Source organism: Colias philodice, chromosome 8, assembly GCF_061535455.1.
Source record: "Colias philodice isolate Cphi_HAF_F1 chromosome 8, ilColPhil1 Martin Lab GWU primary, whole genome shotgun sequence".
In the NCBI taxonomy this organism is placed as follows: domain Eukaryota; kingdom Metazoa; phylum Arthropoda; class Insecta; order Lepidoptera; family Pieridae; genus Colias; species Colias philodice.
Genome location: NC_143093.1, coordinates 5318848 through 5389721, shown reverse-complemented (window position 1 = coordinate 5389721; position 70874 = coordinate 5318848). Strand labels below are relative to the sequence as shown.

The window sequence follows — 70874 nt, the reverse complement described above, 5'->3', positions numbered from 1 at the left end:
TTATCAAACTTCTTGACGAACAATGTAAACTTATACAAAGGTAAACAATAGCTTTACATTGTTTCTGAATCGAGATGAGTATGCTGATTCTTTGAAGTTTCAAAATCCTCGGCATCGCTTCCTTTATTATCTTGAACGATATTAAATATTGGTTACTCTCTTATTTATATCAGATTAGTTTTATTAATTATAAGTTATTACTAATCTATACATGAATAATACATGTAATTGGTATTTCTAAATACACATTTCATATTTCGTAAAATATAATAACGTGTATTTTTAAACACACGTTTTTATTTTTTTACACTCTTATAACAAATATTAACTTTTGTCAATTTTAATTTGTGAAAGACAAGCTATTCCAAAATAGCATTCACACAACTTTACACAGACGTCACCTCGTATATTTATAAAATTCACTTTTTATGGTCCATTTAAACATTTACAGTTTACGCCCAACATTGGGACCAATTCTGTACGGTATTAAATGATCAAAGTATCCCCTACAAGCATTTCACTCGCCTATATGGAATTCACCAACGTGAATATTTAACTACCATCAAAAAAATATATTAAATTAATTTGTTCCGTACATGCACTCTACAGTCTTCATCAATTTTTAGAGCTTGACATTTAATAATTCATGAAAGTTATCGGTCAATTAGGGAAAGCTGGCATGTTCACAGTACTCACACTTATGCAATTTCACTTACAGTATGTTCAAAAATAAATGCGACTCTAGTTTCATTTTAGACTTGAATTGTAAAATGGGTGCGTTGTAGATATATATATATGCAAATATAATTACTTATGAAAGCTCTCATAATTTACCTGTAAAATTATAATTTAAAAGTAAATCAATTGATGAAGTTAATTAGTTATTCTAATAATAATCAATTGGATAAAAGTATTAATAATCATTCAATTAACAAATAATAATTTAATTCCTGACTTTGGTCGAGTAAAGATATTATCTAAGAAATATTATATTTGTAGTAAGTACGTAATACCTACCAATACGCGCTAACAAATATGTGTTACATGTTTATTGTATAATTTTCACACTATTGGTTTTAAACTCAAACTCAAACATTTACACAATTAGACTTCTTCTAGAAGCACTTTTGAATCGTCATAACAGTTTAACAGTTTTAACATTTACCACCAAGTCAGAAAGCAGTATCTATAGAGAAGAAGAAGAATCTATTTAATCATAATCGTAATCTTCTACTTCACTGTAACTTTCATCGCTCGAAGAACTCAATGTTTCGTTGTCGGAATTTCTTAATGTTATTATAAATTTTGGTTCTAATTGAATATATTTTTCCTCATGTTCTCGCGTCTTTCTCCAAACGTCACTAAACATATCCAGACTAATAGCATTTGCTTCCTTTCTAAATAATTCTTCCACAGTTTTCAAGTTAAAGTTCACATTTTGTGATGCTTCTTTCCCTTTAATTATGCCCCATAGTAACTCTATTGGGTTGAGTTCTGGATGGTATGGTGGAAGGCGCAATACACTATGTCCATGATCTTTGAGGATTGCATCAAGTAGGTAAAAATTGTGTAAAGTTTGGCTTATTTTTTTTAATAATGTGATAACTCTGATTATTAATTAGTAATTTGATTTTTGAAAAAAAAATGCCGATTTTAGTCAAAATTTATATTTTTCTAACAAGATCCTTATCATCCAAATTTCCACCTTGGTGAGAAAAATTGACATTTCTAATGAAAATGAACAAAAAATTAAATGATTTTATTAAATACTGTAAAATAGTCTATAATTCTTCCATTTACTGTATCACAAAATTCTTCATAGATTTTTAGATATTCGTACTACACCAATTACATCACCCTGTATTTATAAACAATTGCAAAATATGACACATACATAGGCCGGGAGATACTGACAGAAAATTTCGGGTCATTTGTAACAGAATGGCGGTTCTACAGAGGTCTTATTACGCAATGACTAAAAGAAAAATGATGGTCAGAAAGCTGGTACCGGCGGACTAGTCGCGTGGGCGTTAGTCGAACTCGTCGGATAAAAAGCGAAAGTCAAACGATTTGTAACACAAAAATTTTAGAATTTACCGATAGCCCATAAAAAAGATGTAGGCGGTAGTGTCATGCCATACTTTTCCGGTGTAACTTACAGCCCCCCATAACGACGCGATGCGTTGATTTAAAAAAAAACAATTCAACCATTTGTACCAGGCTAACTTTTGCACAGGTAATCATCATCGTGCAGATATTTACGAAAATCGCCATGCCATACTTTTCGGACGATTCCAAATGGCCACCATACCGCCGAAAATCTGCAAAAAAAAAATTTTTTTTCGCCAAACAATTTGTACCAGTATTGCATTTGGATTTTTGGAGAGTATTTGATAAAATGTGACTATTATTATTTATTATATTTGCCATACTTCTAGTAGGGGGAAAAAGTGCTGCCATACTTGAAAAATTAATTTAATCGTCACGTTTCAAAAATACGACTGTACAATACGTAAAATAATTTTTTACAGTATGGGATTATTATATTCTGTTTGTTTGTATACAATTCTACCTAGAAAAAAATATCGCAGAATGCAAACATGGGGCGGATGATTGTAAGACTTAAGCCAAGACGTAAAAAAAAATGAAAAGAATTGGCGATTTGTACCAGTACGGCATTTTTGGAAAGTATATGATGCAACGTGACCATTATTATATTTGCCATATTTTTAATAGAGGGAAAAATTAGTGCCATACTGCTACAAATCGTACAAATCGTAATCGTCAAATCGTAATCGTAATCGTGCTACGAATAAAATCTTACAATAAGAATAAAAAAAAAATAGAAATCAATTACAATACAATCTTATACACATTCATCACCTCCCACAGGTATGGCATTATCACACTTCTATTTATAATCATTCAGGAGTTGTTGAAAAAAAAATGTAGGATGGTACAAAACGTTTGGCGAGAAAAAAAAATTCAAAAATTTGCAGATTTTCCGCGGTATGGCGACCATTTGGAATCGTCCGAAAAGTATGGCATGGCGATTTTAGTAAATGGCTGCACGACGATGGTTACCTGTGCAAAAGTTAGCCCGGTACAAATGGTTGAATTGTTTTTTTTTTAAATCAACGCATTCACGTCGGTATGGCGGACTGTAAGTCACATCGTCAAAGTATGGCATGACACTACCACAGTACATCTTTTTTAAGGGCTATCGGTAAATTCTAAAATTTTTGTGTTACAAATCGTAGGACTTTCGCTATTTATCCGACGAGTGTAACTAACGCCCACGCGACTAGTCCGCCGGTACCAGCGTTCTGACCATCATTTTTCTTTTTGTCATTGCGTACTAAGACCCCTCTAGACCGCCATCCTGTTACAAATGACCCGAAATTTTGTGTCAGTATCTCCCGGCCTAACATGTGCAATGTGTAAATGTGTTGACGTTCCAGCTCTTCTTAATATACCTATACCTATTTAGATATACATACTTAACCAAATATATTTTGGTGTTATATCGAAAAAACTCTACCTATCTTATTAGAAAACCACTTTTGGCTATTCAATTGTTTTTAATTGCTTTGATAAAATAACAACTCGATATCTACTAATTAAGAGAAAGTTGGAAAGGTCAACGTCTTTTTTCAGAAGTAGTATTTCCAACAAGGCAACCTACAACTTCTGTCACGTAGTTATGAAGTTGTTATAGACAATGGCAGGCTCATAAGACAGTATTCTTTTCCTTTGCCTCCTATAAATAGAAGAGTCTATTTAGAAACTACAAATTGCGCCGACGTTATATGCATCTGTGTCTAATATTGTCTACCTACGTAAAAATGAAAATATAAGACTAGTTCAAAAGTCATTAAAGAATACAATTTATGCTGTACGGTAGCTACTTTCACAAAATATGCTTTTGAAGCTTAAAATACGTAACGTTATTATACATTTTAAAGTATAGCAACACTTTCGTTATAAATTATCCCCAACTATCAAACATTCTCCGAAGCTTCTCGCGCACTTATGCTCCACATTGCGGGTTGGTTTTGAAATCGTTGCGCCTCTTGTACACAGGAAGTGATAAATATTTAAACGCCCAATTCTTCGAGAAGGAAAATACCCACACTCCAAGTTATATACATAGACATATAAATATGTAACGAGATGTTTAAAAAGCTTTTGTTTGTTAAAATACCTGTTATTCATTCGATTATGTTTATACTGAGATTGTGACATTATACCAATGAAATTAGCATGATTATACTGTATGAAAAATTACATATGGCGAATTAAATACATTTGTAAAATGTTCACAAAGAAGATTTAGTGGACCATCAAAAGCGCCTACGTAGCGTAATAATTATTCATGAGACTTGCCGCCGGTGAGGTGTAGTCTGGTGTTGTTAATAAGTGTCATGCTTAAAATATTACAAAACAACAAAAATGACTAAAGGATAATGAATATATACGGCGCGTTCTAAAACAAGCATCCGACTATGAACAACAATGTAGAGCTAGCAATAACACTGATTATTATTATGTTGATAGCATAATACATATCAGTAATGGATGTATCATATAACTCTTTGACTAGCAACTTTTCTATTGTGTTTCCTTACTAGATATTATACAAAATCAAATATATATTAAATCGGACCTTTTTTTTTAAGTGGGGAAATCTTCCAAAGATACTCACGGCCCCCGGGGAAGGAGACAATCGTTATATCTCTACAAAATTTACACGTTTGGATGCACGGAACTAAGTATCTACCGTCGTATCGTCGTTTCTATCAATTAAAATCATTAATTCAATGTGTAATGTTTAATAATGAAAATCGAATCTAGTGAGGTACAGTATAATATAATAATATTATGTGGCAATTCCAAAACGAATGAAGAAAAAATAAATAATTTTGTTAGCAACTCGTCTCACAGTTCTACGGAGAACCCTAAAAATTTGACACGCAAAGAGATACCGTCATAAAGAGCATCGGGAGGGGTCATAAAATTTATGTTTAAACGTCCTTACTCAAAATAAAAAATATAAATTTTATGAAAGTTGTACATAACAAATGCAGAAAGATTAATTGTGTGAATAGATACAATGTTATACTGTAATTCTCCTATCAATCTTCAAATACTTAAACATGTTTCAAATATTATAAAGTAAAGTAAAGTATGCAATATATAAATACGGTTTATATTTATTATTTAATTATATATTTTATAATTAGTAATATTAAGAAAGCCCTTACGTCTCGATTTCCCTCTCAGAAGCAGAAATGATTCAAAGAGGTCCAAATAAATCAATGAACTAAACTCAACCGTGAAAGTCTTTGATAACGAAAAAATATATGCTCTAAAGTATTCGATATCATCCTTTTCATCTATATTATCGAGTATGAATGGCCAATTCCATAGTCAATTCACGACCTACCTATTTGCTTTAAATTAATCTACATTATAAGAAGTTCTTATTATGGAATATGTGATTTTTATATTAAAAATATTATAAACTAATGAACAAATCTAAATTCAAGCATTATACATATTCAAAGAATTTTATTAATTAGGTAGGTACTTGACGTCGTTAGCAAAATGTTAACTTATCCTTTGTGCAATATATGATACCTAATTAATAACCATTTTCATGCACAATTGATTCAATGTGCAGACGTTCGCATTCGCATTTTTTACATTCATTTATTTTTCAGATGTTTTCGACTTATAACATCATGAAGCATACCATAACATTTTATTGCATTGTTTTCCATTCAAAACACCGATTGTGTCACATTCATATTATCATGGAAATTACCACACCACAAAGAATATCAGCGTCAGTTATCACGTTTCAGTGAATGGGGAGGCCAAGTTGCGTTTCATTATAAGCCATTGCATAATAATAAACCTTAGTGGAAGTTGTTTAAAATACTTATTTCAGAGAGGAGCGGCTAGTTTAACTTGTAGCAATAGCGAGTTAGTCAGTACTGTCACATTAAAGACACACACACACACACACACACATCACAAGAAAAATGCTCTATATAATATGTAATAGGTACATGCACTAGCATAGTATTATATTATCTGTAGTACATAAAGGTATATTTTTATAAATTTTCAATGAAAACAAAGTCAACACGAATTAATATCAAATTAGTTATTCGATATCAATAATAGTTCATTTGGAACAATTCCAGATTCACAGCTGTTCGAAATTTGGTGTACCTATTGAAGTTATTTACTTTGATTTTCTTTAACTTGATGCAATACTTATAATAGAAAAAATAAATTAGCCATTCATTTAAAACTTTTATTATTTTGGTGCTACTCAGGTTCAACTATTTCTTATTTTTATTCATGCTTGTAATTACCTATGTGTATATATATACAAATCTAGTTTGCTTCATTTCAAAATTATAATTATAATAATTGTCAATAGTATAGTATAAAGTACCTAAATTAAATTGCAAATGCTAATAAGAGTGAACATTTTTACTTTTTGTGGTGTGCAGCATAACTAGGAAATTTTCTGTTTACTCAACCGAAATTTTAAATGTGCTATTAATTTTCTCGTCTAAAGAGCAATTATTTTCCACTCTTTAGAGTCAGTACGAGCGCTCATTATTTGAAACGTCATGACCCAGTCATGAATATCGCAAAATTGTCAAAACAAACAGTGAAATGAGTACGATTGAACGATGCAATTAATTCTGTGATCCGCATTTATGATATGCCCGTATAAAGCTATAAAATCATAAGTATGTAAGTTATTCGCAATGTTTATGCACAGTGCTTACGTTAATTAATTTTCATTAATTTATCCGTATTTTATAAATCATCGTCGATTAATAATTCGTTCGGAATAAGTAGGTACCTGTAATTCGTATTTTTAATGGGCATAAAATACCTAAATTCAAATTCAAATTCAAATTCAAATTAATTTATTTGCCAAAAAACATGGTATACATAGATGTTAACAATTGAGTTCCAGCATGTTCAGCCGTTATTAACAGCATGCAAATTATGTCACTTAATTATAAATCAAAATTTCATTTATTATTTTCATTATCATTACATTTACATTCTACAATCATTATTATCAAAGTCAATCAATCAAAGTCAAAATTTATATTTGAAGTATTCTGCCATTGTGTAAAAGGAACGCTCTGCGAGGAATTTCACTAGTTGCCATTTTAATTTATTAAGTGGCAGTGATCTAAACTCTTTAGGAAGATGGTTAAAAATTTTGATAGCCATTGCATAGGTGTTCCTGTTAAGGAGCGCCGTTCTACACAAAGGCATGCGCAAACGCGTCGGGTCTCTTGTAATGAAAAGCGAGCTATCCTCAAAGGTTGTGAATAAGTTATGATGCTTTTTGACGAAAATTATGGTTTCTAAAATGTACATACCTAAGTAGAAGTAGTTAAGGATTAAATCTCATAAGCTTTTTGTTTACCTAAAAATTATTGCCTTTGCATTGTGAATTTTTTTTTATTCCTTCTCATCGTAAGGTGAACTTAACAAGCAATAAAAAAACGATGAGAAATGCATAAAATAAAAATACCGATATTACAATACAATACAGACTTTCTTTATTAATTCGACCGCCTACTTGCACAAGTATTATATTATGTTTTGGTTGCTATAGTAATGTATATTGTAGGTATGTTATAAAATATAGTAAAACCACAATATCGAATAATGTCTCACTTTAATCGATCGATCTAGTAAAAGTTAACTAACTACATAGTTACATACCCATTGGAAATAAAAAAGACCACCAAATATAGTGTGGTTTTTTAGCACTATTGTTACCACTGAACCAGGTAAGATATTATGTTATGTAAGTACGTAAGAGACATACCATGGGCCTACCCAATTAAGGTGACCATATAACTCCGACTATATTCGCCGTAAACATTATAATAAATGTTTTACTATTTACTCTTCGGGATCGCGGCAAAGTTCTAACGAAATTATGCAATAAAGTCGCAGAGCTTTCCCCTTCTGTAACTTTCAATTTGCACAATCAGAAAATTAAATAAAAGACAGTTTTATTACGAAATATGATCTTCACTCTCGGTGTAGGGTTCGTTCGGAATTAATTAAAGATTGATCCAGTGATTGTACCAACATATTGGTACCTATCTGTATCTCCCTCCAATTTTTTGTCTGTAATTGCTTTATTTTATTCACGTTTATTTCATCTGCTTATGGTTATGTGAAAGTAGAGTCACGTGCTTAATTATTATAAGTCGAATGCTTCACTCAAATATTCAGGGAATCTAATAATTAGGAAAACCAATTTACCCAAAATTGCATGGAGCATCTTAAGCACACCTTAAGCTTCCTACAAACGAAAACCTTACACATATTCAACTTAAACTTAATAAAAGATATAAACTCTATAGATAGATGCAATAGGTATGAGACGCGAGATTCAAAACCTGGCGGAGAATTAAATTACTTCTCATTCAATCAGGTATCTGGAAGGCTGAAATAGGTACCACCTGCCTTACCTTGTGCCTCAAAAGGGTTACACGGTCGAGGAAATTATAGCACCTACTTTTATATTATTTATAGGTAAGTAAGTTTATTATATTATAATGTTTCGTAGTTACGGTAGGCAATTTAATATCTATCGAATTATTCTAATTATTTCACTTGACAGTTGGGAGATTAAGTTTATTCTTTTATTTCGATATTCTCATTTTCTATTCGGAAAATAAAATACGAATGCGCAGAGAATTTCATCACGTCAAAGAGCAAGACTGTAAAGTCGGCGTAGGAATAATTAATCTGTCATGACTCGTCTACGCTCATTGCAGCTTCGCACCCGGCACTCCGATTCTAAGAGCCATATAAGTACATCATTAAATGGGTTTCAGAATATCGCAATTATGAAAATATGTTCGACTGAATGCAAATGCAAAATACATATTCGGCGAATTTTAAGTCAAAGAGATGTATTTTTAACAATAGCCTATTCCGTCCTTTTAGATTGCAAACATTTTTGAGATGCGGAGCAAGAAACCAGAATGCTTGGCTGTGAATATAATTCCTCCACTGTTATACAAGTTACGCTATAAACGCTATTGACACAGCCAAACTCGCAGTAACGAATGTTAAATTAGAGCTCTCTTGTGTTAGCAAAGTTGGAAACATCAATTATATGCACTTGAATTTAGGTATATTATGAGTTACAAATGGATTGAATAGGCTTGTACATTTCGTATCATAAAGAATAAAACCAAGTTATATATAAAATTCTACAAAAAGATTTAAATTGGTTTGTGTTCTTACGTAGCCATATTATACAAGGTGAAAGGTAAGACATTAGACGAATTTAGACAGGAGCTTCTACTCATGAAACTAAACAACTTTTGTACTACAACTTTGCTGAATTCGTAAAAAAAAAAAATTTACTTTGTAAGGAAATTTCGCTAATCAGCTGACCGATTTCCATACAAAGTCCAAATTTTTTTCTACGAATTCAGCAAAGTTGTAGAACAAAAGTTGTTCAGTTTCATGAGTAGAAGCTCCTGTCTAAATTTGTCTAATGTCTTAACTTTCACCTGGTATATACAGTAAGTATACCTACCTAGGTAATTTAGTGTAAATATTTTAAAATAAATTTTCCTCAGATTTGGAAAGTGTATGCTATACATATAAAGTATTTTTAAATATCTAAGTCAGTAGTGCAAAAATATATAAAAACGTTGAGTCAATATGCTGTGGATTAATTTGAAAGCTCCCCGATTTTACTGTGCTTTCCGCAAATTAGTGTTCACTCAACTAAAATTTCACCGTCTCTGCTTTGAATGTTGCAACTAATAGTTTTTAATAAAAACAAACTACTACATACCCCACATATTATACCTATTTGACTTGGTGATATACATATACTTAATTACATATATGACATAAGTATGAATTTTAATTTTTAAAGTAAATAAATCAATAATAAGCATTGAGATATAAATACTACGTATGGAGACGACACCGCCTACATCACATAATATGTTCCGCTCAACATAGGCCATATGGCTTATCTGCACTCAGTCGCATTAGCGCGATGGTCGTGTTCATGTCTTGTTTGTTTTAAAGCAAAAAAACCAAGAAACTCATCAATTATGCCCTCGAGTGTATTGCACTTATAATTCAAGTATTAATTATTATGACCAAAAAATTGAGAATTTTTAGCACATAGAAATAGCAAACATGCCGTGCTAGATTTGATTAAGTGTTCAATATCTTATTTGTGATCTTATTTTATATTTATTCCGTGAATAGCTTCCGCCCACGACTTTGTACGTGCATCCCCGTTTTTCCCCGTTCCCGCAAGAATTTCGGGAAATCCTTTCTTAGCGGATGCCTACGTCCTAACATCTACTTGCATTCCAAATTTCAGCCCGATACGTCCAGTGGTTTGGGCTGTGCGTTGATAGATCACTATATAAGTCAGTGACTTATATAGTGGTAAAACTCAAAGGTGACTTAAAGTCACCTTTGAGTTTTATAGGTACCTATTATCTTTTCCTTACGACAATATTTATGTGCCTTAGTAATTTTCTCACTCTACATTTAGATATGTTTCTCAATACCTTATTCCAAGCAGAATGAATAAAAAATATATTTTAACAAAAAGATTTCCAAAAAAATAAAATTATTCCAGCAGCATCGAGAATAGGTACTCGAGTGATCGAACTTTAGATTTTTTGGCGTACCTTCAGTCATTATAATTAGTAGGATATTCTATGAAATCCTCGAATCAAGCAAATTGGCTATGAGATCGTATCATGCAAAGAGAACTTATTTTGTAAGAGTCTTAACAAATCAACATCAGTATGAACCACTAGATACACTAATTGCTAAAAATAATTTTAGCAATTTTTAAAAGCTGAACAGAAAAGTCGATTTAAACCGAAGTATTACTAATTAATCTAAGGGTGGTTTTGTTACTGATGGATAGAGCTATTGTTTCATATTAATCACTGAACGCCGCGTAGTATCATTATATTTCCTTCGCTGTTCTAGTCTATTTCATCCTCTTATTAAAACGATAGTAATTATTTGAAATAGTGTCATTATTAAAGTTATATTACTTTGAATTACATTTTATATAACATCAACATAATACATAATCTACGTACTTTGTTTTATAAAGCAAATTATTTAAAATGTTTTAATTGAGTACCTAGGTAGGTACAAGATACGTTTCGTCAATGTATCTATAATATGAATACAAATATATGAATACAAACGTGACCCGCTTTCAAGTTATAAGAACCTCACAAAATTTAAATTCAACCAACCAACCAACCAACAGGATGGCACCATCCCACAAATAAAAAAAAGGATAATCAAAATCGGTTCATCCAATCGAAAGTTCTAAATAACATAGCAAATTTTTAAAGGGCTGCTGAGCGCAAAAGTCGACATATTTAGATTTTCTTTAATTTCTAGTTAAAGGCGCTACAATAGGGATTCATCATAAATATAATTTTAGAAAAATGTCTAAATTCAATTGACTGTTTATCTAAATTTTATCATGCATTACCTACTGAGAAACAATTTTATAATATAGACTAGATTACCGCCCGCGGCTTCGCCCGCGTTTTCAAAGGAAAACCCGCATAGTTCCCGTTCCCGTGGGATTTCCGGGATAAAACCTATCCTATGTGTTAATCCAAGTTACCCTCTATATGTGTGCTAAATTTCATTGTAATTGGTTCAGTAGTTTTTACGTGAAAGAGTAACAAACATCCATACATCCATACAAACTTTCGCCTTTATAATAGTATTAAGATACGTCAAACTATACAATAAAATTCCTCATGCATAATATTATCCAGACAGTTCATTAATGAAATCAGAAATTAGTGTCCGACCGAAACTGGTTTCCAGGCCGAAACCGAAACCGAAACCGAATGTTCGGCCGTGGCTTCAGTTTCGGCCGAAACCGAAACCGAAACCGAAACTCACGTGGTCAAGTATGAAATTTCTAAAAATACTGAACTTTGGTGCATTTTACCTATTATTTTGCCTTAATTAGGGCATGAAATGAAAACACAGTATATTAAATTTGTTGTAATCATTTATTTAATATAAAATAAAAAAATAGTATTTTTAAAATATTAATAATAACAATTTTAATTTTTATTATTTTTTCAAATTAAGTTCTCAGTTAAATCAGTCATCTAAATCAAATCAGTAATTGTTACTGTTACTTTTAATACTAAGTTTTGGTATTTTGAGATCTTTCTCTTTATTAAAGAGTCTTTAATACTTTGGATTGGTATTTGTACTTAGAAGAATAATCAGTCTCTTTAAGGTACCTCTTATATAAAAATAATAATTATTAATTACTATTACACCCAGTTCCAATCTCAACATAGATAATCAAAAATTATTTCCACCAGCGTGGGTCAACCAACGCTTTGACAGCGTCCGTCAAAGCGTTGCCGAGGAAAACGAAGTTAGGCGAGCGTGAACGTGTGTCACAACGTGTGTGAACTAAGTTCACTGAACTTGCGAAATAAGTTTCGGTTTCGGCAAAAGTTTCGGCCGATTTTGGCCGAAACCGAAACTGCGGCCGAAACTTGATTTTTGGCCGAAACTCGGCCGAAACCGAAACCGAAACCGAAAGTTCGGTCGGACACTATCAGAAATGCTTTTACTAGAAAGAAAAAGCAGTTGCTCAGTTCTCTTTGCCATTCCTGTTTAGCAAATCAATACGAAACATGTTTGAGATTTCTCTCTGACTAACAATATGTATACCGATACCGAGTAGAGGAAACTTCAATTTAGTAATCTTATATATAAAAATGAATCGTAAAATGTGTTGGTAAGCGCATAACTCGAGAACGGGTGGACCGATTTCGATAATTCTTTTTTTATTATATTCCTTGAAGTAGGAGGATGGTTCTTATGTAGAGAAAACATAAATATGTACCACGGGCGAAGCCGGGGCGGACCGCTAGTCTATAATATAAAAATGAATCCCAAAATGTGTTGGTAAGCGCATAACTTGAGAAAGACTGAACCGATTTCGTTAATTTTTTTTTTATTATATTCCTTGAAGTACGAGGATGGTTCTTACGTAGAGAAAACGTAAATATGTACCACGGGCGAAGCCGGGGCGGACTGCTAGTATCTAATAATTATGTACCATATATCATGGAGGTAAATGTCTTAGTTCCATTATACCATTATAGAGAATCATTATACCTGTAGGTATTATAATACTATTATGTTGTATGTAATATGGTAATTTAAAAATAGAAAAATTCTCTCTGAAATCAAAATTATTTTAAATGTAAAATGTTATTTAGTAGGTACATTAATATGCTTATAAAGAGCAACTTCAGAAGTTCAGAGTATCTTGCTCTCTCTTCTCTGCAGAAACTGCTTTCCAAACCGGTGGTGTTTTTTTTTCTGTATTCTGAAAAGCGCTTTTAAATGAAGTTTAGTTGAATAAAAAAATGCTCGAGTCTGAGTTTGACTGTTTATAAAATAAAATTAAAAGCTATTCATAATGTCAGTAGCACGGCAATATAAACTTAAGTAAAGGAGATGAGTAATTGGATCTTAATAGCATGCTTACAGTTATTTATGAGAAGATTTACTGAATGAACTGAAAAACGACGCTTTCATAATGTAAATCATGGCAAAATTATTAATTATCAACATTAATTGCTAAAAAAAATTCTGACGTTGACATCGTCTACTTATAGCTATAGTCTATAGATAACACCTTAGCCTATAAGATAACACCTAAGAAATACTAAGTTACTTTTATTAAATAAGAATTACATATTTAGTTTGACTGCACAATGGATATTGATACGATTTTTTTAATGAGAACATAATATAGAGTGGTTCTGGTATGTTTGTAACGAATAATTCATATATATATGTGATCGATTTTAACTTATTAACATCAACATCCTCATCAGCCCATACATTGTGTTCCTACTGCGGTACTGCCAGGACACGGGCCTCCTATGAAGGCCATGATCATGGCACCTGTCATCGAACTTTTTATTCTTCGTCATGCCGATTTCCTCAAGATGTTTTCCTTCACCTTTTTGAGTAGTGATTGTACTAATAATATGCATTATGCAGATAAATTGAATAATCAATATATTCCTTGTAGACTCGTCCGGTCCCGAACCCAGGACGCTTTATGTCCGACCATCGAGCCACCATTGTTTTATTGTTAACGGTAATAATCTCAAATGAAAAATTCGAATAATTTTACAAAAATAATCATACAGCCAATACAATATAATAATAAATTGCGATAAATATCTATCGAAGCTAATACTTAAGCCCCTTGTTGCCGAGTCTTTTAACGGATTATTGGACAAGCTTATCTTTCCAGTTCCCTGTACAGTTAAGCTTACATAGATTACGCCATCTCATAACAATATAAATTAACCTATTCCCTTTCTTTACAAACAACATTAATTTATGATTTAAGTAGGTATTATTATTTTTATAATATGTAATAGGTACCTATCTACTAGCTTTCCGCCGCGCCAGCGGCTTCGCTCGCGTAGTCAAAGAAAACTCCGCATAGATCCCTTTCCCGTGGGATTTTCGGGATAAAACCTATCATATATTATGTCCTTCGATTTTATTATATGAATAGATTACAAAAAGTTCAATTAAAAAATTAGTAAGAAAATATAAGCTTATCGCGACGATAGATCTGCTAATTTTAATACTGAAGAATGCTGAGAGTATTCAAGAGCGGCCTCACCAGAAAAATAACAATTAAAGAGGATATACCTAGTACTGCACTTATACACCGTGTTCTTTTGATCCTAATCAACATCAACCTGCTGCCTACGCCTCTAGTGTGACAAGTGTCCTCTGTCAATCAGCAGAAAAACTTTAGGGAAAACACGAAAATAAATACCCACAAAGCTGCCCACAACATGCATAGATTCAAAAGCCCGTATGCGCCCGTGTAGCTTTCTGAAAATAATCAACTTTTGATAACCAATTAAATAAGTGATTTCCCTTTAAAATACAAAAAAATAAGTTGTAACCACAATCATCGGTTTATATTTTGATAGCAATTGATTATATTTTTCAAATTACTTACCACAAGCTTATATCGAACTGTTATTTTTACCATTAATCTAATGATGTTTTTGGTTTCTCTTTTGTTTAGGCTCTATTCCAGCTATTCAAGACGTCCACTGCAGGACATAGGCCTCCCCCAAAGATTTCCAAAACGACCAATCACCAGCTGCAGCGGCCTGAATCCAGCGGCTCCCAGCCTTTGTAGTACTAATATAAAAATATATTCTGTGACATAGGTTTATAGGTAGAGAAAAAAAGATTTTTTTTGTTTAATATAAGAAGATTTTGTAGGCATGGACGTATAAAAAAAGACGGACGCCGTTTTACGAACAAACAACGTGAAGCCACCGTAGTAAGCTAGCGATCGTGTAAAGACAATGAACACGCACACACTCTCACCATAGTAAGCTAGTCGGCCGCCATTACGTCGTGAACTACCGACTGATTAACTGCGTCACTGTTTCACAAAAAATATTTAAAATGCCGTCTTGCGTGGTTAAATGGTGTCGCAACAGTACAATTTTAAATAACAAAACACAAGGGATTCATTCCACAGGGAAGCAAGTTATTTCTTTTATGTTTTAATGACAAAATTATTACGGCAAAATTTATAGAAAAAAATACAGCCGCCATTGTCATCAACACAGCTGTTGCCATAGCAACATGGCATACACACATGGATGTGTCGCCGCCATTATTAAGCTTCACTCCATGTATAAGCGATATACCGTCCGTCTTTTTTTATACGTCCATGTTTGTAGGGTTGTTTTTTTTTTCAGCTAACTAGGTTACCATGCATTTTTTTTTTTGACTTTGCACCTGCTATCGAATTATGTATCGGTTGAAAATATTTAAATAATTTAAGACTTATATTATAAGGCCGTGTTTCCATCTGCAAGAAAACTTTCGCAAGAAATGTCCAACAGTCTGTCTGACAGCAACTTGCAAGTCTACTGCCGGTGGAACAGTGGCCTTCTAAGTCTGCGTTTCCACCTGCAAGTAGACTTGCAAGCTGCTGTCAGACAGACTGTCGGACATTTCTTGCGGAAGTTTTCTTGCAGATGGAAACGCGGTCTAACCCTCAAGGGCATAAGAAATAAGGCTACATTATGACAAACCTTAGTGACAAACACCGCTTATATCTGTATTATTCAACAATGTATGATAAACAAATCAATTTTATTTTATTAAAATTTCAGTCCCATTTTCATTACATTATAATCTTAATATAAACAATGCGTCTATTTTAATGCAATATATGTATGTGAATCTTGCGGATTGATTATAATCTGACGGTGTTTACATTTTTACGGTTGTCGGTTACCTACATCTTTCCACGGTTAAAACTTATCCGCCCAATAGTATTGCACGATAATATTAAAATGTCACCCGTAAACTGTCTAATACGGCCAAAGAATACATTTTTGAAATGGTAGTTTAGTACGTTACGTTATTCAACGAATGTATTAACCAATGATTGAAAAATCAGCCCTTATTAAATTATATAGCAATATCAGGCACAGGACAATTTTGTAACAAGCTCGTTTTTAAAGTCTGTCTGTTATTTTTTTGTAAGGCCTAGGCTCGGGCCTAAAAAAACATTTATGCCTCACTACTTACGTCACTGTCAACTGTCAAGTGTCATAAGCACATTTTTAATTTTTGAAGTGTTTTGAATTCCTGTGTTCGCCTGTGGTGTTCGCGTGATATTCAGAAATCTAACCTACAATAAAATAACATAAATAAAATACAGTTATTATCCTTTACATTGTGAAATATTTGTAGTATTATAAAATGGTAGCGATCAAAAACTTGAGTAAAAATCCTAAAAAAGAAAAAATAAAGAAAGAAATAATAAAAGACACGTCTAAAAAAATCAAGAAGAATTCTAAGAGTGTTATTAATCTTCCACTTGAGAAATCAGAACAAAAGGAAAATAGAAAAAATATTCAAGCTAAACCAATTATTTTGAAAAAGAAAAAAGTTAAATATGTATATCCTTCAAAAGGTGTAACCGCAGTTATTGTGGACTCATGTTTAAATGCCCTGCAAAAGTTAACAGAACATTATAATACTAAGAATGTAATTTTTGGCGATGAAAGCCCAATATTTTTGCAAATCCGTTGCATTAAAATTCAGAATGAAAAAGGAAACATCAAATTGTAAGTGTGCTTTGATTTTTTACAAGAATCTTGTATATTTGTACAAACCATCTTGTTCACAATTTTTTTAAAGTACGAGGTCGCTTTATATTATTAAATATCTCTTCCTATTATACAAATGGACATAGTTTCTGTTTCGCTGATAAATTTTCTCTCTAACTTGGTAAGAAGTTGTCATCTTATATTCTAGCAGATCAAACCATTTATTATCTCCACTATGGATCATAATCATTGTGGAGATTATAAGAAATATACAAAAAATATAACCTCATATATTATTCATTATTATATTTTGAGTATTGATTTTGCATTCTGAGGTTTTAATATTATTACAGTACTCTACCACATAGTACAGTTGCTTCGTCAGGTGAAGTGTGTTTAATAACACCCGACCTTAAAAAAGGCAAGAAAGTGGATCATGAACCAACAATTGAACATTGGGAAGATATACTAAGAAAAGCAGGAGTAACTAGTGTAAGTTATTTATTTTATTTTTAGTTGTTCAAACATTTTTAGGCTTTTAATTCATACTAATTCAATAAAATTTAAGCAGCACATCTTAATAAATTAGTTACAATTTTGAATATTCGTTGTTGTTATGTTTCAGGTCAAAACAATTTTACCAATGAGACAGTTAAGAGTTGAATATGATCAATTTGAATTACGCAGAAGACTTATGACACAGCATGACTTTATAATGGTTGACACAAGAGTCCTAAATCATGTATCACATCTGCTTGGAACAATGTTTTTCAAGAAACACAACATGTTGATTCCAGTAAAACTAAACGATAAAGATATAAAAAAAGGCATTGATGTTGGCTTGCGCACTGCTATGTTGCGTTTGAGTGAAGGACCCATCTCAACAATAGTTGTGGGACATACAGCAATGCCCGCAGAACAAATAAGGGAAAATGTGCTTGCTGTGATAAAACAATTTGCTGAAAAATATCCTGGTGGAGAAACAAACATTAGATCTCTTTGCATAAAGTTGCCACTTTCATTGTCTCTGCCTTTGTACATGACGCTACGTAAGTACAATTTGCTATTTTATTTATATTGTGGTGTTAGATTATTTTGATACCAATGCCAACCTTCTAGATCATCCCCATACATTGAAAAATATCCTAGTGGTGATTATCTTGTATTCTTTAATTTACTTGAATATATAGAATACTAGCGGTCCGCCCCGGCTTCGCCCGTGGTACCTACATGCTTAAACTATCCTATCTCTCAAGTTGGATCGAACTGCACATGATGTCTGAATTTTATTATAATCGGTTAAGTGGTTTAGGAGTCCATTGAGGACAAACATTGTGACATGAGATTTATATATATATTCAGATTTCTTATTCCTTTTTCAGGATCATCAAATTTGATTTCTGCTCCAAAGATAAAGAGAAGTCAACCTAAAGAATATAAATTCTATGAAGATGAGCTTTCTACTATACTTGGAAGCAGGGTAAAGGTTGGACCAGATGGCACAGTACATGTCAAAAAAGTTCCAGAAGCAGATGCAGAACAGAGAGACAGTGAAGAGTATGTATTTGTTTTATATTATCAACTAGTAGTCCGCCCCGGCTTCGCCCGTGGTACATATTTCGCAATAAAAGGTAGCCTATGTCCTTTCTCGGGTATCAAAATATCTCCATACCAAATTTCATGCAAATTGGTTCAGTAGTTTAGGCATGATTGAGTAACAGACAGACAGACAGAGTTACTTTCGCATTTATAATATTAGTATGGATTTATTAAAGAATAATTATTGCTTCAATTTCAAATACATAGAAAACTTAAGACCTCATCTCAATCTCATATGAACGTAAGCAAAGTGATTTTTTATTGACATGTAAGTTGTAACATATTTGTGTAATATAATATATTTTTATCATGTTGATAATGATGTACATATTTATTCTTTATTGTATTTAGAAGAGAATAAAAATATTATAATTTAATAATTAACACAATACTTTTTCTTACAGAGAAATGGAAGATGATGAAGAGGATGAAAAATTAGACGACTTAAGTGAAGATGAATAAAACAATTTTTTTTATATACAATTTATTGTAACATAATAAATGCTGACACTTATATTTTTTATTATTTAAAAACCTTTGATAAATTTAAGATATGACAGAGATTTGCATTTTAACAGGCCATACTTTTTTGAACTTTTTGAAATTTTTTATGCTTCCATCAGCAGCTTTTATTTCCAATGGTTCTCTTTTAACAATTAAATCATGTCTGATAACAATGGTTGTAGAACCTATATCAATACTACTGAATTTTTCATCAAGATCTGATAGGTCTTCTTTCTTTATATTTCTTGTCACCACCTTACTTGCATTGGCTGCCATTAATTCTTGCAACTTTGATCCTCTTAATTTTTCCAAATCAATATTATCCTGTTTTCTTTCATGAATTGTCTTTATTTGAGGTTCATCAGAATCATCATTGGTTGTGCTAAAGTCAGACTTCTCAGCACAAGGTTTCTTGCTATTAACAAAATTAAATAAATCATCTTCATCATTGTCTTCAGTTACCAATTTCCTTTTGGATGGTTTAGATAAGTTTAATTTCTTAGTTGTGTCGTTACTATTGTCATTTTCATTTATTTTTGTTGAAACAAAGTTAAACATATCATCATCATCTGCTGAGTTGCCTAGTGCAATTTTTTTGCTATTATGGTTTAATTCTTCATCAGCAACACGTTTTTTGTTAGAACTAAATACATTATCTGTGACTTTTTTCTTATCAACATGATTGTCTTCATCATCCTCTAATTTTCTTTTGCCTTGTTTTGACACACAATCTATTTCTGTTCCATGATTTATCTCATTTTTAGTATGTAAGCTTTCATTGATAACAACATTTTCCTTCTCATGCAACTTCTGTGTCGGCTCTTGAGATTCCTGGGCTAATATTTTATTGTTTTTCGTAGCAGGACCCACTTGCTTAATAACTTCAGAAGAAAAATTGAAATCAGGATTACAGTATTTGTTCGTTGAACAATAAAGTACTGCTAGTCCAATTTCAGCATCAGCTATAACTCTTTTTTTATTTGATTTTAAGTAATTGACTATATCATTTATCTGATCTTTTTGAGCTTGAGACTCTTGAGAAGTGGTTGTTATATTGTACTGAATAACAATTACATTTTGCTCACAAAGAGCAGACTTGGTCATTTTACTTTCACTTAATAATAAAGGTGTAGCAGAGCTCTTTTTGAGAACCAATTTATACATTTCTAATTGCCTCTTTGAAAAAAATATAAATTTTTTTCCACAAAATAATAATTTTCTTTTCTCATCAGGAAGAAATGACACAGCTTCCTTATTGAGTGTAGATTCCACTACTTGGGGAACAAAATCATTTGAGCTTGGGAGTGTAGAGTTATTGTTGATAGCTTCAATACATTTGGTCCAAAATTCTGGTGTAACAATAGATGAACCTTGTACCAATGCAAGCACTACTTTAATAGTTAAAGTAATGGCAGGCATTGTTAGGTGAGAACACGAATCATCCCATTCAGATTTGAAACTGACGCCTAGCTTATTCCAGTTCATTTTCAATGCTTGAAGGATTTCTCCCTTAATTGTGGAAGTACAAGTCACAAAATTGAATTTATTAACTTTCCACACACAATTCATTTTCCCAAATTTTACAATATCACCAGAGCTTAGTTTATTAATAACATCACCTTCCAACTTTTCAGAATTCAGGTAAGTTCCGTATTTAGATCCTGAATCTTGTAAAACGAGATCGTTACCAGATAGTGATAACGTTGCGTGTTTTCTACTTAATGAAGGATCATCGGGTACTGCAAAATTACAGTTCTGTGCATCGACGCTTCTGCCAATGATAATTTTTTTATCCTCAAGCACATAAATAACTCTTTCATCATGTTCGGAAGTTAAGAACCACATTTTGTTGTGTGATCGGTCTCGGTGAACGTTTTGGTAAGTATGAAAATAAAGAATCGATATTATAACTATTCTATTATTAGATAGCAAGAAAGAAAGCACTATAATGTATATGTGTTGGTAGAATTTTTATACATATTGTAAATTCAATTTGTTTTCCAAAATGCAACAAATCAAGTACCTACCAATTACAAATGACAGATGTCTCACGTCAGACATAGACGCTGTTTGTTTTTTTTTTTTAATAATTTATTCATAACCATGGATACAAGTCCTTCAGTCGCAATCTTAAGACGCTGTTTGAATTTTCTGAATTGGCAATTTCAGAAAAAGAACATCTCTGACTCAGGAAGTTTCTGATTACACTGTCCTAAATTAAGAAACGATATCTTTCCTACCACATATCATACTATTTAAGATATTCATATCCATTTGAACCTTAATTTTACCCGTAGCTAATGGCAAAAGCATATTTTTTTCGACTCTTAATTTTAATTTTTTATTTAAATTATCTATCAACCGAGAATATAACAAAAACTTAAAATATGGCGTATTTTTTATAATTATTATTAATCGGTATTTTTGGGAATTAAAAGGTGATTCTCAGGAAACATTACACTTTTGCAAGAAGCTTATATCTTATACACTGGAGATTTCGGTATGAACATTTGACGTGTAACAAGAAAATTGTTGTGTTCTATCACTTTCACACCTAACTTGGTATTGCCACTGTTAATACGAAGTTTTCCCAAGGTTACTATGTATGCTGTAATATTCTGTGCAAAAGGTTAGTTTTTGTACATGAGTTTGTTGATAAATTGCCAACAACGTCATTCAGAAGCATTGTTGGATGAGACAATTATTATTTACTAGATTTCCGCCCGCGGCTTCGCCCGCGTTTTCAAAGGAAAACCCGCATAGTTCCCGTTCCCGTGGGATTTCCGGGATAAAACCTATCCTATGTGTTAATCCAAGTTACCCTCTATATGTGTGCTAAATTTCATTGTAATCGGTTCAGTAGTTTTTACGTGAAAGAGTAACAAACATCCATACATCCATACATCCATACATCCATACATCCATACATCCTTACAAACTTTCGCCTTTATAATAGTATTTATTAAGATAAGATTAAGATGCTAAATAAAATAAGTATCTGAACCAATCGCTCACGAGCGATAAAGCCGCTCTTTGTACATCTCTATTACCTATAAGCTATCTTATAGGTCTACCAGAATCTGATGGCATATTTATATTTAAAAAATAAAAGATTTTCATGTGGCAACTTTTTTTGACAACTATCAAATTGGTTGTCAAATTATTTGTGTTGATTATTAATTTTTAGGATTTTGTCTTCAAAATCTTCGAAATGTCGATAAAACCGCTGCGATCACAAGCAAGAGGTATTGTTTACAATGTACATAGAAAAATATTCGATGAAGAAGGGTCAAACACGTCACAATTTTCAATTTTAAAGCGCGTGAAAGATTTTATTGCTAAGTTGGACTTACCCGTTTTGATACTTTAAATTAAAAATGTTATAAATAGGTAACTATAATATTGTTTGTTAATTAAAATATAATTTTATGAAAACTTATATAAGTACAGGAGTTTTCCAATTCGGCTATTTGTCAAGTACAAGGAGTACAAGTCAATTTTATAATGTGTTAATACTTACGAAAATAAACATGATTTTATTTTATTATTGTTTTATTTTATAAATAATTATAAACAATCGTTAAATATAGTAAATAAGTTTTGATCTGCATTATTATTACATCCATATTTTCCCATGCCATAATTATATATATTCAAATATAGGTATGTGTAAATACATAATAATATTATGTATTACCTTTAGAAAAGTAATATGTATATTATACATGTAATAAGTACCTACATAATAATACGTGGATATCTCATTATTAAATACAGTATTATCCACTTGTGTTATGTAACTAATGATATTGAGGACAAAATAAAAAATACGCAGTATCAAGATCGTTCAGTCCATTTTCCCTAGGGTTGCACACTCCAAATTTTGATTTCCCTAATTGCCATCAGATTCTGGTTTACCTATAACTATGTAACAAAATTTATTACTGTGTATGTACAATAAAGAGTATTTCATTCATTCATTCATTCAATTATTAAAAAGCGATATTCCCTGATTATGGGTAGTTACCATAATAAAATTGTAGCAACTCTCACTTTGACAATATGACATAAGTGTCAAAAAAATTGCGTCGCTTCGAATATTGAAGTTAATATTGTTGCGTATTTAATAAATATTTTCCGAATATTAATAATGTATTGCATTGTGAAAAATTGCAGAAGTTTTTGGACACCAAATTCTGGCCTATAACTTCACAGGCAAGTGTATATTTACGTTATTTACAATATTCCTCAATACTCATGCATTTATAGTACGACATAAAAGAGATGAAATTAATTATTTTGGAACTAATTCGTTTTTCATTACCTGGCAACCCTGAATTGGCAATGTAGCTGTCAAGTTGAATAAAAATTTGTTGTTTTTTTCGTGAAGTGAAGAATTATTGAGATAAAATTGTTATTTAGAACAAGAAATTTAAATAAAAAAGGAGACATCAAGAAAAAGGTTAAACGTAGCGGTGTCCGTGATGTGGTGTATAAAGTTTTTATTCGGTGTTTGTCCGAATTTCAAGCTGGAAATTTATTGACTGATTTGGAAAACGTTTACAAACGTACAGCAGAATATACCGGTGAGATTCCATTTATTTTTGCTCAGTACTACGTAAAATAGAATATTCCATTAGTGACGAGTGTTTAATGTATGTATGTATGGCGATTATTACGTTTTCGCAATTTAATTTGAGGTTATTTGTATGTAAACAAAAACTAGTTTTTATAGTGCGACCAGCACAATTTGAGTCAAGAAGTTATATCCAATCCAACCAGCCTCAAATAAAGTACCTAGTTTAGATTTTACTACATAGTATAGTGATAACTGTTTTCATACAGCTATCTATCTATTAATCCATCAGTCCTCGGAATCACAGACACAATAGAAAATCTATTGTGTCGCGCCCCGATCGGGGCTTACGGTGGTCAATGGGTTAATCAATCAAACCATAAGAAAAAAAATCATATTTACTGTATCATATTTACAGATACTGAAGATGCCCCGTACCCTCTTGCCAGTACTTCGAAACAGAGTGATGATCAGTCCTTTGAAGGAGTAGAATATTTAGATTTTGATGAATTATATTAATGTACAAAATTTATCTACAAAAAAAATAAAAATATGTGGTTTTCAAATCGCCTTGTTTTTTTCTACCCGACGGACCCAGAAAGAGGGTAATGTGTTTGAGCTGCATGTATGCTTGTTTGTTTGTATGTTTGATTCTATGTGCGCCTCTGCAGTCTAAGCACTTGACCGATTTTTATAAAATAACTAATTCCAAATACATATAAGTAAAATTTGACCTAGGTAGGTCAATTGAAATACTAATGTATTTTTGTCTTAAATTTACACTATTGCTACAATGAAACAATTATAACGGTTTAAATCGCGGTATTTATTTTAGATTATATATATAGATTTTTGGATTTTTATTCTATAGTATCAAGATCGCTTGCGTCGCAGTATCAGTGTTGCTATATGAGCGACGGTGGCGCCCTCATTTATTTTCATCTCTTTTGTGTCGCACTGTACCTGTTTAGAATCATTTTAATGGCAAAAATCGTCAAATTTATCATCATTTTACTAAGCAATCATGTTAAATAAGTTCTTTTCCTAATACTTTCATCATTTTTCAACAAGTTTTCAACAAACAAATTTAACAAGTAAGGTAACCATGATGATGGGTTTTTACGGATAGCGACGATAATATATTGCTAAACAATATTATGATGAACATTTAGAACACCATTTTAAAAATTTTTATACTAGTAATGAAACAACACACGACATCGGTAGTGCACTCACATATTGTGGTTTGTTCTTTTTTACATTGAAATTTATACTTTTTAACCTAATATTTTTTTGTTTTACGTATTTCAGCTTTCCAAAAATGAAATAAAAAGAAATAAATGGCTGTCCATAGTGCCTATCAAGGGTAAAATTTATCAACATGCCAGAATATGCAGTTTGCATTTTAAGCCTGAGGATTACGGTCCAGAAAAAAAATACCTTTTGAAAAGTGCTATACCTTTTTATTTACCACATTCTTGTTACTGCGTCTCAACTGATAAAGTAATTTTAATTATATTATAATTAACCACCATGAAACCATTAGTAACCGTAAGTACAGCTCCTGAAAGACATACGAATTTCTGAGAACTGTAATATCGTTACCACACATCAACACTAGCGATGCAACTCTCCCTTTGGAATATTGAAAAGTTTTAGACTGAAGCTTGAGTAACCAAAACGATGTTTTAATGTATGTAGCACTCATTTTAATTAAAAAATCGTAGTATGAGATCAAAAGTTATCAAGCGTTATTTAAAACTATCATTCTCTACCAATTAAAATGGTAAATGTACCTATAAAGATGATAATTATTCATGTAAGTTGACCAGTAATATTATAATATAAATACTGTTAAAAATATATGTCGTTTTATTTATAGACCATGATTTTTAGTTTTTTTTATTTCGAAAAATCCTGAATATACAAACCAGTGTGGTCACCCACAGAAAGAGACAAAAAACAACACTGACGTCATTCAAGGTTATATTTTCTTGTGACAAGTTAATGGTCATAGTGCAATCTCCAGTGTATTAGATATAAGCTTCTTGCACTTTTGGCATCTGACATCTCTGGTATGGTTACCATGGCAACAAATATGATGTCAACCAAACAGATTCAAAGTTCAAACTTTCAAAACAAAAATTAAAATTTTAATTTGATTTTAATAAATCCGACTGAGCTCTCCACAAGAGAATTATAATATATAAAGCAACTAGGAAGAATATGTCTTTATTGAGCTTATATTAGTTATAAACAAATATGAAGAAATAAACTGTTAAAGATATAAACAAAAAATATGACTCTGTACATTGATACAAAATTGAATTTTTTAGATAATAACATCGTTTCAACTATCGGATCATGGCACAGCTCTTTACCATTATTAGCGGTAGGTTCCTTCAATCAAGAAAAAGGAGGGTTTGTCACAATCTTCCAAGAAAATGTAAGTATTATTTTATTTTATTCATTTTTTATATAACATGAATATATTATTGAGGTGAAGTCTCTGATTCGTGTGTACTTATATCTAATATTTATACAAGATCTATGTTTTTAGGCTTAGAATTGTGGTTTAGAAACCAAATCAATTCATACTTTTCTTTAGTTCATAGCAGCTGTTGGAAGTTCTTGATGAAGTTGTTACAACTCTATCTGATTTTATATTTCTTGCCTTTCTAAATAGATAATTGTACATAATTAAATTTTGGAGCTTTGCGTACCAGAATGTTTGAAAGCACTGTTGATCTTGATTCTATTATTTTAATCTGATTACTTTTAAATACCTAAGGATTTTTGTAATACTGCTTATTAGTCCAATAGAGTGGGGTTTACTTTCACAAATAAAATTATACAACAAAAATAACAATAACAATGAGCAATGTATAATGTTGTTTTGTGCATTTAAAAACTTTTTAAATTGATTGCTGATTCCGCGAACCTTGTATAGCATTGAATTTTTTTTAATTACTTATTCTGCCATTTGGTACACCGGGTCGATACTGTTTCACGATTTTAAGTACTATTTATTGAGGTTTAACGTTTTTAAATATTATCTGTATTCATAATAAGACTTTAATAAGAATGATTATTAATGTTTTGTATTAGAATTTAGAATATAGAAAAGTGTTATTCTTAGACTTCATCCAGTAACTTTTTTTTTCTCCGTAACAAGCAGTAATCTTCAGTAAACAGGCCTGGTAGGACGAAAGACGCGGGTTCTTTCCCACCTCGTGATCTAATTATACCTATCTTATAAAAAAATTCTCCATATATATTAATTTTCTTTTATTTTAGGGTCAGATGCTCGAAGGATGTGATTGGCCAGTCCTTGCAGCTAACCAAGTGACTGCTTTAGCATGGCATCCATCCAGACGCCTTCTCGTAGTGGGCTGGGATGGTGGAGAACTATACATCTGGCTGGAATATTCTTGGGCACGCTTAGAAGCACCCCACAATGCTGCTTTAACTACAGTTACATTCAGTTCTGGTGGAGGTCGACTGTTAGCGTCAGACGCCACTGGCTCATTGTCTGGTTGGCAGTCAAGTTCAGGCGCTCCTTTGACTGCTTTCCACCATCAATTAGGAGATGTCATTACGCATGTAAAGTTTTGTGCACCGCTTCAAACGTCTGAAACTTCTATAAGAGGTCTAGCACGAGCAGCAGTAGCTGGCGATGAAAACGCATTGGATGTTTTGGCTGCGTGGAGACCTCGTACAACTGCCAGAATGAGAGAAGGATACCAGCCTGATAATCATGCTTGTTTTGCTGCTCAAGATAATGGTGTAATTTTGTATATTGACCATGCGGGATCTTGTTCAGAAGTTCTGAATGCACCAGGAGTAATTGTATTTTTGGACATAATTAGTCACATTTATCTTCTTGTAGCATGGGAATCTGCTGGAGCACTCAGTTTATCCAGATTCCTTATATCGGATGATGGTTCACTTACAACAGATACTCACGTAAGAATGTCTTCAAAGAATGGACAAAGTATAGTTCTAGCTGGAAATTTTTCAGTTGCAGTTATAACTGGTGATAAAGTTATAAGAGTATGGGACAGCGAAAATGGCGAAAATGATGTTTTACCTAATGAGACTGAAGAAATTGCCTCTGGAGAAACATTTACAAGTATAAGTTATTGTAATTTAAGTGATACACTATGTTGCGGAACTTCGTTAGGCAATCTATACCTTTGGAGACGTGATCATAAGAATAATTGGAAATTATTAAGCAGAACTACGGTTAAAGGAACAGTAAAACAAGTTTGCTGGGGATCTGAGGGTTTAATGAATCCACTTCTACATGTAAACTGTATTACAAATGCATATATTTTGTCTGAGCAACATGTTTGTTGGGGATATTCTCCAAATTTATTTATGGTTCAAAAAGCAGCTAATGAAATTAATATTATGGGCAAGGATAACACAACTTCTACTATAAGTTCTACTCTTACTATTAAAACCTTTGTATATAAAGACATCTATGTAGCTTTGAGTGACGGGAATGAAGTTCAAGTAAGTGACACTACTCTGCTACAACATTACTTTTGTTATATTTTCTTTCTATATTATTGTAATTAACAGTCTTTTATTTTGCAGATATGGATGTGCCACAAAGAGGATGTTATAAAATTTTCACATATACGAACTTTTGCGTGGAAGACTAGTGCCCTTTTTATGTACAATGAAATATTGGTTGGAATAGCAAATCCTCATATAGAATGTTATTCAATATTAGGAACTAAATTAGGCATTCTGCCATGTTCTGAAGGAGAGGGAGAACCAATTTCTGTTACTAATACAAATAGATTTATTGTAGTTGCAACCATTGATGGTGTATTAAAGCTAGCTGAAATAACGAAGAAAGGCTTGAGAATGCCCTATCCACCTAAAAATTGCTATCAAATATTTGAAGACTTCGGAGAAATCATGAGAGCATCTGTAAATTCAAATGGAAATTACATTTGTTTGAGTATAGCTAATGCAGGTTTAGCGCCAGATCCTAAAATATATCTATGGGATGTTGCTAACGATAAAATAAGTAATACTTTGCTCTCTGATTCCAGAACACCTCCATATCAAAGTGTACCTATTACAATTCTGTGGGACAGTTTCGATTCTCGTTTAGTTGCAGTTCATATGCGCTCTGTTGACTTTGATCGAATTCATTTATTTTTCTGTCATGAAGGCGTGCTTCATGAATACAAGAATTGGAGTCCTGCTTCAGAAAATTATCTATCTGATTTTATCATGTGCTCGATACATTCACCATATGTTGTAATTTTATCTCATCAAAATATGCATAAGATTCTTTTAAAGGAATTCGAAGAACCTTCAGATCATGATAGCAACAAAATAAAGGAGGTTTTAAATTTTCTGTTTTATATGTGTACAGGTTTCTTAGAAAAAGCTGTTATAATAGGGACTAATATAAATGGACCTAAAAGTTCAGTAATATGGGATAGTTTAGCTAAAGAATGCGTACTTCGCAAAAGATCCGATGTCGGTGCAGTTTGTCTGAGTAAAATGGGGAATATAAAAGGAGCAATGATGATGCGTAAAGTTATGCAGGATGATAGTATGGATGAAACATCCAAAGTTGGAGTACTTGCTGTTAATTTAGGCATGATCGATGAAGCTCATAAATTATTCCGAGAGAGTCAAAGACTTGACCTTATTACACGGCTTATATCTGCTCGGGAAGGTGGATTAAATGAAATAATCAATGAGGAGACCTTAGGTGAAAATATACTTTTGGTAAAAAGTGCTCAGCATAGATTAGCAAAGATTATGTGGATGAATGGAGATACAAGTGAGTCTCTTAAATTATTCGAAAAAGCAGGTACTCTTGTCCCCCATGTTCCTAGAATGCTTATAGCGCAGGGCCAGGCGCCAATGTTGGCCCAGTATGTTTCAACATCCAAAGACGCTGGTTTGATAACGTGGTGGGGTCACTATCTTGAAAGTATAGGTGATCTGGATGGGGCGTTGGAAGCATACGCTCGGGCAAATGATTATGGTGAACAAACAAGATTGTTATGTCATATGGATAGACTTGAAGAAGCTGAAAAGCTTTCTCAGAAAAATTCTTCATCACTGTATCAAATGGCTCGCTACCTGGAAGCAAATACGAATGAAATTGAAAAAGTCGTAAAGGTAAATAATTAGTAAAGTCCCCTTTTTTGTTTATGCCATATTATATTTGTTTAATATGTTTATCGATCGTTAAATTGATTTCTAGATGTATATAAAATGTGGTGCTATCGCATCAGCTATTAGAATTGCCGCCGAAACAAGTTCATGGAATTTGGTTTGGAGAGCTGGATCATCATCAACGAAACATGCACTTTACGCAGCCTCCATTTTGGAAAACGCAGGCCAGACAGAACAAGCCATAGCTTTATATCAAAAGTCGGGTATGAAATCAGCTATTTCTGAATTAGTTTTCATTAAAATAATGGTACCTACATTTTTCATAATATTTATTATTTCAGGAAAACCCCATATGGCTTTAAAACTAGCAATGAGTTCCGGAGACACGAATGCGATTGTTGCCGCTGTGGAATCGTTGGGAGATCGAGTTGACCCAGAACTAGCGTGCACACTCGCTACGCATCTTAAGAAAAGTGATCACCACCCACAAGCAGCTGCTTTGCTAGCTACTGCTGGAAAAGTAAGCCAAACATTTATTACTAAATGTTTAATACGCATTTTAAAGCATTTACAATCCAACCAGAAATATAGGATAACTGATGATTTAATTTTCAATTCATCAACAACGTTAAACCTAAATTTCTTTGATTCAGTATGAGGAGGCGTTAGAAATAGTTGAAGAATCATCCGCACCGCTTTCTGAAGAACTGAGTGAGCGCCTTGCAGCTCCAGCTGGTACCACTGGTCGAGATGTACTCTTGCGTCGTTTAGCTGACGTTCTTGGCGCAAGGGGGTTGTACCATCAAGCTGCTAAACGACTGGCTAATATAGGAGACAAGGTGAAATTAAATAATACTTTTAATTTTTAGTATTTGTTTAATGTTGTTACAATAGCACTGTTTCAATTCAACAACCAAAAGTTTATATGAATCACATTTTTTATTTGATGCACAATATGAGGGTAAATATAAATACGTTAATCAATTTTCTTCTTCTTATTCTGTCCTATTGATCGAGTTAATTGTACCATGTGTTTGCCTATTTTTTTCACAAACTTCGCAAATAAAATCACGTTTTTAATGTTAACAATTTTTATTTTTTATTTTTTATGATCAAATACGAAATCCGTTTACAGGCGGGCGCGATGCGTTGGTTGATTCGATCTGGGGACGCGGAACGTATTGCGACATTTGCAGCCGCCAGCCGCGATAGAACTGCGCAGTTGATGGCGGCTGACTACTTGCGGAGGAGGGCTCCGTGGCGGACACGACCAGATCTCACTAGACACATCCTGCACTTCTATACTAGAGCGAAAGCGTATGGGAAACTCGCTTCGTTTTACGCGGAATGCGCCAAGATGGAAATTGACGAGTATGAGGTACGTTTCAAGATTTGCAACTATTTACAATACTGGTACACTAATGTGCTTTGTATGTCCTGTCTTGACGTTATCAGTACACTTTGTAATAAAATAAATGTGCTTTTGTGTTATAGAATTATGAAAAAGGATTGGATGCACTTAAAGAAGCAACACGATGTATAGCGAAGTCTACAGACCCTGAAATGAGTGAGAATATAATATTTTTTTTTATAATTTATTTTCTGAAGTCTGCAAACTATAACTAATAAATTATTTTTTTTCATAGATGCTCAATTAATAGCTTTACAAGAACAGAGTGCTCTAGTAAAGCGGTTCATTGATGTGAAAAAATCATTGCAAGGTAGCGACGTTAATGAAGGTGAGTTGATGAAGTGAATGATTTTACTTATAGATGTCCATGTTATATTTAAATGTTTGCTTTATAGTCCATTGAATGAGTCCCTCCAAGGGGGGTCTAGAGTGCGTGAGTTAGTAACGTAAGATGTTTCTTCGGAAACATGTCAAGAGTCCCTAGGTAATAAACATACTAAAACCCCGGGACACTAGGAGGATCCCCGGAGTGGGGGGAGGGGGGAAATGGGTCCATTTTTTCATTTTTCGCTTAAATCTCAAAAACGGTACATGTTAGAGAAAAACTTTCAAGGAAAAGTTGAAAGGCCATAAAATTATCTACAAGTTGTACATAGATCATTTTTTCCTATATCCTACCGTTTCTGAGTTATACGCGTAAAAAATGATTTTGGCTCAAACAATTTCCCCATACTACACATCAATCGATCAAAAAATATTTCTTTCTTCCAAACCACTCAAATGTGCAACTTGTGACCGGTACTGATAGATTGCTCTTAATTAGGTCTATAATTGGTAAAATAAACACATTCCTCCATGGAAGCCTTTAGGAGGAATCGATTGTCAAAATATTATATTAGGGTAGTTTGAGTTACTGAACTTGATCTTTTTATTTTTTTCTTCTAAAAAACTCAAAAGTGCAACTTGTGACCGGTACAGATAGATTGCTCATAATTAGGTCTATCATTGATAAAAATACCAGATTCCACCACGGAGGCGTTTACGGGGAATTGCATTTTATTAGGGTAGTTACGATACTTGAACTTTTTATTTTTTTCTTCCAAAAAACTCAAAAATGCAACTTGTGACCGGTACTGATAGATTGCTCATAATTAGGTCTATCATTGATAAAAATACCAGATTCCACCATGGAGGCGTTTACGGGGAATTAAATTTTATTAGGGTAGTTAGTTAAAAAGTTCAAGTATCGTAACTACCCTAATAAAATTCAATACCTCCTAAACGCCTCCATGGTGGAATCTGAATTTTTTACCAATGATAGACCTAATTATAAGCAATCTTTCGGTACCGGTCACAAGTTGCACTTTTGAGTTTTTTGGAAGAAAAAAAATAAAAAGTTCAAGTATCGTAACTACTTCAATAAAATTTAATTCCCCGTAAACGCCTCCGTGGTGGAATCTAGTATTTTTATCAATGATAGACCTAATTATGAGCAATCTATCTGTACCGGTCACAAGTTGCACTTTTGAGTTTTTGGAAGAAAAAAATAAAAAGATCAAGTTCAGTAACTCAAACTACACCAATATAATATTTTGACAATCGATTCCTCCTAAAGGCTTCCATGGAGGAATGTGTTTATTTTACCAATTATAGACCTAATTAAGAGCAACCTATCAGTACCGGTCACAAGTTGCACTTTTGAGTTTTTTGGAAGAAAAAATAAAAAGTTCAAGTATCGTAACTACCCTAATAAAATGCAATTCCCCGTAAACGCCTCCGTGGTGGAATCTGGTATTTTTATCAATGATAGACCTAATTATGAGCAATCTATCTGTACCGGTCACAAGTTGCACTTTTGAGTTTTTTGGAAGAAAAAAATAAAAAGATCAAGTTCAAGTAACTCAAACTACCCTAATATAATATTTTGACAATCGATTCCTCCTAAAGGCTTCCATGGAGGAATGTGTTTATTTTACCAATTATAGACCTAATTAAGAGCAATCTATCAGTACCGGTCACAAGTTGCACATTTGAGTTTTTTGGAAGAAATAAATATTTTTTGATCGATTGATGTGTAGTATGGGGAAATTGTTTGAGCCAAAATCATTTTTTACTACGTATAACTCAGAAACGGTAGGATATAGGAAAAATGATTCCGGTACAACTTGTAGATAATTTTATGGCCTTTCAACTTTTCCTTTAAAGTTTTTCTCTAACATGTACCGTTTTTGAGATTTAAGCGAAAAATGAAAAAATGGACCCATTCCCCGCCTCCCCCCACTCCGGGGCTCCTCCTAGTGTCCCGGGGTTTTAGTATGTTTATTACCTAGGGACTCTTGACATGTTTCCGAAGAAACATCTTACGTTACTAACTCACGCACTCTAGAACTTTTTATTCAATGGACGGATGGATACGTTTGTTACTATAATGCGAAGATATATTCAGTTATTTTTTAGTGCTAATTTGAAGGTTACGTTAAAAAAAATAGGTAACTAGGTACTACACCTATGTGAACCAAAATCCATTTTACAAATTCAAAAAGATTAACTTTTTAAATTTATTTGGAACGTACCTACTTACATCATTTTTAGAAATTGCAGACTTTTTGCGATTTAATATTTATATTGTTTCCATTGAGCGTTCGTTGAATGAACGTACGAACATTTTATTATAATATATTTAATCCAGGTTATTAACTTATTATTATTTCCATAGGTGTAACTAGTGGTCAACAATTAATACGAGCCGTTAGTGGAAGACCTGGTCTGATAAATCAAGAGAAAATATTGAAAATGTTACTTTTGCATGCACCTTCTCACCCAGAAGTTGAAAGTATGCGCTTTGATTTAATTTTATTTCTTTAATCTTAAGAATTTATTGTGTTGCAGTTGTGATATTGTTTATTTTATTGCAGGGCTTGAACAGCAACTAAAAACGTTACAAATACAGCCACAAGACGAGAACTCGAGATCAGAGTCTCCTGATCAAAGTGTCGAAGAAGTTATTTAAAAATAAACGTTATAGAAATACAATGAAAGTTTTACTTTTTATTATTGTTACCTCTTGATATAGTCTTAAGATCCCGATGTAAAACGACCTTCACCGAGATGCTTATTTAATGAAACATATTTTAACTAGGTAGTTATATTAAAGTTAATCTACACTAATATTATAGAGCTGAATAGTTTGTTTGACGCGCTAATCTCAATTCTCAGGAACTACTGGTCCGATTTGAAAAAATATTTCGGTGTTAGATAGCCCATTTATCGAGGAAAGCTATAGACTATACAATATATATCATCACGCTAAGACCAACAGGAGGGAAGCCACGCGGGTGAAACCGTGGAGTGCAATCTCAAAAAATATATTGCAAATGGGATTTTTATGATTTTTTAACTATTGCACGCCTCATGCGAAGCGTTGAGGTGGGTACTACTGTCACTTCGCGCAAAACATCTGATTTTTCAAACTTAAAATGTCTTTATGTATCATACATTGCACTTGTAAGATAATACATACACACACATATTAAGAAAAAACACTATTTTTAACGTTCATGATATTTTTGATGTCATTTTTGTTATTTAAACTAGTTAAAAAACAGTTTAAAAAAGTTCTGTCTTGGACGTCCGTGTGTCTGTATGTGCGGATCCTTTTTCTTGTTAACACGATAGCGACCGAAATACTTTACTAATCGAGTCTTTTTTTTTTCTCTTACGCTTGAGTATGCTCAGGAATAGAACCCTTTCATTTTTCAGGGTCTGATTCGATGTGGTTTAATTATTATTAAATAAACAAAAATAATAATTAATAAATATTTATTAAAAAAAAATTATGAGGCGTGCACTTTTGGATTTTTTTATATTATATTACTAACTAATAAATTACTTACTAATTCTTTATCAGGTGGTTTCATCAAAATCGTCTTAGTGGTTTAGACGTGAAGTAAAGACAGACAAACAGTGTAACTTTTGCATTTTAATGTAGTAGGGATTGTATTTGACAGAAAATGAGGGACAGTTTGTTTTTTGTAAACTGGTAAAATCGCAGAGGACTCAGAAGCAAGGACATTATATAAAAATAAAGTAAAAAAGGTAATCTTTTATTTCTTTTAATCTTTATAATAATAATATAAGTAAAACAAAATGTTTAAAACAGTAATATTCAATACTAACTCATTTTTTTCTGTTTTATCAAATAATTTCTAAAGGCAATTTGTTTTTCCTTAAATGATCTTTTAATTTTACCCTTAGCCTTGTGTTTAATCATTTGGTATGATTTAGTTTTTCTTTTTTCTCTATTTGTTTTAGAACAGTTCACATTTTTTCGTCTATCTTTGAAGCCAAACTTTTCTCTTTCCTCACGGCCTTTAAGAACACTTTCAAGTCTAGCATTTTTATCATGTTTTCTCTTTTTATAAATATTTTCAATATCTGACAATTTCACTAACTCTGAAGATTCGTCTTCTTCATCTACAACAACTTTTTTACGTTTAACACCAGAGACATGTTTTTTTAACTGAGCAGCTTCAATTCTTTTAAAATCTTCATCAGTAAAAATTTTACCCATCGCAACTTCACGAGCAGTTTTTATTTTTTCTTGAAGTTCTTCTGGTGTCAACTTACGTTGTTTGGTTTTAACTACTTTTTTAGTAGTGACACTTTTATCAGGATTTTGTTGTGTTTCTTTATCTGCATTTGTTTCTTCATCTTCTTCTTCTTCTTCCTCTACCTCATCTTCATTGTCACTTTCTTCACTATCAGTAGATATATTAATATCTTCATCTGAAGAAGCTACATCAACCCATTCTTCCTCAGAGTCATCTATTGCATTCTTTGTCTTCTTACCAGATTTCTTCTTGTCTACAATTTCCTCACTTTCTAATAGCACTTCTGAGCCAGGCACATAATCTTTTATATCGATTTCTCCATATTTCTTTGTTTTTAATTCTACAGAAGCTTCAGATGGTCTTCCTCGATCTTTCTTATGTAGCATCTTAGGCATAGATTGCCTATAAAGTTGAATGAGTGATCTTGCAGCCATCATTACTGATTTTTCTTTGTATGTTTTGTATTGTACTAAATCTTGTAGCAGATCTTCTGTGATTGCAAGAGGGCATCGTGTACAAATCTCTCTTACAGCATTTAATCCAACAGCCATAACATCAGTTGAATTTCTTTCAGTGATAAAGTTATTGGCTATGGCTCTCATGACTGGCTCAATAACTTCAGGTGGTACTAATTCATGTGCAGCTTGAGCTGCAAACTGAAGAACCCTTGTGACTTCCCTTTGGTGTGGCATCAATAATCTTGCAATAAATGGATAGTAATTAAACAGAAACAAATTGTGTAAACCAATTAATCTTGAAATTACATCCAGTGTCATAAGTTTTACTTCAAATCTCTCATTGGAAGATTCTACTTGTTTAAATAATTTTTCAGCAAATCCTTGTGGATTGTTAATCAGGTGTAGAGCAGAAAAATTAAATACTGGAGCCTTTTCCTTTCTCTTTTTAATTTTCTTTGCAATTTTTTTCACTTTATCTACCATTTTCTCTCTTTTCCTGGTCTTCTTATTAAATTTATTTGATATCATTGTATCTCTTGGGTCAACCTCATCTTCACTATCAGAATCTTGTTTTTCTTCTTCATCTCGGCTAAGAAAAAATTTAAGTGATGCAACCATTACCTTAGTTATTTTAGAAAAACATCCAATATCTGCAATGATGTTAACAGTCTTATTGTCATTCCATATATTTTTATGATACAATTCAATCAAGATGTCCACAGCTAATTTTGCAGTCTTAACATTAGTATCACGCAACATGGTGAAAATGAAATTCTGTAATGTTGAATTTAATTTCATATCCTTATGTTTCATATTTAAATTTTTAATGTCAGTGATGATGTGTGTCTTGAGGTATTCTCTCAAATTTTTGTCTTGACATTTGATGAGGGAGAAGAATAGCTCCAGCAAGTCAAATGAGCTTACAAAGTTTTTGTTTCTTAGCAGAATTAAACATTTGCATAAGGCCATTCTCATATCATTGTGGAGAATTGTATTATGAGTTTTTAAAATATCGACAATTTTCTGTGGAAATGTCTTCATATCATTTTGATAACATTGGGTAACTTGTGCCAGAAACATCGCTTGTTCATCCAACTTCTTGTTATATTGTGTTGGATTTAACTGAAATATTTCCAACGTTGTATCAAAGTGGGCTAGTTGCTGACGAAATTCATCTTTATACGAATCTGGATCCCTTTTTACCAAATTTTGCAGTTGAGTCAAATTATTAGGCAATTGATTATTATGTCGCACCATTTTAAAGGTAAATATTACTGTTGATTGGTTTAAGTTTGGTATAAGCACTAAATGATAATATATGTGTACAATTTATCACAATATTTTAATTTTTACAAGCACATTTTTGAACACATGTGATCAATAGACTTTGACGTATGACGTATTTCAATTTTCAAATTTGATATTGACAAAGAAACTACAGATCACACTAATGGATTTATTACTAACTCTGTCCTACAGATATTATAATGGGATTTTTTTTTCATTTAATTATAGAAATAAAAATTGTGACTACGAACACACGTCGAAACGATAAATGCGAATGGGTGCATCTGAGAGGTCCTATCCAACTATCCCATTCGAAAAATGAGGACACGGCTTAGCAGCTGTTAGCTCCTTTTCCATTTGAAGCCAGTATGAAGCCAGTCAATCGCACACATAATATTTTATTTTTCAAAATTCGACAACCGGAACTTTGGACTAATTTTTCTCAGGCAACCATAAAATACCGTGTTCACTAAGCGTGTTCGTAATGGAATAAACTCTAGTGTCATAAAATTTTTATTTAGTTAACAGACCGACAAAATGGCAGGGCAAAATGCTAGTATCGATTTAATACCAGTATATACCTGGTAACCTAACCCAATAGTTGTGACCGGAAAAAAATAGGCAACGTAACGTTTGCTTATTTTATAGGACTTCATTATACTTTCGATTGGTTTATAAAATTGTATAATGCAATAATGCGAGGATTACATATTACAATAACAAGTAGCAACACTGATTGCTATGTGGCGTTCTTAGACATGGCAATAGTCAATACATACGTCATACTTTGATATTGTCATTTTTCATTTGTCAGAAATACTGAATACATTTTTATTTGTCGTGAAAATATTGTCATTAAAGAATTTAATTGATTTTAAATAAGTAGTTTTAACCAATGAACATTACATAATAATTATTGTGATATATGAATTTATTTGTTTATTTCTTTGTGAACTTTCATTTAAGGTTTCTTTTAATAGCACAAAATAAGAACGTCATTTGAAAAAGTATTTCTGTTGATCATTTATCCAATTTCGTGGGACGAATTTGTGTAAAACATGCTAAAACCTAAAGCATTAACTCAAGTATTGAGTCAGGCTAACACCGGAGGCGTCGAAAATACACTGTAATACACAGCTTTTAATATTATAATAATTGAATATGTACTGGACAATTATTGGATTTCTTATTTTGATATTTTAATTACAGACTTCTTACTCATCAAGGAGCACTCTTAGCTTATTCTGGCTATAATGATAAAGATGCAAGAGTCACTGCTGCTATTGCAAGTAATGTGTGGTCTGCATATGAGAAACAGGGAAGAAATGTATTTAAAGAAGAAAAGTTAGATTTAATATTAGTGGATTGTCAAAATGGAAAAATTGCAGTTACACAAGTTGCTAATTTGTTACTTTGCTTATATTCCAAAGAGATTGTTGGGTTTGGTATTTTAAGAGAAAAGATTAAAGCAATTGCACAATATTTAGAGGGTCCTCTTAAGCAAGTAGCTAATTCATAGTTAATAAGGCATTATTCGATTTAAATATTAAATTAATACTATAGGCTACTTTTATATTAATAAAATATGATGCTGATGTGCTTATGTATAACATCATATTTTTAAAACTGAAATTATTACCTATAAAAAACTTGAGTTTATTATTGCAGATAAATGAAATTGTTGCTTTTGTTGTTGATTATCTTGAATTTGTTAAATTAGGTAAGTGTAATGATCTACAACATGTTATTTAAAATAAATATTACTTAATAATTTAAGATTGGATAAATGTTTTTTTTTTTATAAATTTCTTATGTATAGGAATTAGGAAATGCATACTAAAGATCATACTGAATGCATTTGGCATACAAAGAAACCAACGCAGGAATCTCCTCCACATTTTAGTCACTACAGTAACTTATACACACCTTTATCATTAATAAAAATTGCATGTGTACAAGCAAATCATTGAGATGGTCCTCATTCATTCAGGCAATTACAATTTTCCTATTCATCAAATTGCAGCAAAAATTAAAAATGGTTAAGGATTACGCATAATTATTGTTGTAGTCGGGTCGATTTCTTCATGGTATTGCTTAAATTCAGAATAAATCAATTATGATACAATAAAAGCTATAACGTCCAATAGGAAGGACGTTAGTTATAAGCAGGTCTATTTTATATACCGATATTCCCACAGGAACATTAGGATTAAAAGGAAAAACTCATTCAGCCGCGCGGGTAAAGCCGCGGGCGCATCTAGTATAAAATATACTTATTTGATTCGTTTTAACCACAGGTTTTAACGATTTTCTGTCATCTGTGTTTTGAATGTGGCTAGTTATGCAATCTGGCAACAAAATGATACGACGTATTACTGACACATGACATGACAAGCGACAGTCTGGGTATTTTGTCAAGTTACCGCAAAGTCAAAAATATTATCTATTTATTTATTTGTCTATTTATGTATTATTTACACGTACTTATCTGTTTTATGGAGTTACAATAATGAATTTATCCGAAGAGAATAGTTTTTCAAATGGCTTGTTGTACGTTGGATTTAATCAAGACCAAGGTAATATCTAGTTAACTGTTTTAACAAAAGTATTTTTTTTGTATTGGTAGAAACTTACAATAATTATAATGTCGCAATGACTTCAGGTTGTTTTGCTTGCGGAACGGAGAATGGATTTCGAGTTTTTAATAGTGATCCACTGAAGGAAAAAGAACGTCAAAACTTTGCCGAGGGAGGCCTTTCTTATGTAGAAATGCTATTTAGATGTAATTACATGGCCTTAGTAGGTGGTGGTAAAACACCTGTCTATCCTCCAAATAGAGTAATAATATGGGATGATTTGAAGAAAGATTCTGCTATAGCATTAGATTTTAACAGCCCAGTTAAAGCTGTGAAGTTAAGAAGAGACCGGATTGTTGTTGTTTTGGGTAAGATTCTTTATTTTTGTTTTGTTATTTTTAATACTTTTCTACATAACTTTAGAGTAATAATATTCTGAATTTCAGAAAATTTAATAAAAGTCTACACATTTACTGCACAACCACAGTTACTACATATATTTGAAACATGTCCAAACTTGAGAGGTCTATGTGTAGTTTGTCCAAACAGCAATAATGCTTTGTTAGCATATCCTAGTCGTAAAACTGGACATGTACAGGTAAATATTATTTTCTAATGGAATTCATTTTGTTGTATTTATGTTTGTTTTGTTTATGGAAAGTTTTATAGATTTACAATTAATTTATACATTGTATCAACCAACCTTGGAAGGTTTTTAAAAAATAAAATACAATAAAAGCCAACATTATTAGTAAGTGCATAGAAGGTAGTAGTTATACATTTCTACAGTTTATTTAAGTATAAATAGTTTGATACTTGGTGTAGTTAAATGTATAAAAAATATTTTCAAGTTGGTGGAATTAAGCAGTCATGCTGGCACCAGCACAGCTCCAGAGGGGCATCTCATAGCTGCACATGAGGCTCCCTTGAGTTGCTTAGCCTTGAATGTGGGAGGGACAAGGCTCGCTACAGCCTCTACTAAAGGAACTCTCATTAGGGTGTTTGATACAGCTACTGGGCAAAAACTGGCAGAATTGAGGAGGGGAGCTAATCAGGTGAGAATTTTTAGTGTTTAGTGAATGTTATGATTGGTACCTCTAATGTGAAACGAGTATGCATGATGACAATGGAGATGATTATGATGATGAAGAATGAAAATAAAATAAAATAAAATCTTCAAACTTATAACACTCTTGCTTACTTGATTTAATTCTGTTTATCATAAATAAATATAGTATGGGCTTATCTACTTGGTTAAAACTGCAGTTTCATTTGTTGCCTGGTACTGGTATCTGTGTAATCTTATGATCAATTAATGAATAAATCATATAATCAAATATTTTCATTTTAGATTGGATCAGCTATTTGGCATTAAAGATTTGAAACATACTTTCACCCGCACAAGCTTCTAATTATGATAACACATATTAGTATTCAATCCTAACATTTTTTTTCAGGCAACTATATACTGTATAAACTTCAATCATACAAGCACAAACTTGTGTGTAGCATCAGATCACGGCACAGTGCATGTATTTAGTCTGGATGAAGAGAAACTCAACAAGCAATCTAATTTGGCAACAGTTTACCTTTTGCCTAAATATTTTTCAAGTAACTGGAGTTTCTGCAAGTTTACAATACCGAATGGACCACCATGTATCTGTGCTTTTGGTGTTGACAAGAGCTCCATCATAGGTAAGATATCTATGTTTATCTTTACTAATATCATAAAGTAAGCTTCAAAAAAAACAATAATTACTTGGTAATTTAAAATGACAAGAAAAGAGCGTGTGTGCCGAGCACACGTGTCAGAAGTGAAACTTCTTTGAAAATATTTAAAAATACCAAAATCGTATAAGGACGCGACTGTGAAATTTTACTCTTAACGCGCCTAAAGAAGTTTCACTTCAACAAACACTTAAATTATATTTTTTTGTATGTTTGTCTATAAGTAACTATGTTCAAGTATTTCATATTTAACTTTCATTCCAGTTATCTGTGCTGATGGATCGTACTACAAATACAAATTCAACGAAAAAGGCGAATGTACAAGGGATGTTTACGCGCAATTCCTAGAAACGTCGGAAGATAGATAAATGTGATAAATGTTTTGGTTAAGAATATTATATCTACGACTTGAAATTAGTTGTGTCGATGCTAATTTCTACTTTGTGACCTAAATGAGGTACAATAAAATTTTGTTCTGAAATAATATTTTATATGATAAGCAAATTAGAGACTGCTACATTATCATGATAGTAATTATTGTTGCTTTTATAGACCATTTCACTTAAAGTGTTCGCCCTTCTTGCACTTGCTGTGTAGCACAAGAAACATTATTATCATTACCTGTCTAGGTTATTCCCGATTGAATCAATAATAATTTGGTCTAGATATTTGATAAATTATTGCAAAAATAATCCTGATCACCAATTTTGATTTAAGTAAATTAAAACTTAAGACCAAATGAGTGTAAGTATAATGATCGAAAAAAAATTATGAATATTGATGATATGTTATATCTGTTGTAAAAAAGATTAATTGAAATATGTTTTTAATGCTTTCATGAATTATAATTATTTTATCATAAAAAGGAATACCAAATTAAGTAAGTATTCAAGTACAGCCTGAAATTTAAAGATCTCAAAAACATATGAAACTAAATTATATTCATTTTAAATTAGACATTATTTACTATTCATCCCCTTCGGCTGGTATGACGCATAATAATATTAATTTAATAGATGGTTAATAGGTACATATAATAAAAGAGGCTGTCATGTTTTTTTTGCATGTTGTAATATCTTGTTTGATTAATAATTTTATATATTTTTACTATTATGAATTAATTTTCTGTTTACAGTTTATATTAGAAGCTGGATCTATTGTGGATTATTTTTATTCAGTAATTAGGTATTTTACTTACTTAATTTTTTAATTATCATGGATCCGCCAACTCTATCGGCCAACTTAACAAAAAAAGATATATTTTATTTGGTTCAGCCTTGAATTATGTTTGAATTTCAGAATATTCATGGCCTTTTTCAACGTTTTCTTAAAATTTTGGTTGCGATGGCGGTCGAAGGGCGCTGAAATCAAAATCGTGTTTTCATACAAATATTTAACGTAAAATATGAACTCAATGTGTTGCACGAATAGTTATAGGATTAGTAAATCATTTGTATGTTTATAACATTGTTATATTATAGAGATGAAAGAATTTATCCATGAATAATACATTTCATAAAATATTATTGAATAATTATATCAGTAAAACTGAGTTGTATAAAAGAATGTAATATGCTAACGTTATGAATTCTTAATAATTTTTTATGTCTTTTTGAAATTGATGTATTGTCTAAAATAATTTATATGTACTATTGTTGCAAGTAATTATACTTACTATGATGTTAGTAATATTTTTTATCACTACACTAAAATATAAATGATTGATTCAATCTTGTTAGTAGCAGCTTTGAACTCTGTAAACGCCTAATAAACGGATATTTAATCAATTTTAGCGTCCCAGAGATCCATAAAAAGTAATTTGTATTTTTCATATAAATTTTTTCAACTATTTCTTGTTATGCCAATGTTTTGTGTTTCTGTGGTATTTGTATGATATTATAATGATTGCAAAATTTCCATTATTGTTAGTTATCATTTTAAGTTTATGTTTAGTAAATATATCTAATATTATTATATTTTGTGCTTATCCATGAAGTCATTGTAATCAACAGTTTTTAAATAAATTGACGATGAAATTAATTTTGTTTTATTATTATTACCATATATTATAATATAATACCTACTATGTTATTAATAAGTAAATAAGATAGGTATATGAATGTGATGTTACTAAAATAACTGGTTTGCTTTCTATGAGAGAAAGAGAGACAGGCAGAGAAACGCGCGCGCCGCATGGCATACAACTATTAGAGCTAGCGCGCAAGAGCAACTTTTGTCTCCGCAACTATTTTTTCTCTCCCATCAACTCTATGGGGAGTTGCGTCGCTACGTGCGCGCACTTTCTTACTAGTCCAGAGTTGATGGGAGAGACAAAATAGTTGCGGAGACAAAAGTTGCTCTTGCGCGCTAGCTCTTATATAGCAAAAAGTGTCGTTACAACTTTCGGTCTTAATTCCGTCCAATCCCCTTTCGCAATGCCCAATGCGCAATCGTTCTAATAATAGTGAGTGTGAATGAATTCCAATTATTATCCAAATCGGTTTTAATTCTTTGGTTATTAACCGGCTGCCTCCAGTGCCATCAACAGGATTTATTAAAAGAAACAACACTGTTATGTAATAGCTCTATTTATTAGCATTAACGTAGGTAATAAATTAAACTTAAATTATTTTTTCAATACATCTATAAAGGTATTTCTTGGAATTTTAATATTGGCGACACTTCGCATTTTTTTCTTCCCTTCAGCTTGTTGTTTCAACAATTTTTTTCTTCGGGTCACATCACCACCATACTGAAATTCAAACATATACAATAATTTTAACTCTTGAATCTAACTTAAAAACAAGTTTTGTCCGGAAAGGTGAAGGAAACACATGAAGGTAGTTGATTCGAATTTCGAACTGCATCGTATGGTCTTCTTGACGTAGTAGTTACAACTTACATTTATGCCATACCTACATACTTACTAACTTACATACCCAAATATTTTTTAAGAAGATATTTGGATGAATTTTTTAAATAGTTTTAAATAATAATAAATCTCTCTTTAAGATTTTTTCGCTAATAAACAACCGTTTTAAACAAAAAGAAGTGTACATAAAAAAATTGTATACTCACCAATTTTGCTGTAACATCCTTTCTGTAGGCTTTGAGAGTTTCTCTTGATAAAACTTTGCCACCCACTACTGCTTGTATTGCAACCTAAAAAAAATCGAATTACGATTAATACTTATTCTTTTAGTCTGATATATATTATGTCGCCTTTATCTGATTGAATCTTCTATTTAATTGGATGACTAGGCCGAACATTTGATTTAATTAGCATCACTCAACGTTCAAATAGTTAGCAGTTATAAACTAGACTTTTGAAAAGAGCGAATATAACGTTCGGCATATTGATGATGCCTAGCGCGTTCATTGAATGACGACAGAATTTGCTTTTTCCAATTGTCTACAAGAAAACCGTTGCGAGTCGAGGGAGCCTATTCAGGGTATTTAAAAACAAAAAAAACACGATACTAACCTAACCCAGCCCCTTATCCAAACCAAGGCTTTGTTAAATGACGTTCGGTCAATATATTGAATGTTTTATTCAACAACTTGACGGGTTGTCCTTTCGTCATTCAATCAAATAGCAAATTCAACTAGATGAATGCGACATATAGGTACATTGCAATATGTATATGAATGTTCTATTTTGCAAATTATAAATACTTATATATATTTTTAAAACTAAGTATATACATATTTATTATTTCCTTACCTGCACCATTTGACGTGGGATCATTTCTTTTAGCTTTGAAGTGAGTTTCCTAGCATTATATTCAAGGCGACTGGTGTGTACGATCGAAGATAACTCATCTACTAATACTCCATTAATGAGGATATCCATCTAGAAGAGATCAAAAAATTATTTATAAACAATTTAGTTATGATGATGAAATTATTTCTAACCCAAAACAAAACTTTTGTTCTTACCAAGTTCATACACATATAAACAACTTACTCTCACTAAAGCACTGGGGTGAAATCCATAATCTTGATAATCGAAGCTTGCAAAACCTGAAGTAATACTCTTAAGTGTGTCATGGAAGTCCATAACTACTTCAGAAAGGGGTAAAATGTACTGTAACATGGTCATATTGTCGTCCACTGCGCTAGAGGGGAGGGGGGAGCCTCGACGATCTATACACAGGGTGTTAACTGCACCTATGTACTCAACTGGGGTTATTATTGTACCTAAGAAAAAAAATTATTAATAATTTTTATAGAATAGTTAATTATTAGTAGCTTGCGAAATTAAAGCAAAAACAGAATAGAACAAAGTAACTAGTTACAAAATACAAATGATTGAAAATAAAATAAATCTTCGAATTGAATTAACAAATTAGATACATAAAATACATACCTATAACAAAGGGTTCGTAATATTCAGCTATATGGTTTGTATCAGGTAGTTGGAGTGGATTTGTTACAATCACTTCTTCACCTCTATACTGTTTAATAATTTTTGCGCCTTTTACCCTAAAATAATCAAATAAAATAAACTTAACATTTTTAAAAAACAACTCACCTTTATTTTAAACCTTAACTAATTGTTAATACATTTAAGAATGAAATAAGTAGGTACTTACTTATATGAAATACTACTGCATTTTTTTTTGTTTTGATGTGATAGATTGAGCTAAAAAGTCTTAAAAAAACTTGTTCTTCACTACTTACTTAACTTTATAAGGTACAGAGGGAGCAGTCAGTATAGCATCTGCTTTGTACTCTTGCAACAGCCTCTGAGTGAACACGTCAAGATGTAATAGTCCTAGGAAGCCCACACGCCATCCTTGACCCAAAGCTGGGCTATAAAAAAAATTAATTATGATTGGAAAATATTTTTAAATTAGAAAAAATTCGACCTGGATTCGAACCGGCGTCTTTTAGCCATACCGGGGCAACGCGCCTAGCCTCTCGGCCACTCGTGAATCCGTCTCAGCAAACCAATTTTTGTTCTACTCTTTTGGTTTTATATGAATGTTTTTTAGTCATTAAAATTTCTCATTTATAAAACAAAATTTGAATGATTTATAATAATATAATAAATACAAAAGCATTTGTGTGTTTGTCCTTCATTCACGTCGGAACATAACGATTTTGTATGATTTATGTATCTGGAGTCTGGAGATAGTTAAGATGCTAAAAAGTGCTGTAGATACTTGTTGCTGCGGTGAAATATTTCATCTTGAGCCACTGAAGCGGTGAGAGCCAATAAGTTAAAAAAATTATAATAATAGCAGCATAAATAAACATTTCCAGTTTAATTCATAATATGAAACGAAGATAAACCTTGAATCCACATTGATGCTAACAGCAGAGTCATTGAGAGCCAGCTTTTTAATAGAATCACTAAGTTGTGGATGTTGCGATTGGTCAGCAGGGAATATTCCAGCGTAGACCATGTGCTTCACAGCTGTTACTGATGATTCTTGGCTGTCACTAGCTTCTGGTGCATGTAATGTGTCTCCTACGCTACCTCCACCTTTCGGACCCAATCCTAAAATAGAATAACTATATGAAATCATAGAAGAAAAAAAAACTATGTAGAGAATAGACATGGCATTTATAAATGTTCTTGAACAGTAAGTGAGCAACAATAATTTATATTTTCTTGTATATTTTTATGTTTAACAATGTTAATTAAACTATTCTTAATACTCTATCAGTCTGTATGTTACCATGAATGTCCGAAATGCATTGTATGTTAAGATATACTTGTGTTTGTGTCATTCCCAATATGTACACTAATAACTTACCTACCATGACAACTTGCCCAGCAATCGCTTCAGTTATATTCTCTTCACTAGGTCGAAGGATTGCTAAATGTTTCACGGTATGTTGTTTGGTATCTGATCTCCACTTGACAGTCTGTCCCATTTTTAGTGTTCCTGAATGTATATAAGCTAGACACATAACACCTCTGTACTTGTCATGCCATGTGTCAATTATATGGGCTCTAAAATGATCATTTAAAGTTACATTTGGAGGTGGAATTCTGGTAATGATAGCTTCTAGTAGCTCTTGCACACCCCATCCTTTTTTTGCAGATATGCTTAATACTGTATCAGGACTAATTTTGAAAACTGAGTTCAGTTGCGCTTTTACTCTGTCTGGATTTGCTCTAGGCAAATCTACTTTATTTAGGGTTGGTATGATAATTAAATTATTCTTTTTGGCAAGAGAATGTACTGCCACGGTTTGAGCTTGTACACCTTCATTTGCGTCAACCAGTAATATAACTCCTTGACAAGCTGTGACACTACGGACCACCTGGAAAAAATAAATAGATAATTTAAAACCAACTTCATTTATAAAAATTAATGCATCATATTCATTTCATTTTGTGGATACAGTTACAACATGACAAAAATCAATTACTTGCCTCATTAGAAAAGTCAACATGACCTGGAGTATCAATAAGATTCAATAAATATGATTCATTATTATATGTATAATTTAATGAAGCTGTCACTGCCTTTACTGTTATTCCTCTTTCTTTCTCAACCTGTATAAAGAAATCATGAAAAATTTAATTTGATAGGGAATTATTACTATAATTTAATCAAAAATAATATTTGTACCTGTAGCTGATCTAAAACTTGCGCATTCTCTTTACCTGGCTTGATTGCGCCTGTTAATTCTAACAGACGATCTGCTAAAGTACTTTTCCCGTGATCTACATGAGCAACTATACTAAAATTTCTTATCCTTTTAATATCAACAGGTAAACTTGAAGATTCTGATGAGTATGTTCGACTCGTACAACTGTAACAAGCATTTTAGTTCAATAGCATAATATAATAAACAAACGTAATCCAGCATACACTAAATACATAATTTTATTTATTTTAACCTTTTAGATGGAGTTTTGTTTCTTACTAATGGTTTGTATAAATTGTTTATGATTCTTAAAATATGTACCATCATAATAGTATTTGAGTAACTATTGGTATTTGGTAAATAATGTTATTAATTTTTCATTTCTGAAAATATAAGGTTATGCCGTCGACGGTCGAACATATGATATTTGACATCTGTCAAAATTCCAAGCCCGATCGAAAAAGAAGAATGAAGGAATTGTCAAAATCAGCTGAACGTAGTGGGATCTGTGAATGATGAAGAGAAAATTTACGTGTACGGCATCAGGCATGTGTACGGCACAGATATATATTATATACTAGCGGTCCGCCCCGGCTTAGCCCGTAGTACCTACATGTTTAAACTATCCTATCTCTCAAGTTGGATCCAACTGCACATGGTGTGCGAATTTTATTATAATCGGTTAAGTGGTTTAGGAGTCCATTGAGGACAAACATTGTGACACGAGATTTATATATATTAAGATAAACATTACGTACGGTGTGTGTACATATTACGTATAGTACGTATGCGTTCATAAAGTAACTTATATATATGCGTCACTGCCACGGTCATTGCACTGTGTATATTTGTTAACCCTTATTAAAACGCTGGGAGCTATACTTCCCACGTCTCAGATTGAAGTAAATCGTGTTTTATTTTTATATGCTTAAACCTAATGCAGTGTATTATTTATCTACGCAATCTTAACATTTCAGAGAACTTTTTTTCATGGAAACACTTTTCAGAGAATTATTACATGTCATGGTAAACACACGTCAAAGTCAAGTGACGTGATTTTGCAGCCGAAAACGACCGTTATTTTTTAGTTTTTGGTGTAGTGCTCAAAAAAAATTAGATAAGTAGATTTGAGTTCTAGCTATGTAAACTAGACTTTATTACGGTTGCGTGAAACGTAAAAATATGCCCAGAATCTTTCGTTTATACCTTGGTAGAGTCGATTGAAATTAAGTCTTTAAGTGGGAAGATATCATCAGTGTTCGTCACTGCACACGACATTCGGAAATTCTATATACATGTATATAATCTGTGTGTCTAAAAAATCTTTTTTAGTTGGTATAAGCAACTTATTTATTGTTATTCGTTATTTCCTGATCAGATAATTAGAAATTTTAACTCAATACATTAGTATTTACCTATTGTTTTTATTTTGTTTTAGAAAAATGCCATTTTTATGTTGAAGTCATTCATTTTTCAATTCCCGAATTCTTCCCTCAGTAAAATAAACTTGCATTGATGAGTACTTTCACCTCCTTTATTAAAAAACTTGATCTTTATAATTTTTTACGATAACATTAAATTCACAAGTGGAGTCAGGGCAACTAACTAGTGTTTTAAAATATTGGTGTCATACTGGACACTGGGAACTATAGTTCCCACCTATCCAAACTTTTTACAAGAGAGAACAGATGACGGGATATATATACTTCCCACCGAAAAAAGGGTACTTCCCCCCCACTAACCCCTTTTTTGTGTGTATTTTTGAAATCTACGACCCAAAATTACCCAGGAACGTATCTTACTTTTTTGTTAGCTCCTCCACAGGCTCGCGTTTGAATAAGGGTTAACTGTTTTTTTATTTTTATTATATCCATTGATTTTTTATCTCTATCGTTGTTAATATGCAATGTTATCACTTTAATCTACGTTCTACTATGTACACTACAGAGCAAGTTATATAATACTATACACCTATATAGCACTATTCACATTATTTTCGGCACGTCTGCGAAAACAACAATAGCTCAATCCACACGATACGTGCAGGGAGCATTATCATTCCTATTAATTAACAACCCTCTCCAAACATACATTTCTTCAACCTTTCTTTTTTCAACATTACGATTAACCCTTAGCTGGTATCGCCTTTTTTGGCAACACTACCGGTATCGTGGGTCAAATTTTACCCATACCAAACAATCTGTTGTAGAACGTTGATTTTTTTATAATTTGTATAAAATATTGTTAGTCATGAAATAAACAAATATTTTTTTACAAAATTAACTTTGTTTCATTTTAGAATATATAAAAAAATATTATGTTTTACACGCATTTGTAACTAACCTTATTTTTTGGCACTTTTTGGTTAGTGTGAACTTAAAACATAAAAAAAAAATAGAAATGTAAGAAAAAATTTAACTAAAAGATATTTATGGCACTTCTCATATCTTTATAATAACAAAAAAATATATTACTTCTGAGATCAGCATAAAATAAAAAAAATGACAACCAAAACCAAAATGACTTCTACCATCAACCATCATCCTCATCTTCTTTGCTCTCATCTCTCGTATTTTCTCTTATTCTCGTATTCTCCTCTTTTTTTTTCACTGTCGTCAGAACTTACTCCAAAATACTGTCTTCTGAGCAACTAACAGGTTAGGGACTGTCTCGATCGTCATCGATGATTTCGTCGTCACAAAGTTGGGTTATATTTGGTGTCCTTTCATTTTCCGATTCCAAATCATCACTTAAGTCGTCTATATCAACTCCTCGATTTGTCTATCGTTCAAAAAGCCTCCATTGTAGTACAAATAAACACTAAAACAAAAAAAGTACGTAATTACACCCAGTGAAAAAAGTTACATATTTGGTGTCGTGGGTCAAACGTGACCCAGACAGCTACTTACCTCCGCTCCTAAGATAGTCCCAGCGCTGCACTTCCACCCCCCGCCGCAGCTAGTGAAGCACTGAGAATACGTAGAAGCGCACAGTCGTTGCATAAATATTAAAAGAATTATAACCGAAAATGTTCGCTTCTGGGTCAAATTTGACCCACGATACCTGCTACTCTATTATAGTCATAGGTACAGCACAATCCTTTCACAATAGTAAATAAATGAATATGGTGGTAAGTGGTAACACTGTTCGCAATGACTGTCAGTCAGCCACGTCATTTTTGCTTGAATGAGGTTGTTGAGTTTTAGTTAACGCGGCGTCTAATTATAAGATAGTTTGAAAAACAATAAATCATGAACATATTCCGTTTACTTGCAGACTTATCCCACCTTTTAGCTATTATTATCTTGTTGCTTAAAATATGGAAAACGCGATCATGTGCAGGTAAAACATAAAACCGGCATTCAGACATAGGAATTTTATTGCATTATGTTTCATACAATATCTGTTTCAGGTATATCGGGAAAATCCCAAATACTTTTCTCAATCGTGTATACTGCACGATATTTGGATTTACTTACAACGTACGTGTCGGCATATAACACAGTAATGAAGGTGGTGTTTATCGTGGCTTCATATGCTACCGTGTACTTGATGTATGTTAAGTTTAAGGCCACCTATGATCATAATCACGACACGTTTAGGATTGAATTTTTACTAGTTCCATGTGTGATCCTTGCATTGCTGATAAACCGTGAATTCACATTCTTGGAAGTGAGTAATATTGATGATTGTTCAATTGATTCAATGATACAATACATAAGAATCTTGATTGTTTTTACATCTTTATTTGTATGTATAATCATAATTACATTGCAGGTGTTATGGACATTTTCCATCTACTTGGAATCTGTAGCTATCTTGCCACAATTGTTTTTGGTATCCAAAACAGGAGAAGCAGAAAGTATTACATCACATTATTTGTTTGCCCTGGGTTCCTACCGAGGATTGTATCTACTAAATTGGGTATGACTGATTTATTATTTACTTTATTAGGATAATTTTGGTCTTATCTAGTACAAGCTTAGCTTTTGCTTTCTTGCATTGTAGAAAACTTAACAATTTATATACTAAAACCTTCCTTGTGTACCACTCGATCTATTAAAAAAAGTACATAACAAAATATGTTGTGAAATTAAAAGATCAGACATAGTCAGCGTTACCCTATCTAGAATAAAAAAAAACAGATATATACATGCAGGAAGTGACTGTGTTTAATACTATCTTAATGATAATATAAAATTTTTTTTTTCAGATTTACCGTTATATTGTTGAGGACCATTATGAGTTGATTGCGATTGTAGCTGGTGTTGTGCAAACTGTCTTGTACTGTGATTTCTTCTACCTTTACATTACAAAAGGTAACCAAATGATTCCTTCTCTTCACCTTAAAACTCTATATAGTTAAGTGCTACATAAGTTTTTATACTTTACTAATTTTTACATTTTTATTTTCAGTTTTGAAAGGAAAGAAATTACAACTGCCTGCATAAAATAGTTAAAAGGTGCAATAAGAATAGACGAAAATGTCTGTCTGATATTTAAATAAGTCAATATTACCTAAGATCTAGTTTTACATGAAGCAGTTTGTATTTAAAACTTTAACCACAAATAGTGATGAATCTACCGCATAATGAGTTGTTATACAAAAATAATATATTTTAATTTTCATGCTTCCTTTATTTAAAACTTTTACTAAAAACCTTGGTAGTTTCTTGTTCTGACAAGTTTATTTTTCTACCGTCATACATTATGCTATGTTTATCTTTAATCAAACCAAATTAGTATTACACATAGATATGCATGATTTGACCTATTTAAATGTGTGTTTCAAATGTGAAATGTAACTAGAATGACATTTTAATGAATATTAATTATTGTAACACTCTTCTTAAATTCTGAATAAGCCAATGTAGGCATCCTACAACCAATTTGTGGTTGTAAACATTAACTAGAATAGTTAATAAGTATAAATTAACTTAATGGTGATTAATTATCTTCCAAATTATACTGATACAGATAAAAGGTCATTGTGAATGTGATTATGGCGCAAAGCAATGTTTTATTGTTGTTTGGACTAGTAACTTAAAACAGCTATTTACCCATAAATATCTTTTTTTATTTAGCCCATAAGATTTTAATGTAATCTTGCAATAAGTATTTGTGAATAAAATTTGGAAGTGAATAAAGTTTTATTTTTTTAAATAATTTTAAAATTAGTATTAACAATGGTTTGGACATTTGTGTTATTTTATATAACCTTTATTCAGGTGTTTTAACATTTAAATGTAGGATTAATTATGCTATTTTAGAAATAACAGAACATTGAGTTTTAATAACTTTTAATTATTAACTTCTTACTGATGTTAAATATTTATATACAACTATTTACTACATATTAAGGCTGCATAGTCTTCAAAGTCCGCTAAATGAACTTGTTCCTGAAATAAACAAATTAGAAATAAATAATAAGTTAATTGTGAAGATAAAGACGCGGTTATATTTCACCTTACAATGGAATAATTCTCCTCTTATTAAATATATAATATGAACTTATTTACATATAATCAATGAACTGTTATCAACTATGTCAATTGTTTCTACTTCCAATCCAACTGATAAGGCTAATGTACAAAAGTATGGATGTCGCTTATATTTTTAGTTTTAAATTTGATAAATATAAAGACGGAAGATTCAATAATCACTGTTGATTAACAGTTTTAATTTTAATAAAGTGACATGAAAGATGACAGAATGAGCCTGCTGCTGATAAATTACATGCACCTTATATTATGTGCAATTTTGTTAAATGTTGGTAATTAAGATCATCAAATTATAGTAATATATCTTCAAAGAAAAGCCCACATAGCTCCCGTTCCTAGATTTTCTATAATAAACCTAGCCTTTCTAAATACCTATTCCTAAAAAAATCAATTGCGAGTTTACTTAATAATTAATTTATGTGATGGATGGGATTTCTTCTGGTAAGTAATCGAGTTTATAGTGCATAGCTAATTTAATTTATGCACACTTAAGTTATTTATACGATCAACTCCTTTTGTATAGATCTAACAATATTACCACATAATAAATATGCAAAGATTTAAAAATTATCCAAAATATTATAGTAAATAAGTTAATTGTTAATGTCATACCTTCAACATTGTACTGCTGTTCAGCAAATGAAAAATACCATTTTTTAGAGATTCATCACTTAAAATCGCAGTATATGTGACACCCTTTTCGAGATTTTCTTCTATCTACAAAAAAAGACATTGGGTGCGGTGAAGAGAATTTCAAACTCTTGTGTATGACATTTTATTTAAAACATTAAATGCAAAATTATTAGTTTACTAGCTGTGCCCGCGACTTCGTCCGCGTGGAATAGTGACTGCATAGTAGGTAGTTACTACTTAACTTTTATTGAATAAACACGTACCATAAATAATTAAACGAACTGTTAGTAAAATTTATTACTAAACTGAGCTAAAATATAAAAATAAATACCTAGTTAATTTTCTACGTAAAATTTATTTTAAATTATGTCATATTATTTTTAGGCACCAGGAGGGAAGGGAGCAAATTTATTTTTCTTCCTTCCTTGTATGGATGTTTTTGACAATATATCGTGCAGCAACTGAGCGCCGAGACAAACGTCAAAACGCAAAGGAATAGAATCCGCTATCAATACTAATTGACATAAGCGTATGATGTTTTGCTAAGGATTTGTTCACCCTACACCAACGACGACGACGACCACGAACAAAATTTTCATCCAGTCGCAATTTAACAAAATTGTGCAAAACACAATTAGAATAAAATATTAAAATTTCCGTGCCAATTTTTTTTTTGAGATCAATGAATGAAAAAGTAGATTTTTCGTAGAAACGGTAAAATTGTCTATAAAAAACTTCAATACATTGTTTTCTAGGAGCCACCGTTTCTACGAAAAATCTATTTTTTCATTCGTTGATCTCAAAAATAAAAATTCCAATCACCAGAACGACAGGAAATTTTAATAATTTATTTTTAATTGTGTTTTGCACAATTTTGTTAAATTACGACTGGATGAAAATTTTGTTCGTGGTCGTCGTCGTCGTTGGTAAGGTGAACAAATCCTTAGCAAAACATCATACGCTTAAGACAATAATTAGTATCGATAGCGGATTCTATTCCTTTGCGTTTTGACGTTTGTCTCAGCGCTCAGATCTTTCCTGTCTCACGCCTGTAGTAACTAAACCGTTTAGACCGTGCAATAAAAATTAAATAAAAAAAACCCCAACGCAACGAAGAAAAGTGCATAGAAAAAGGAAAAAATGTTGTGTGGTTTTATGAAACCACGGTAAAAGTGAAACTTAGGCACAAAATTATCGTATTTGTACGATAATGACTCCGAACAGTGCTTTATACCTACTCGGCAGCCGACCGTCACGCGACATGCGCTACACAGACCAAAAAGTTTGAGACGATGTAATAAAAGTTTCACTAATTTTACAAACTTCCTGAAGATCTTTAAAAATAAATACCATTTTAAATATTTATAAAAATAAAAAAAACAAAGTCATCGGGGCTGCCATACCATCATTATCATATCATATACAATTATATTTTTTTTATAATGGTACTTAATTTTAAAGATCGTCGGGAAGTTTGTAAAATTATTATTTATTCCTTTTCCTTCGTTGCGTTGGGTTTTTCTTTTTAATTTTTAAATTTTTAACTTCGGTTTCTTATTTTCATGTGATATTTTCAAGTGAGCGAGACCTACCTCTACCTCCATATTACATTCCTACATCATATTGATATCTATAAGTTTGTTGCTCCTTGACATCTTTTAAGTTGGGCCGTAACCGTGCACAAATTGTAATGGATCACAGTGGCAAAAGAAGTGGTATCTTTAGGAAAAAAAATTGCCAAGAGCCAGGCCTATGTGGCTTTGAGTATAGTTCAAAATTTCCAGGGTGTGGCTATCCTCTCGCTCCCATATCCCCCTTTCACAGACTTTCAACCCTTCTCTTTCCACACCTAGTAAATGGCAGAACCGATTTTGATGTAAACCATATTATCTAATTATACCTATATGTACACGTCATATCCTGTCGTTTGATGCTCCATTTGGTTTATTTATCTAACCACTGTCACCCCTAAATGTAATAAACGGATGAACCGATTTCGATAAAACACGTTGCTCTTTTATATTTTGATATGCCGCTTGAGTATATTATTTGACCACATTCGATTATTGTTCATTCCCACTTTCACCGCTGTAATCTAATAAATGGATAAACCAAATTGGATAAAAATATAACTAATATTTTTTCCCACATTCCTATTTTTACCTCTATATACCTAGGTATAATAAATGGATGAACCGATTTTGATACACTTTATCTAAGAACCAGCGTCGGAAAATATGCTGCCTAACACGCATCTAATTCGTATTACCTACCTGTAAGCGAGCTACGGTGGCACAAACAGACAAACATAGCGGTCAAACACTTATCACCCATCTTTTTGATGGTTAAAAATGGTTAAAAGGGGTTAAAAATATAATACGACATAATTTAAAGGACATTTTATGTATAAAATTTACCTAGAAGTAAGCAAAATTCTAATTTCCCCCTTCCCCCCCTACTACCTCAGCTTACTCCCCCACCCTTGGGTACTTTCGATATGATCACCTGGACATTTATAAGGAATAATTGCTGTAGCGTATAACAGATAACTTACGTTTTATCGTACATTGTATAGTGTACAATAGAATGCCTTTGCAAATGTTCGCCGTGAATACTTAAATGGTCATAACTTTTTTATTTACAAACCGATTAACATGAAATAAACACTTAATGTTAAATGAAGATTACCACAATATATTAGTGAAAACCGCATCTAAATCGGATAAGCCGTTTCTGAGATAAGCGTGCACAAACATACAGACAAACAGACAAAAAAATTATAACTACAGTTTTGGGTTTGGGATCGATTTAATAATAACCCCTGCTATTTTTTTTTACATATTTTCATTGTACAGACATCACTTTTCTAGAATTTTATTATAATATGTATTGAATATTGATTGACCACGCGCAAGGTTACTAATTTCCACTACATCCTCACGCAAATCGTCAATTTTTATGAACATTGAATCTGTAAATAAAAAAAAATCAAAAGATAAGTGTACCTAATTTTAATAAAAAGCTACTAACAAATAAAGTTTTATCAAGAACTAAAGTGACCTTCTTTGGGCGTATAATATAGTCTTGTAAAAGTTATACATGATAAAAATAAAATTTCATCATTTTCTTATTTTGTCATAACTTTAACTAATTAAAAACATGAGTCTAATAATATAATTATAATAAACAATAAATATAAAAGCTACAACTTACCTCTTGTGGGAACGCAAGAAGGCGAAAATTAAAAAAAAAGCCGAAGATTTTTAAAAATGTAACCAATGAACACAATCACTGTTATCTACTATTACCCAAAGAGAATACAAATACTACGTCTATTTTACCTATATAACTGTAACTAACATCAAATAAGAAACATCTACCCTCACTTATAAAAATTTAGTATATTCACATGAAATATAAGCGCACCTGAAATTTACTCTGGGAAGATATGAATTATTTATTTAACTTTAAAAAAAAAACAACCTCACCAACATCATAATACATATTTAAATTATGAATTTCCAAGGAGCGTTAATATTATGTAAATTGATTTAATTTTAATGAAATCTCATAGATGGCGCTGTTTTAAATTTGTCTTTATACTACTAAGATTCATTAAACTGTTTCTCTGCCAAAATTACTTAAATGACGTAGTTTTTATAGTGTAAAGGTAGACAATAGCATGGCTTACTCAAAAACAACATTTAAACATGAGTCTTTATATTGTACGCTATAGATGGCGCTGTTTTAAATTTGTCTTTATACTACTAAGATTCATTATACTGTTTCTCTGCCAAAATTACTTAAATGACGTAGTTTTTATAGTGTAAAGGTAGACAATAGCATGGCTTACTCAAAAACAACATTTAAACATGAGTCTTTATATTGTACGCTGTCGTAGTACACGGAATACGTAAGAAAAATAAAGGTTCACAGCTCCTCCCCCGAAGGTGATAGCATGATAATATGTATATAACAGCCTGACCCGACCTGTTAGTAATATTCATGCAAAATTTGAAGTAAATCCGTGCAGTACTTTCTGAGATTAGCCTGGACAAACATACAGACAAACAGACAAACAGACAAACAGACAAAAATTCTAAAAACTATGTTTTTGGCTTCTATATCGATTATAGATCATGGATTATGTATTATTTAAAAAAAATATTCAATGTACAGTTTTGACTTTCCTACGATTTTATTATATGTATAGATTGAAAAGTCCCATTATGGCCTGCGCAAACTACGGACTTTTCTCCGTGACAGAGAAAAAAGGCTCCGAATTGTAGAGAAGAGCACGCTTTCAAAGCTAATATTCAGAGGTTACAAAGCAGACTAAATGTCCGCCGTGTGCGTTGTTTCGCCAAGTCACAAGTATTCTATTCGATTTAGGGACTCCCTCGTACTTTTGTCTTTCTGCTCACTTCATGTTTGCGGTTATTCGGGGGACTTTTTGTATGCGGTACTTTGAATCCCTCGTTTGCGTTACTCGATACGATCGTTAGTGGTCTTTTTTAACGCACTAAAATTTCTCGTCTGCGCAGGCCATTAAGTTTTTGTGCTAAAGAGTCAAAAATATTCATAAGGCCTTACCACCTTCTGCGTTTGAGATGAGATTGTAATAAATTACCTGAGTTTGCAGTGGCAGTGAGAAATTAGGTAGCCATGTTGATATGTGTCTTGCATTTAGTTTGCTGTAAATGAGGGTAGCCAATTCTTGCAGTGTTTGTTGATTATTTGAATCTAAAATTGACAAAATATATTATTAAATTTAAAAAAATAATAATAATGATATTAATTTAAAGCAGTTTTTTCATTATTAATTAATTATTTCATTAGGTACATATTCATACAGTTTAACTTTGCCAAGTTGTGAAAATAAATAGTACTAGACTACAAGCCCGCATAGGACAAAAATATGGGTCAAATGAACCACCATGGGACATATCTAGAACGATAGCAGAGCAAAAAATAATAAGATTCATCACTATGCCGTCACTTGTAAGCTGTCCAACTGAGTGCAGATGAGAATTGAAAAGTACAGGTAGACTCGGTAAATTTTGGTCATATATTTTTGTACGGCATTCTTAACCATCGATAGATCCATTAAAAATAATAAGAAACCGCTCAGTGCCGTACAAAAATGTGGGTCCACCAAGTCGGAATTTTTATTTAATTTCCGAGAGTTACAGGGGGTAAATTTGGTCATTTGACCATGTACGGCATCTGTGTCATACTATTGCTATACTGCTTTTAATCCATTATTCCGCAACGCCGTACAAAAATCATGGGGACAAGGGGAAAAAATCGAGAGTTACAATCCCCTCTCTTTCCCCACTCCAGGGGGTCATTTGACTAAGTACGGCTTCGGTTCCAAAACATTATCTAGCACTCAAAAGTACTATTAAAAGCAATGCCGTCAAAAAATAATTGTTCTTTTAAATGTATACCAATAATCATCTTAATTTCATCGAATTCTTGATATAAAGAGCTGTAAGGTCATTTGACCCTGTACGGGAACTTTTTTTTTAACATGATATTGTAAAATTCAATTGTTGTATAGTATTGCCGTTCAAAAGAAACCGTTCTAAAAAAAGTTATAGAGAAATGCAAAACCAGAAATTTTGTTAAAGTTTAAACATCGTAGATTAATGAAATATAATAGTTTTCTACACTTTATCCGTTGTTTTAAATAGTATTAACATAGATAAATTAGGAAAAAACGATGCCGTACATTTTTATGCAGACCACATCTTTTAGGCTGATGAAAGCGACGAAAGCTACAATTTTAAGAGTGCTTTATGGCCATTTGATACAGTACGGCATTAACATATTTTTACCCAACTACGGCAAAGCAAAAGGAGGGTTATGGTTGTTTACAGGTCATGTATGTATGTTCATCTATTCCCTCGTAACTTCTAAACTACTTATCAGAATTCGACAAATGACATATCATTAGAGGCGTCTGAATTGTTCACTGGATAACCAACGACCAGCTAGCTAAAGGCTATATGGGGTTTCACAAAATCTAATGTGGCGCCCTCTAGCGGACAAAACATACAGAGTAAAAAAATAAAGTTAAGATAAATATGCCGTGTTTGGTATCATTTGAAAGCGCTTTACTTGTACATTTTGAATATGTATATATTACTAGCATTTGCTTGTGACTTTACCTGTATTCATGGACTGATTGCATATAATTCACATCTTTTCGTTCATAGCTTTTTTATTAGTTCATCAATTAAACGGAGTCCATTCCACCTGACTCCGACTTTCCAAGGTGATAATTAACCACCTCGAGCTTCTTAATATTAATGTATTTTTATATATTTTATTATAAAAATATAAAGCAAACATTTCGTTATATGGATTTTTTTCTTTTTCAGATTTTTCCCCTTTGAACCAACGAAAATGTACGGCACATGAAAAAATATTATCTATGCATAAAATACTTTAAAAATAAATTTATTTCGTGTTGTGTCAAATGACCCCCTGGAGTGGGGAAAGAGAGGGGATTACAACTCTCGATTTTTTCCCCTTGTCCCCATGATTTTTGTACGGCGTTGCGGAATAATGGATTAAAAGCAGTATAGCAATAGTATGACACAGATGCCGTACATGGTCAAATGACCAAATTTACCCCCGGTAACTCTCGGAAATTAAATAAAAATTCCGACTTGGTGGACCACCATTTTTGTACGGCACTGAGCGGTTTCTTATTATTTTTAATGGATCTATCGATGGTTAAGAATGCCGTACAAAAATATATGACCAAAATTTACCGAGTCTACCTGTACTTTTCAATTCTCATCTGCACTCAGTTGGACAGCTTACAAGTGACGGCATAGTGATGAATCTTATTATTTTTTGCTCTGCTATCGTTCTAGATATGTCCCATGGTGGTTCATTTGACCCATATTTTTGTCCTATGCGGGCTTGTAGTCTATACGAGATCCGGCTGCAGGATCAGTGCGTTCATCGGTTTTTTGCTGAAAACCGAATTTTTATGTAACTATGTATTTATAATTAGGAGAATATATATCGACTAGGTTGCCAGTCAAAATTTGGCCGCAAGCATGTTTACACTCAACCTTAAATATTCAACATCTTTAACAGCCGGCAACCCTTATTTGCGGCCGGATTTAATTAGGCAACCATATATTATAATAAATAGAAAAAAATTAGCTTTAATTTGATATATGATTCATAAATGTGCGTTATGAACGTAAAAATAAATCGAAATCATACCTGTTTGCACCAGGCTGCTAAGATGTTGCGGCCAGGTGAAAAGCGGCAACCGTGATTTTTTAGAATTTTTATATCATTTGACGTGATGTAGACTACATTTTATTCAAAAAACAAGTGAACGAATTTTTTCCCAAAAATCGATTAGAAAAATTTTAATTAAACATGCTTGCGGCCAAATTTTGACTGGCAACCTAGTCGATATATATTCTCCTAATTATAAATATACATAAAAATTCGGTTTTCAGCAAAAAACCGATGAACGCACTGATCCTGCGGTGGGATCTTAGACTAAAACTACCTACCCTCGATTTTCAGAAGGTCTGTTAAAATTACGAAAAATTAAATCCCTTTTATTGAATGAACTCTTATTCTATGAATAATGTTTTTTTTTTCAAAAATCTATTAAGTACCCTAGGTAAGTGATTTTTATTACCTTGACAATTTAATGCAAATGAAATTTTATATGGAGCCATTTTATTGTGAAGGCGCAAATAACCATTTGTTGTTTTGTTCAATACTCCATCCAGCAGCAGTGTGCATAGAGCTGTTTCTAAAGACATGCTGCATGTAAGACTTGCTGTATGTTCTGAAAACTGGATACAAGACATTATATTAAAAGACTCATCAATATTCTCTGTTTTATTTTAACTGAAAAAGGAGGAGGTTCTCAATTAGGCTGGTATATATTTTTTTCAGTACAAAGCACCAATACCGCCACTAATATTGATAACACAACACATTAATAGATTACTAGAGATACTGCTTTTATTGAAAACTAGCGGTCTGTCCGTCCGAGCGAAACATGTTTACGTTTTCACTCCATAAGAATCATCCTCATACTTCAAGGAATATAATAAAAAAAGAATTATCAAAATCGGTCCACCCGTTCACGCGTGATGCCGTGACCAAGGAAAACGGGTTTCATTTTTATATATAGATGTCTCTGATGGGAACATACTTATTCTGGATCCATCAACTAGAAGTACTAGGTACATATTTTGAAATAAATCTCAAAAATCAAAGCGAAATATACTTACATTTTTAACTGTGCTAATTGACACATTTTCCACAACAATTTCATTATCTTGGAACTTTGCAACTATCTGAGTGTCTATGGAAGAGGATTCATATTTCATGTCCTTAACTGCAAATAAACTTGGAGTTGTGGTAGTCTATAACAAAAAAAGTTAATTTAAAACTAATATTTACACATGATAAAATTATGAAGATTTAATTTTGTTCAAAAGCCAGAACTAAGAAGTGTACAATTTGAATATCTATTGGGATTATAAGATTTTTACACTACTTTATAGGTTTAAATGTCCAGAATCAACCTCGTTTTAGACAACAGTAACTGAATCTTTCCTCTTACAACTGTTTGCATCTCACATGGCCACTAAATAAGGTATTTTCAATGTGGATGCTCATATTTATTAGAGGTTATGAAGACAGATTTTTAAATTTACAAAGAAAAACAAAAACTTACTGAACTCCACCAATACTTTCTATATCTTTGCCACTGAAAGAAGTACTGCATTATGTCTTGTTTTGGTAAAGTTAGTATTAGCTTCAATACTGATTCATTCTTAATATTACATTCATCTTCATGAAAATCTATCATTTCAGGATACAAATCAAATGTTTTCTCAATGATCCCATAGCATAAGGTGTTCTTTTCAGTGGCATGGCATGTTTCTTTGTTTAAATATACCGGAAAATTTGACTGGGACTTAGAATGTATGGAATGCAACCAGCTTAAATGAATGTTGTGTAAAATGTTTTTACTGGAGGGCTCTATTTTGTATAAATGTTTATTATCTATATTTTTTATTAGAGAGAAAAATGTTCTCAAGTTAAATACTTGTTTAATTTGAGTGCTCATTTTTGCTCAAGTCGATGTTACTATCATTTTGTTCGATTTCATGTAATGGTATGTTTCCTGGTGGTGCAACAAAGTAATCATCTTCCGTTATCACAGCATTCTTAAGAATATCTTCTTGACAGTTGCCTTGAGTAATAACATCATTACGTAAACTTAAGTTCCTGCAATATCAAATATTCATTGGTAAACAAAAGTTGATGGACAGTTCTGATAATTTATTGAAACACTAAAAATATACTTACTCATCTTCCAATACAGAATATAGAGGGTCAACGTTGTCTGTATTTATATGAAGAATCTTATTTGCGAAGTCTATTGAATCTTCTAACACAGTAACACCTTCATTTGTATCGCATTTCACCAGTGATAGTCTTTCTAGTAAAGCGATGGTATTTGAATCTAATGTTGGTTTTTTATTTTCTGTATTCTCTATAGTATTGATGGGACTATGAGGAATTACAGAGTACCTTTTTACATTGATTGGGAAAGAGCAATTAAGTCTTATACGAGTTGAATTTACAAATCTGCAAAACATAGTACAGTTGAACGAATACATTAATATAGTAAGAATATCATAAAATTATGTCTGAATATGAATATTTGTATGAAAATTAATAGACATTCAATAACACAACATTTAACCTACAAATTCAAATTTCAAATTCAAAAATCAAAATAATTTTGAAATCAGAAATGATTGATTGACATTTGACAATATTGGCATTAAATATTAGAGTGCGTTTCACGAAAGAGTTCCCCTGCCGTTATGTTGGCTTACCTGACTGTCAAAAACGAAAATATTTTTTTTAATCAAAAATGACAGAGAAAATATTCTCCTTTCTAGGCAGCCGACCCCGTAAGATACGGGATAAGGCTAGGAAGAAAGGAGAATATTTTCTCTGTCATTTTTGATTAAAAAAAATTATATTTGGCAATGACGTTTAACTATAGTGTTACTATTATGAATAATTTATATTTTTCGGAAGTTTATAAAATAGCTCTCCCAGACTCTATTAAATGTACACTATTTACTAACTTGAAATATATGTATAATAGTAAAGGGATCAATAATATTTTACGAATTCAAACGAAATTTATTTTAAATTTTTAGAAATGGCAATAAGACAATGTGTTGAATACACAATAATGTCATCACAATGTCATAATGACGTTATGTCATAGGATTTGTGCATTGACGTTAGAAAATCTATAAAATAATAAAAATAAACAGTTAGGTTAAGTTAAAAGTGAAATTTAAACGAGGTAGGAAAGAGTATATAATTAATTACTAAATTAATTAATATATAGCAAAAAAAAAAATAAGACTCGGTTTTAATCCAATTCTGTTATTAATTATTACAGAAAATCATGAAGAAGTATCCACGCACCGCTTTGTATGATAAATTACACAGGGGTTTTGTGATTTGCTGCGTCGGTTTAACTATATATGGCTCAGTGATCTTGGGTGAACATTTCTACAGATATTTTAGATATATGAAACCTCAGATAGAAGCATCAAAAGCTGCCGCAGAGAAGGAATTACTTGCTGAAGGATCACCAGAGAAAATGATGTAACAAATTGAATGTTTTTAGTGTAAACTTTGGTTAAGATAGAGTATTAGTTGCTGTATTTATTTTGTCAAAATAAAATGTAAAACTGGTTATGTGTTGTTTTAATTCTGTATTTAGGTGTTTGTTTTTTAACTCTTACATCTGATAAACATTCCTTGCAAACCTAAGATCATGTTTTTTTAACCAGTAAGAACGAAGACAATTTTTATAGTAGTAGATATTATTATATACCTAGTTAAAATTTATATGAAATTTATATAAAAAAATAATGTTTGGATTTGCTTCAAAGTTTGCAAGAATATTACTAAGACCAATAATCATAGGGGCAGAGCAGTGCGAGATATCACCCTCTATTTAGGGGGACTTTATTTAGAGACAAAAATATATTTTATATTGGTAAATCCATATCAGATGATCAGTTTATATAATATACAGTGTCTATTATAAGCAGGTAAAGATATTTATTTTGTACATATTTATGGTCAGTTATTTAGATGTCTCATTCATATTGATTTTTCAATTATTAGTAAAATCTGTTTTATTGGATTTCAATTTAATCCGTCAGTCCTCGGATCACAGACACAATAGAAAATCTATTGTGTCTCGGCCCGATCGGGCCGCTCGGTGGTCAATGGGTTAATCCCACATTGGACCTATGCATATTAAATTTACACAATATTCCTTTTAATTTAGAATAGACTAGAGTAGATAATTTTTGAAACAAAAAAAAATCGCAGTCGGATGAAACCCATTACAAAAGGAGGGGAATATTATGAAAATAAAAGGAAAAATAAATTACGGTCAATCCGAGTTCGGGAAGTGGGAGGGGGGAGCTTTTAAGAGAAAAAAATGGTCTCTCTCGATTTTCGACAAAACTACAAGTCCCACGGAAGAAAGTTCAATGGCAAAGTTGTAGGTTATAAAAAGTTCTACAACTTTTGTATTTACAATTTTTTCACATAACCTCAAAATTTAGGGGAAAAATTCAAAAAACCAAGTTTTTGGTTTTTTATTTTTATCTGCTTCAAAAATTTTTTTTTTTCTACAAAATTTGGTGGAAACTTACTTTATTATGTCCCAAATACACTGTAATTTATTTGATTGAAAATATTTATTTTTTCGCCTTATTTTGAATTAATACCAAAAAAACAACCTAATTTTCAATCGAAAAGTCACCCGTCAAAATATCAGCTTTTTTCAAAAACTTGGGGTGCCTTTTATTCATTGAAATCTCTACTTTCATATGGTGTAAAAAAAAATAAACACCACCATAGTAAATGTTCTCAGGAAATGCATACAAACAGTGTGAAAATGAGCTTTTACTATAGTCCGTTCGCGTTAAGAAAATAGTGAGTCATCGTTGTCCGCCGGCCTGGCCACGCCCCAAATTAGAAAGTCGAGTTCACAGTGAACAGTTGAAATCTGACCTTCGAACAAAACGGTTGTGTATTTTGCGTGACTCGTTCAACAATAAATTTTGAAAATGAATACTTCACCAATTCGAAAGAATAAAAGTGGATCAATAATTCATAGCGGAGAGAGACGCATAATTTACAATGTATATAAGTACTTTAAATTGTGTGATTTTAATGCAACTAAAAAAACGAAAAAGAACAAAATTCTTTCATAATAAATGTAACTGAAGAATCTAGCGATACTGAATAGTGATTTAAGTAATTTTAAGACATTTTTTTTCCATTAATAATAATTTAATGTTTAAAAAAATGTTTGTACTTTTTCTCCACTGTGAATACACCCTCATCCTGTAGTTGCACTGATGACTCACTATTTTCTTAACGCGAACGGACTATAAATCAGGCACACTTCTCAAACTACCTGAAATGTTTTTATCGACATTATTTTGCTTTTGAATATGCTGTAAAATATTATAATTAGAACAGATAATTTTTTTTCTTTTGAAATATTACCGAAAAGCCGATACAAGAGAAGATATAGAGTTCGAGAAGTGTGCCTGTTTTAGTAAAAGCTTATTATCACACTGTTTGTATGCATTTCCTGAGAACATTTACTATGGTGGTGTTTATTTTTTTTACATCATATGAAAGTAGAGATTTTAATGAATAAAAGGATCCCCAAGTTTTTGAAAAAAGCTGATATTTTGACGGGTGACTTTTCGATTGAAAATTAGGTTGTTTTTTTGGTATTAATTCAAAATAAGGCGAAAAATTAAATATTTTCAATTAAATAAATTACAGTGTATTTGGGACATAATAAAGTAAGTTTCCACCAAATTTCGTAGAAAAAAAATAAATTTCGAAGTAGATAAAAATAAAAAAACCAAAAACTTGGTTTTTTGAATTTTTCCCCTAAATTTTGAGGTTATGTGAAAAAATTGTGAATACAAAAGTTGTAGCACTTTTAATTACCTACAACTTTGCCATTGAACTTTTTTCCGTAGGACTTGTAGTTTTGTCGGAAATCGAGAGAAACCATTTTTTTCTCTTAAAAGCTCCCCCCTCCCACTTCCCGAACTCGGATTGACCGTAATTTATTTTTCCTTTTATTTTCATCATATTCCCCTCCTTTTCTAATGGTTTTCATCCGACTGCGATTTTTTTTATCTTTTTATTATTTTTGAAGGCTTCTACCCCAGTCTAGAATGCTTAGGTACAAAATTATTTTGTAGGTAAATTTTTGTTGTACTCCTATTTACATAGATGGCGTTACTTACAATACTTTATAGTTTTTATCACAGGTTTATAACAATATTATAACAGCGGTGGCGGTGGGGATCGCTTACCATCAGGCGAACCACCAACTTTGGCTTGGTGATTGCTCCATCATTGTTTTAATAAAGTAGAAAAGTTTTCTCATATACGTGTTTATATAACCCATAGGAATCGTAAAAATTTAAATTATCAACACAGTCAAGGTCTTTGTAAATATAAACATTGATAATATTAAAAAATTGATACGAAGTCAAATAAAGGTAATAAAATATGTTTATTTCATTTAGTTTGCTAGTCTTCATTTAGCAGGATGTCCAAAAAAGTTATTTCAGTGAAGTTTAACAATGGACTCTCTTGTCCTATTCTCGGCTTGGGCACATGGAAGGTACCTACAATCTACATATTTTAATGAAAGAGAATAATTGATACTCGTGTACATAATTAAGGGTTAAAGTAATATATAAATCTATAAATATAAATTTTCATTATTCGTGTCTAAATTGTACTTAATTGAATTAAAAATTACAAACGCTTAATTTTTAAAAAGCATTTGCCTCGATCGAGAATCTCGGATGGACAGTACCTAGCTAATTTCTTCACTCCTTAACCGTTGCTTTCAGGCGAAGGCAAAGGGTTCACCCTTTCTTGAACCTATAAAACACTCATCAAGTCACAGTTGTTTTTTTGTAAGCCATTACTTCAAGGAAAATAATTACTAAAACAATTTAATATTTCCATTTTCCTCTCAGTCGAAACCTGGTGAAGTATATGATGCAGTCAGTTCTGCGATTGATGTGGGTTATCGGCATATAGATTGTGCGTACCTTTATGGAAACGAGCGAGAGGTTGGACAAGCTATCCAGGATAAGATAAGAAGTGGAGTTGTTAAAAGGTATCTTAACAATTTAATTATATCCAGTTGATGAGATAACCATAAAACACGTTTTTGTAAAAAAAAATAACCTACAAAATAATGTAGGTAAGTAGTTTATCCCTAAACTTTAAAATCAGAATGTATCGACTTTCTCCTCAGTTGAGACTTAAATAATAACAATTAAACCACATCGAATCAGACCCTGAAAAATGAAAGGGTTCTATTCCTGAGCATACTCAAGCGTAGAGAAAAAAAAAGACTCGATTAGTAAAGTATTTCGGTCGCTATCGTGTTAACAAGAAAAAGGATCCGCACATACAGACACACGGACGTCCAAGACAGAACTTTTTTAAACTGTTTTTTAACTAGTTTAAATAACAAAAATGACATCAAAAATATCATGAACGTTAAAAATAGTGTTTTTTCTTAATATGTGTGTGTATGTATTATCTTACAAGTGCAATGTATGATACATAAAGACATTTTAAGTTTGAAAAATCAGATGTTTTGCGCGAAGTGACAGTAGTACCCACCTCAACGCTTCGCTTATGAGGCGTGCAAAAGTGTAGCCTGTACTAGCTTCTAGTTAGATATTATTCTGTGCCTGTACCTATATAAAGAATGCTGATCAACTACCTACTTAGGTACTTGATCATTTAACAAGATGTGTCGAGTCCCCACAGAGCGACGCAGATTCGTCAAAGGGACCTAGCTGCCTATTAGCATTGGCCAAATTTTCTTTCAGAAACTGTATTGTAAGTTCTTTTGAAGTGTATTTCAGAAGCCAATTTCCGTCTATAAGCTATTTCCTGTTTTTTTCAGGGAAGACTTATTTATAACTTCGAAATTATGGAATACGTACCATCGTCCGGATTTAGTAGAACCAGCTATAAGGGTGTCTCTATCAAGTCTCGGATTGCAATATCTAGACTTATACCTCATTCACTGGCCCATGGCTTATAAGGTATGTATCCTTATTACAGGTAGGTACCTACATTTAAAATTGCCGCATTGGTTGAGTCACAGATAATATAGAATTATAATAGGTACCTATTATTCTATATTGTTGAGTATTCGAGTTTTTCATTCTCCGACATTCATTCGGTTTATGTACTAAATTGTAATAAATTCGCAATTATGTTTTAATCGGCCTCGCAATTTTTACTTCATAAAATTAAATATAATATACATAAAAAATTGTTCTATACTTTGCTTATCGCATCTTAGTAGGTATCTAATTTAATATCGATTTCTTGAGTGTATTGAGACTCCTTGTAATCATATTACAGGAAGGCGATGATCCGTTTCCTTCAGACGCCAATGGCAAAGTAATCTATTCGGATGTAGATTACACAGATACATGGAAAGCAATGGAAAATCTTGTCGAACAAGGTTTAACGAGGAGCATCGGTCTCAGCAACTTCAATTCAAAACAGATCGATCGTGTTTTGCAGATCGCTAAAATTAAGCCTGTTACGAACCAAGTATTTATACATCATGCTTTAATATATTGAAATACGTTTTTAATGAAAGCTTTTAAAATTGTTTGTTCCGCTTTAAAGGCTTCCTTTTATTTTTATGTTGTTTGGGTTATTTAAGTGATTTTCCTTGTTAATTAAGAACCAAGTTTGATATTTAAATGAGATACTACCTTACAGTTACGCCTATTCATGAAAATATGAATCCAAGTATATTACTTATTAGA

General features: G+C 32.0%; 11 protein-coding genes across 11 annotated transcripts in view; 6 read left to right on the top strand and 5 right to left on the bottom strand.

Moving 5' to 3' along the window:
• The first annotated feature begins 16764 nt into the window (after positions 1-16764).
• Positions 16765-19377, top strand: LOC149486513 (ribosomal L1 domain-containing protein CG13096-like). Its single transcript, XM_089698141.1, has 5 exons — positions 16765-17273; positions 17609-17747; positions 17881-18304; positions 18638-18812; positions 19259-19377. Exons 1-5 carry the CDS (start codon positions 16906-16908, stop codon positions 19314-19316), a joined length of 1164 nt encoding a protein of 387 aa, XP_089554267.1. The 5' UTR covers positions 16765-16905; the 3' UTR covers positions 19317-19377.
• On the bottom strand, positions 19314-21407 carry nbs (nibrin). The gene has a single exon (XM_089698140.1). It carries the CDS (start codon positions 21201-21203, stop codon positions 19401-19403), a length of 1803 nt encoding a protein of 600 aa, XP_089554266.1. The 5' UTR covers positions 21204-21407; the 3' UTR covers positions 19314-19400.
• Positions 21408-26034: 4627 nt separating this feature from the next.
• Positions 26035-34539, top strand: rempA (intraflagellar transport protein rempA). Its single transcript, XM_089698139.1, has 11 exons — positions 26035-26380; positions 27232-28452; positions 28537-30093; positions 30179-30353; positions 30432-30610; positions 30744-30929; positions 31226-31468; positions 31585-31657; positions 31737-31829; positions 34218-34334; positions 34417-34539. Exons 1-11 carry the CDS (start codon positions 26234-26236, stop codon positions 34509-34511), a joined length of 4086 nt encoding a protein of 1361 aa, XP_089554265.1. The 5' UTR covers positions 26035-26233; the 3' UTR covers positions 34512-34539.
• A 1049-nt stretch (positions 34540-35588) lies between these two features.
• Mys45A (SDA1 domain containing protein Mys45A) lies at positions 35589-37989 on the bottom strand. Its single transcript, XM_089698138.1, has one exon. The coding sequence runs from the start codon at positions 37824-37826 to the stop codon at positions 35673-35675; it is 2154 nt and encodes a 717-aa protein (XP_089554264.1). The 5' UTR covers positions 37827-37989; the 3' UTR covers positions 35589-35672.
• A 667-nt stretch (positions 37990-38656) lies between these two features.
• On the top strand, positions 38657-39632 carry Lamtor2 (Late endosomal/lysosomal adaptor, MAPK and MTOR activator 2). Its single transcript, XM_089698173.1, has 2 exons — positions 38657-38982; positions 39066-39632. The coding sequence occupies exons 1-2, from the start codon at positions 38915-38917 to the stop codon at positions 39373-39375; spliced, it is 378 nt and encodes a 125-aa protein (XP_089554299.1). The 5' UTR covers positions 38657-38914; the 3' UTR covers positions 39376-39632.
• A 521-nt stretch (positions 39633-40153) lies between these two features.
• On the top strand, positions 40154-44194 carry LOC149486508 (WD repeat domain phosphoinositide-interacting protein 3). Its single transcript, XM_089698163.1, has 6 exons — positions 40154-40432; positions 40519-40800; positions 40879-41030; positions 41284-41487; positions 41890-42127; positions 42425-44194. Exons 1-6 carry the CDS (start codon positions 40366-40368, stop codon positions 42526-42528), a joined length of 1047 nt encoding a protein of 348 aa, XP_089554289.1. The 5' UTR covers positions 40154-40365; the 3' UTR covers positions 42529-44194.
• A 548-nt stretch (positions 44195-44742) lies between these two features.
• waw (Translation factor waclaw) lies at positions 44743-49230 on the bottom strand. Its single transcript, XM_089698153.1, has 11 exons — positions 49023-49230; positions 48751-48934; positions 48552-48674; positions 47926-48439; positions 47459-47666; positions 46844-46975; positions 46530-46645; positions 46128-46360; positions 45885-46013; positions 45239-45322; positions 44743-44912 (listed from the first exon to the last, which is right to left on the bottom strand). The coding sequence occupies exons 1-11, from the start codon at positions 49094-49096 to the stop codon at positions 44787-44789; spliced, it is 1923 nt and encodes a 640-aa protein (XP_089554279.1). The 5' UTR covers positions 49097-49230; the 3' UTR covers positions 44743-44786.
• Positions 49231-51924: 2694 nt separating this feature from the next.
• Positions 51925-53916, top strand: KdelR (ER lumen protein-retaining receptor). Its single transcript, XM_089698169.1, has 5 exons — positions 51925-52111; positions 52182-52441; positions 52547-52693; positions 52983-53088; positions 53186-53916. The coding sequence occupies exons 1-5, from the start codon at positions 52021-52023 to the stop codon at positions 53218-53220; spliced, it is 639 nt and encodes a 212-aa protein (XP_089554295.1). The 5' UTR covers positions 51925-52020; the 3' UTR covers positions 53221-53916.
• A 136-nt stretch (positions 53917-54052) lies between these two features.
• On the bottom strand, positions 54053-64033 carry PolG2 (DNA polymerase subunit gamma-2, mitochondrial). The gene is made up of 6 exons (XM_089698164.1): positions 63638-64033; positions 63189-63323; positions 62585-62744; positions 59534-59646; positions 54883-54987; positions 54053-54168 (listed from the first exon to the last, which is right to left on the bottom strand). The coding sequence occupies exons 1-6, from the start codon at positions 64031-64033 to the stop codon at positions 54112-54114; spliced, it is 966 nt and encodes a 321-aa protein (XP_089554290.1). The 3' UTR covers positions 54053-54111.
• Positions 64017-64674, bottom strand: GatC (glutamyl-tRNA(Gln) amidotransferase subunit C, mitochondrial). Its single transcript, XM_089698171.1, has 2 exons — positions 64276-64674; positions 64017-64194 (listed from the first exon to the last, which is right to left on the bottom strand). The coding sequence occupies exons 1-2, from the start codon at positions 64587-64589 to the stop codon at positions 64017-64019; spliced, it is 492 nt and encodes a 163-aa protein (XP_089554297.1). The 5' UTR covers positions 64590-64674.
• Positions 64675-68583: 3909 nt separating this feature from the next.
• The window catches only part of LOC149486503 (aldo-keto reductase 1B-like), a 3927-nt gene continuing 1636 nt past the window's right edge, over positions 68584-70874 (top strand). Inside the window, exons 1-4 of the mRNA XM_089698165.1 lie at positions 68584-68680; positions 69045-69187; positions 69992-70133; positions 70459-70653. Of these exons, the coding sequence (XP_089554291.1) occupies positions 68606-68680; positions 69045-69187; positions 69992-70133; positions 70459-70653 (555 nt within the window). The 5' untranslated portion in view covers positions 68584-68605. The remainder of the gene's footprint in view (positions 68681-69044; positions 69188-69991; positions 70134-70458; positions 70654-70874) is intronic.

Excerpts from the sequence above, each read along its gene's own strand:
- LOC149486513 (XM_089698141.1), top strand. The coding sequence starts at position 16,906 with ATGGTAGCGATCAAAAACTTGAGTAAAAATCCTAAAAAAGAAAAAATA. Across the intron at positions 17,748-17,880 it reads GAAAAGCAGGAGTAACTAGT|GTCAAAACAATTTTACCAAT; the intron begins GTAAGTTATTTA and ends GTTATGTTTCAG. Across the intron at positions 18,305-18,637 it reads GCCTTTGTACATGACGCTAC|GATCATCAAATTTGATTTCT; the intron begins GTAAGTACAATT and ends TTCCTTTTTCAG.
- rempA (XM_089698139.1), top strand. The coding sequence starts at position 26,234 with ATGACTCTGTACATTGATACAAAATTGAATTTTTTAGATAATAACATC. Across the intron at positions 30,094-30,178 it reads AAATTGAAAAAGTCGTAAAG|ATGTATATAAAATGTGGTGC; the intron begins GTAAATAATTAG and ends ATTGATTTCTAG. Across the intron at positions 30,930-31,225 it reads TGGCTAATATAGGAGACAAG|GCGGGCGCGATGCGTTGGTT; the intron begins GTGAAATTAAAT and ends ATCCGTTTACAG.
- Lamtor2 (XM_089698173.1), top strand. The coding sequence starts at position 38,915 with ATGCTAAAACCTAAAGCATTAACTCAAGTATTGAGTCAGGCTAACACC. Across the intron at positions 38,983-39,065 it reads GGAGGCGTCGAAAATACACT|ACTTCTTACTCATCAAGGAG; the intron begins GTAATACACAGC and ends TTTTAATTACAG.
- PolG2 (XM_089698164.1), bottom strand. The coding sequence starts at position 64,033 with ATGAGCACTCAAATTAAACAAGTATTTAACTTGAGAACATTTTTCTCT. Across the intron at positions 63,324-63,637 it reads GAAAGTATTGGTGGAGTTCA|ACTACCACAACTCCAAGTTT; the intron begins GTAAGTTTTTGT and ends TTTTTGTTATAG. Across the intron at positions 59,647-62,584 it reads ATTTGCATTAAATTGTCAAG|ATTCAAATAATCAACAAACA; the intron begins GTAATAAAAATC and ends TGTCAATTTTAG.
- KdelR (XM_089698169.1), top strand. The coding sequence starts at position 52,021 with ATGAACATATTCCGTTTACTTGCAGACTTATCCCACCTTTTAGCTATT. Across the intron at positions 52,694-52,982 it reads GATTGTATCTACTAAATTGG|ATTTACCGTTATATTGTTGA; the intron begins GTATGACTGATT and ends TTTTTTTTTCAG. Across the intron at positions 53,089-53,185 it reads CTACCTTTACATTACAAAAG|TTTTGAAAGGAAAGAAATTA; the intron begins GTAACCAAATGA and ends TTTTATTTTCAG.
- Mys45A (XM_089698138.1), bottom strand. The coding sequence starts at position 37,826 with ATGGTGCGACATAATAATCAATTGCCTAATAATTTGACTCAACTGCAA.
- LOC149486508 (XM_089698163.1), top strand. The coding sequence starts at position 40,366 with ATGAATTTATCCGAAGAGAATAGTTTTTCAAATGGCTTGTTGTACGTT. Across the intron at positions 40,801-40,878 it reads CCGGATTGTTGTTGTTTTGG|AAAATTTAATAAAAGTCTAC; the intron begins GTAAGATTCTTT and ends TCTGAATTTCAG. Across the intron at positions 41,031-41,283 it reads GTAAAACTGGACATGTACAG|TTGGTGGAATTAAGCAGTCA; the intron begins GTAAATATTATT and ends AATATTTTCAAG.
- GatC (XM_089698171.1), bottom strand. The coding sequence starts at position 64,589 with ATGTATTCGTTCAACTGTACTATGTTTTGCAGATTTGTAAATTCAACT. Across the intron at positions 64,195-64,275 it reads TATTCTGTATTGGAAGATGA|GAACTTAAGTTTACGTAATG; the intron begins GTAAGTATATTT and ends TTGATATTGCAG.
- waw (XM_089698153.1), bottom strand. The coding sequence starts at position 49,096 with ATGATGGTACATATTTTAAGAATCATAAACAATTTATACAAACCATTA. Across the intron at positions 46,976-47,458 it reads AGCATCAATGTGGATTCAAG|CCCAGCTTTGGGTCAAGGAT; the intron begins GTTTATCTTCGT and ends TTTTTTTTATAG. Across the intron at positions 45,323-45,884 it reads TCCCACGTCAAATGGTGCAG|GTTGCAATACAAGCAGTAGT; the intron begins GTAAGGAAATAA and ends GATTTTTTTTAG.
- nbs (XM_089698140.1), bottom strand. The coding sequence starts at position 21,203 with ATGTGGTTCTTAACTTCCGAACATGATGAAAGAGTTATTTATGTGCTT.